Below are 72089 nucleotides of genomic sequence, written 5' to 3'. Positions count from 1 at the left end.
TTGAAATTCTTTAATCGCTTTGGTCAAAAGTTACCTAACACTGTGTAGTTTATCTTAGATTTTTTGGGTAATTTTATAATGTGTATTTTTTTAATGACTTTTTTAATTGGACACATCCCAAAAATGTGAAATATTTGTGTGCTCCCCCTAGAAATATCTGTGAGTCCACAATTTGTAGATTTTTTAGGTTGATAGGTAATACTACATGTTGGTTTTTGACAAAAAATGGACATACATTCAAAAAAAATTATAGATGAAAGGCTTGAAATAGTTCAAATAAAAAATAAATTATATGGTTATACAGCTAACATAGAAACCTACAATGTCATGTAACCTAATTTTATTGATGCTCAATCATGCGAAAACTTGAAGGAGAGCACATAAGAAAAATCAATCATTATTTATATGTTTACAGCAAACATGTCTCAAACTAGTTTAGACACTCCAAACCTTTGGGTTGGATCCCCAAGGAATAACCAAGCCTTAGGCTTGGTAGAATACAAAGCTTTAAATAACGTGTGTGCACTATAGTGCATGTGCACTATAGCACACTTACACTATTTAAAGCTTTTTTAAAATTTGGATCTTAATAGCATGTGCATGCTTTAGTGCATACACAATTTAGTATGCATGCACTATTAAGACCTAAATTTAAATAGAGAGGGAAGGAGAGAGGTAGAGAGAGAGAGAGAGAGAGAGAGAGAGAGAGAGAGGAGAGGGGGGATGGGTGTGTGTGTGTGTGTGAGAGAGAGAGAGAGAGTAGGTGATGGGAGAGGGGAGAGAGAAAGAGTAGGAGATGGGAGAGAGAGGAAGTGTGAGAGAGAGAGTAGGGGGTGGCAGAGAGAGTAGGGGATGGAAGAGAGAGAGTGAGAGTATAGGATGGGAGAGAGAGTGAGAGAGAGTAGGCAGTGGGAGAGGAAGTGGGAGAGGGAGAGGGAGAGAGGGGAGGATGGGAGTATGTGTAAGAGAGAGAGTAGGGGATGGGAGAGAAAGAGAGAGAGAGAGAGAGAGAGTAGGCAGTGGGAGAAGGAGTGGGAGAGGGAGAGTGAGAGAGGGGGGGATGGGAGTGTGTGTGTGTGTGTGTGTGTGTGTGTGTGTTTGTGTGTGTGAGAGAGAGAGAGAGAGTAGGGGATGGGAGAGAGAGAAAGTGAGAGAGAGAGAGAGAGAGAGTAGGTGGTGGGAGAGGGAGAGCGAGAGAGAGAGAGAGAGGGGGGGATGGGAGTGTGTGTTTGTGAGAGAGAGAGAGAGAGAGTAGGGGATGGGAGAGAGAGAGAGAGAGAGAGAGAGAGTAGGTGATGGGAGAGGGAGAGAGAGAGAGTAGCAGATGGGAGAGGGAGAGCAAGAGAGAGTAGGTGGTGGGAGAGGGAGAGTGAGAGAGAGAGTAGGGGATGGGAGAGAGAGTGAGAGAGAGTAGGTGGTGGGACAGGGAGATAGATAGAGAGAGTAGCTTCAGAGAGAGAGAGAGAGAGTAGGGGATGGGAGAGAGAGAGAGAGAGAGAGAGAGAGTAGGGGATGGGAGAGGAGAGAGTGAGAGAGAGTAGGGGATGGGAGAGGGAGAGAGAGTGAGAGAGAGTAGGCAGTGGGAGAGGGAGATAGATAGAGAGAGAGTAGGGGATGGGAGAGGAAAGAGAGCAAGAGAAAGGGATGGGAGAGGAGAGAGAGTGAGAGAGAGAGTAGGGTATGGTGGAATAGAGAGAGATTATTTTTTACATAGTGTGTATGCACTATAGTGCGTATGCACTTTATAGTGTGTACGTACTTTATAGTGCATATGCACTATATGAAAACATTAAAAAATAGTCATAATGAAAGTTTGGGTCCCTACTGATCCATATTCTACTTTTTTTATGTCATGTATTCTACTGTTCCAATAGAAAACACAGGTTTCAAGCTATTGGAAGTTAGCAAACACTATTTGAAGGCTTTTTGAACATTCTTTCATTCTATTTGAACCTAGCAAACACCAAATTCAATCATTGGATACACTATTTGAAGGCTTTTTGAATATTCTTTCTATAGAAAAGGTTAGTGTAGTCCTTTTTAAATATTGTTTGTTATTATATAGAGACAAATTTGATTATAATTTGACATGTTTAATAAATAGTGAATTCATTGAAATAATTGTAATTTGTATATGTATTTGAATGATTTTTAATTACAAATTGTAAGTAATTCAAATGTTTGAATAATTTGACATATATAAATCATCATCATGCCAAGGAAGAAACCAAAAACTCAAACAACGGAAGAGAGAGAGAGAGAGATTTGGCAATTAAAAGAGATAAAATGAAACTAGTACGTGAATAGAGAAAATTGAAAAGCAATAATGAAGAATTGACTTTTGAAGAGGAACAAGAACCACCGATACAAAGAAACAAAGAGAAAGAATTGGAAAGACAAAGAGAATGAATGAGATTGTTACACTCAAGAAGACAATTGAATTGTGAAGCTACACCATCTTCCAATGTTGGAATCATATCATCATCTCATGTTGAAGAGACCCTAATTTGTAGATCTGACAATGTACATACTCCATTATCTCATATTGAAGGCACAACATCAACATATCAAGTAGGTGATATTCCATCTTATTTCCAGGGCACATCATTTTCAGTTCAAGGTATGCAAAGCACTCAACCTTGTTGATGTTCAAAATGTTGAGGGAATGGAAGAGATTATAACACCTTCTAGAATTCATTTTAGAAGACCAAGATATTTGATTGATATTGATACTAATATTTTGAAATTAATGCCTGACAAGATTAGCAAGCGTACTTGTCAAAGAAAAGTTAATCATATGTGGAGATTATTCTTTGAAGAATTAAATATTAAAGGTCAATACAAATTATTTGTTGAAATAATGAATAATTTTTAATTTAAGCCTATCATGAAGATTCTTGGGCTAAGAATGATGGACGATTCAAATGAAAAAAACATTTTAAAGAATCTAATGAGTGCTTATGACAAAGTGGGTTCTAAATCACACACCAAAAGATAGTAATATCACAAGACAAGTACTTACATTGACAATAGTAAGTACCCAAATGAAGAAATCTCAACTCATGAGAAAGATAAGAAAAATATTTAAAATTGGTAGAGGTACTGTAAGGAGAGCCATGTTAAGGCGTGAGAGATAGGAAGATCCAAAGAAAAATGAGTTATGGACATTTAGCGGTAGACTACTACGAAAGGATAAAGAAATTAGTGAAGCTTTGAAATCATTGATTGAATATTTTTGAAAAAATAACACATGTATTTCCCCTAATCAAAGAGATGTTGTAAGGAGGATTGGTAGCCAAAATAATGACCCACATGCAAAACACTTTTTGAACTCAACTCAGACATAATTTTTTGCAAAATTTACTAGTATGTATCCTCAAATTCGAATAAGTCAAAGATTTTTTAATATGTGTAAACCTTTTTATGTGAAGATAAATCACACAAAAACTTCTTGTTGCAAGATACATATTGAATTTTCTAACCATTTTTATGTTTTTAGGCATACATGTGTTTTTGTGCATTCTAAGTTTTTTTTGCAGGATTGTGACATGAATGAGCCACCTAGATCTTCAAGGAAATTCATATCTAACATTTTATGTGAAATAGGGGATGACCACCAATTTTACAAGACATCAAGGTCGGATGGTAAATGCTTATTTTGTGGTTCTTTGCAACTTTTATCAACTTGTGAATATATGGATAGTACACATGCAATTAAAAATGAAATAATAGAGTACAAAAAATATAAGACAATGAAATATGCTCTAAAAGATTGGAAACAGGGTAAAAGATGTGATTTAGTCATTGAAAAGATTCTAGTGTATGAGTTCATGAAGATTTTTTGTGAAAAGATTATTTATGAGTATGCAAGGCATACACATAAAGCTGGATGGTTAGATTTGTAATTCAACTTGTGCAAAGATACGTTTCCACTAGATACCATTATTTTGATTGTAGACTTTGCAAAGATTTACACACTACAACCACAAAATTAGGTGCAAGAAAAGTGTTATAGTTCTCAACAGGTTTCTATCTTTGTTCACATAACATTCATGCATTCACCTACAAGTACAGAGGATGACAAGAAGATTTTGAAGGAGTACCATTTTTACATCAACAATGATCGATCACATTCTACAGAGTTTGTACATGGTTGTTTTCAACTATTTTATGGAGTTTTGGCTAACAAGGGCATACCATATCATCAGCACATTATTTTTTCAAACAATTGTACATCTCAATTCAAGAATGCACGGATGTTCTATTGGTTGAGTAGGATGCACAAGTTGTCTATAATTCAATATATGTGGAATTTCATAGAGGTTGGCCATGGAAAGAGAGAGCATGATGGTGTAGGTGCATACATCAAAAGAGCCTTAGCTCATGAAGAACTAAAGTACAAAGATGGAGCAATATTCACAGATGCAAAATCCATCGTCCAATGGTGTAACACTACAATGCATCCAAGTAAGGTAGGTGAGCCTATGATTAGTAGATTCTTTTTGGTTGATAGATAATACTAACATTGCACCATATGAGGATTGTTACACACTAACAGGATCAAGTGAATTACATTCTTTTAGAAGCTCTAATGCAAGTTCATGGAGTATCCACATGCAAAAATGGCATCCTATTGTCCATCATGTGCAGAGGAAAATTGGGATGAGTGTGAGTTGACTAAATGGGTGGACAAATGGGATATATGAGTTTTGGACCCAATTAACACCTATCATCCCCCACAAGCACTGGTAGAGGTGGATTTATCCATTGATTTTGACCACTTTTTTGATCTAGTGCAACCTGGTTATATATATAATTTCAATATGTAACTTTATAAATTTTACCTAAGTATTTTTTGAATTAATGATCGCATTTTGCACATTTATCACTACAGGCCATGTTTTTGCTATTATTGCACTTGAAGACAATGAAGAACAGACAGATTATTATTTGCATCATTGTGTCCAAGCTAAACAAAACTTGGATCACTCAGTTATAGATGGTGAAGGTTTAGAGTACCATATCAGTGTGGTGGTTGTAACTAGCACATGGCTTAGATGATATTCTATGAAGAACCCTAACTTGTGGTTATTCAAGGATTGGCAAACAAAGAGGAAGATTCTTCATTATTCAAACCTTGTTGTCGCATCAAATGTACACTTGATAAAATATGATGAAAAACCACATAATAAGACTCTTTGAAAATTTTGTGAGTCAAACTACGAGGAAATACTTGAGACATTAAAATGTAGAGCAGATCTAGTTGGTTCATTATATTGAATAGGGAGAGAGAGAGGTGTAGGGGCACCTCGAATCATAGGGCCCTCACCTTTTCATTTTTGTTGTGTTATGCTCCAAGTGAGCCTTGTAAGTAAAATTAAGGCATACATTGCCATAGGGAAATGAGTAACCTAAGGGATGAGTCATTAGCTTCAAGAAGGGTCCCTCGCATGGAATTTCTAAGGGATAGCCTAAATAACAAGTTAGAAGTGATAAGAAGAGCAAGCAAGAAAAATTCCAAAAGTTGCTATATTGCAATTTTGCAATTTTTGCAAAATGTTGATTTTGCAAGAAATTTTGGATTTTCCTTTTAAAAATTGAATGAGGCTGATGAAAACCATAAGGATAAAGGATAAATACCTTGGAGTAGGTATAAAGACTTTCCAAACCCTAAAATGATAGAAGTTAATATCATTGTGTATGGTCAGCATGCTATAGCATGATATTTGAATGCAAAATTACTAAGTTTTTGAGTTTTAAGGCATTTTTGACATTTTTTTTATAGACTGTACTAGTTTCCATGGTATATTGGGTTGTTTAGAACAATTTTTTTTTAGGAAGTTTGGTTTGATGTCTTTCTTTTCATAGTTGCTCAAAAAGTTACTCAAAAACTTGCTTGACAATTTTTGAGCAACTTCTTAAAAAGTTGTTAAACTTTCAAAAACTCTTCCCCAAATGGCTAGTTGGTTCAAAACAACCTTGTAACCTTTGGGGACAACCTATATTATCCCTTATAGGCATGTGATAGGTATGATGTACTTATTTTGGCAAGAAATCAATAAAATAACCTATTTTTATTGCAAAATTTTGTGTTTCAGAGCATTGTAAAGACTGGTACAGATGTTGGTAAATGTGCCGATGACCCTAGGAGTTAGAGGGGTGATTTACCTTTCATTTTCACTTGGTTTCATCTTTTAATCCTTTGTAGTTTGCAAGTTATTCAAGTTTTGCTAAAGGTGCCTAGAAATTAGCATTAAACCAAGGGTTTCACCTAGGGCCTTGTTGTTTTGGCACTTTTCACCATGGGAATTTGATGCCCCTTGGTGGAATGCAAGATCTATTAGTGTACTTCATGATTTTTTAGGTTTTATAGATGGCCAAGAAAAGAATGAATTTTCCACCATACCCTAGGTGTATGGCTCCATACATGCACCATTCATCATTTCACCACAGTCACTATAACTTTTTCTCCAAAGTGATCCAAGGTATGTAACTTTGGACTTGGACTTGTTTCACATGCCCTTCCAATAATTTTTTTTAGATTGGCACATGTGAAAGGGTACTTGTAGTGTAATTGCAGCCTAATTAGATCTATCAATACTTTCCATATGTTGTTACAGCAGTGGCTTCTAGTATCTTCCAATTTGTGAGGTTTACATATGTTTTATATGTCCTAAAAGGGTGTTGAATCTCACTTTAAACTATGTCTTCTGGGGATTTTCCATATTATGTTCAATTTACAGTTTGAAGGGCTACTAGCCTTTTCAATGGCAAACTGTTGTAACTATATATTAGTGTTGTTTGGACATAAGAGAATCACTTTATCTATTGTATACAAACCTTAATAGGTCTAAGGTATGTTTTTATTCCATTCCATGGTCATTGTTCTCTTTTCATTCATTTTTGGGGTTATGTTCCCTTATTAGGCTTTTGGAGAATCCTTATGTTTTGGTGCTTTTGAACTTAGGCAAACCTAGTGATTAGGTTCCCTACCGTGTTTGGGTTGTGATGACCTATCATACATTCATTATTGATGCTTGTGATAAGTATCCCATTGCTAAACCCTCTTTTTGGGAAATTTGAAGGATTCCAACCTTGTCTAATTGCCTAGTGGCTTGCCTTTTAGAAGCTTCCCTCGTGCATTATTGCAACACAACCTATCCTAAGTGAACTATCTAGGACCCTTACATGTCTTCTTTGATGAGTCTCGAATGGGTGCTCCTGCACCAATCATCTACTTGACTAGGACATGTTTGGGAACTGACAATCTCCATTTGCAATGAGCTTTTTGTTATTCTATTAAGATCATTAATATATTTTGATGAGAACTTCGAGGGATCGTGCCTAGCTTGAGTATCTTGGCTTCCCAAGTCCTATAAATGCAAGGCCATTGATTAATATGCATTTCTATTGAAACATTTATGGTGCTAGAATGAAGTGTGTGACCATATTCTTTGCCTACTAATGAGCCAATTCGAGGCTTCACTTCACATTGCTCTGTGGACAATTCTATAGGACTTGTTACTTCTCTATCAGAAAGTTTTGTGCTTTTGTACATGTGCACTCTTTCTTAGTAGTTGTAGGTTTTGTCTCTTCATCTTAAGTAATTGGCATACCCTAGATGGCACTAAGATAACCATTTTCTTCTAAAATGTCATTTTCTCTCAGATTAATCTCTCTATTAAATAGGTTTTCTATATCTTCCTTTGTATATTTAATTGATGTAGCTACAATTCATTTGTATATATTCCTCTATATATTAAGCTTTCCTTTGTAGGAATGAGAAAGCATGGGGAGAGAGGCCAACTATTGGTCATTGTATTAAAAACGTAGTTCTTGGCCATGCCATTGATGGGAATCATTTTAATCTTATTTTCAAAATCAGTACCTCATTTTTCTTGAAAGAATAATATATATTGTTTTCAATGTCTTTGAAATATCTATAGCTAGTAGCCAATTACTTATTCATTTCCTTTTAATATTCATGGAAAAATAAGGTATTTGGTTACCTAATAGGTCCTAGGAATCTTAACTAGGGTCCTAGAATAGTCCTAGATGGACCCATTTGACCTAAATATGTAAAGAGCAAAAATTACTCAATCGTTGCAATGTTGCTCAAAAAGTTGCTTGAGCAACTTTTGCAATTTTTGAAAAAAAAGTTGCAAATGGAAGTTTGGGAAGTTGCAACTATCCATGCTTGGGTATATGAGCATGGGAAACATATTTTTGAAGGTTAGAAGGTTTCCAATCATATTTGCATTTTTAAGCAACTTTTGCAATTTTGCACAAAAAGTGCAACTTTTGCAAAGTTCACTAGATTTCACTTCTAGGACTTGGAAAAGGTCTCAAACTATTTAAAATAACTAAAAACACCTAATCCTAAGCTATCTTGACAAAAAACTTAAAAAGACCCAATTTTGTCTAATTAGCAACTTTTGCTCATATCTTTCACAAAGTGGCCTAAGCATACATATCTTGCTCATATCTCTCTCATCATTCATCATGGGATTGAACTATCTATTCCATTAGCTCTGGGTGTCCAGGTAAATCCTATCCCCAAGCTCAACCCATCATGTTGAGCACTTGAACATTCTCGAGCATGCCGAACCGAAAAATTCCTAAGAGTCACTAAATGCCATAGGGAAGTGATCTTTGGCGAGGCATATCTCAAACCTCATGCAAGGTATGGATATGATTCTAGGTGCTATAGGACTATGTTCTAGAGATCTACAATAACCTCTCTCACTTTTTGAAGATCTTATTCCATTTTGATTTTGCAACCCCATCGTGGGTGATGCTAAAACTTATAGTGTTGGTCAGTACAAAGTTGCCAACTATTGAATAGTGGAATCAAATTGCCTATTATGTTAGCTCTGTATGGTCAAGTGAACCCTAGCCCCAAGCTTATCCCATCTTTTTGAGTGCTTGAATGTTCTCAAGCATGCCAAACTGAAATGTCCCTAAGAGTCACTAAATGTTATAGGGAAAGGATCTTTGATAGAGCATATCTTGGAGCTCGTGCGAGGTATGGATGCAATTCCAAGTGCTATAGGACCCTATTGCAAAGACCAAAAATAACCTCTCTCTCTTTTTAGATATCTTATTCCATTTTTATTTTGTGACTCCATCTCAGGTGATGTTGAAACTTGTATTGTTGGCTAGTACAAAGTTACCAACTGTCAAATCTCCCCCACCGTTCATTGTGGGATCAAAATATCTATTACATTCACTCTAGGTGGCTAGGTAAACCCTAGCCCCAAGCTCATCCCATCCTGTTGAGAACTCAAATGTTCTCGGGTACACCGAATTGAAACGTCCCTAAGAGTCACTAAATGCCATAGGGCAGTGATCTTTGACAAGGTATACCTAAGAGCTTGTGTAAGGTATGGATGTGATTCTAGGTACTATAGGACTATTTTGTAGAGACCTACAATAACCTCTCTTTCTTTTTGGAGATCTTATTCTATTTTGATTTTGTGACCCCATCTCATGTGATGCTAAAACTTGTAGTGTTGCCTCATACAAAGTTGCCAACTGTCGAATCTCCCTCACTGTTCATCATGGGATCAAACTATCTATTATATTAGCTTTGAGTGGCTAGTTAAACCTTAGCCCCAAGCTCATCCTATCTCGTTGAACACTCAAACATTCTCAGGCACGTCAAACCAAAATGTCCCTAAGAGTCACTAAATGCCATAGGACAGCAATCTTTGATAGGGCATAACTCAGAGCTTGTTTGAGGTATAGATGTGATTCTAGGTGCTATAGGACCGTGTTGTGAAGGCCTACAATAATATCTCTCTTTTTAGATATCTTATTCTGTTTTTATTTTGTGACCCCATCTCAAGTGATGCTAAAACTTGTTGTGTTGGCCAATAAAAAGTTAACTCCCGAATCTCTCTCATTGTTCATCATGGGATCAAATTATCTATACTATTACCTCTGGGTGGCCAAGTAAACCCTAGCCCCAATCTTGTCCTATCCCATTGAGTGCTCGAACATTATCAAGCACATTGAACTGAAATGCCCCTAAGAGTCATTAAATGCCATAGGGCAGTGATCTTTGATGAGGCATATCTCAGAGCTCATGCGAGGTATGGATGCAATTCTAAGTGCTATAGGACCATGTTGCAAAGACCTACAATAACCTGTCTCACTTTTTGGAGATCTTATTCCATTTTGATTTTGTGACCCCATCTTAGGTGATGTTGAAATTTGTAGTGTTGGCCAGTACAAAGTTGCCAATTGTCAAATCTCCCTCACTGTTCGTCGTGGTATCAAACTATTTGTTCTATTGGCTCTGGGTGGCTAGATAAACTATAGCCCCAAGCTTATCCCATCTCGTTGAGTGCTCAAACATTCTTGAGTGTGCCAAACCAAAACGTCCCTAAGAGTCACTAAATACCATAGGGAAGTGATATTTGATAGGGCATATCTTAGAGCTCGTGCAAGGTATGGATGTGATTCTAGGTGCTATAGGACTCTGTTGTAGAGACCTACAATAATCTCTCTCACTTTTTAGAGATCTTATTTCATTTTGATTTTGTAACCCCATCTCAGGTGATGCTGAAACTTGTAGTGTTTAGCCAATACAAAGTTGCCAACTGTCAAATCTCTCTCACCATTCATTGTGGGATCAAACTATCTATTTTGTTAGCTCTAAGTGGTTGTGTAAACTCTATCCCCAAGCTCATCCCATCATGTTGAGCGCTTGAATGTTCCTAGGCACACCAAACCAAAACATCCCTAAGAGTCACTAAATGTCATAGGGCAGGGATCTTTGACAGGGCATATCTCAAAGCTCGTACGAGGTATGGATCCGATTCTAGGTTCTATAGGACCATGTTGTAGAGACCTACAATAAACTCTCTCTTTTCTTAGAAATCTTATTCCATTTTGATTTTACGACCCCATCTTGGGTGATGTTAAAACTTGTAGTATTGGCCAGTACAAAGTTGCCAACTATCAAATCTCCCTCACCGTTCATCATGGGATTGAACTTTCTATTCCATTAGCTCGAAGTGGTGGGTAAACCCTAGCCCCAAGCTTTTCCTATCTCGTTGAGTGCTCAAACATTCTCGGGCACATCGAATTGAAATGTCCCTAAGAGTCACTAAATGCCATAGAGCAGCGATCTTTGATGGGGTATATCTCAAAACTTGTGTGAGGTATGGATGCAATTATAAGTTCTATAGGACGATGTTCCAAAGACCTACAATAACCTCTCTCACTTTTTGGATATCTTTTTTTCTTTTGATTTTGTGACGCCATCTCAGGTGATGCTAAAACTTGTAGTGTTGGCTAGTAAAAATTTGCCAACTGCCAAATTTCTCTCACCTGTCATCATGGGATCAAACTTTCATTCTATTAGCCCTAGGTGGTTGATTAAATCCTAGCCCCAAGTTCATCCCATCCTATTGAGTGCTTGAACGTTCTTAGGCACGTCGAACTAATACATCCCTAAGAGTCACTAAATGCCATAAGATAGTGATTTTTGACGAGGCATGTCTTGGAGCTCATGCAAGGTATGGATGCAATTTTGGGTGTTGTAGGACCATGTTGCAAATACCTACAATAAACTCTCTTTCTTTTCAGAGATCTTATTCTATTTTGATTTTTTGATGCCATCTCAAGTGATGCTAAAACTTTTAGCATTGGCTAGTACAAAGTTGCCAATTGCCAAATCTCTCTCACCTTTCATCGTGGGATCAAATTGTCTATTATGTTAGCTCTAGGTGGTTGAGTAAACACTATCCCCAAGCTCCTCTCATCTCGTTAAGTGTTTAAACATTCTCAAGCATGCCAAACCAAATCGTTCCTAAGAGTCACTAAGTGCCATAGGGTAGCGATCTTTGACTATGGCAACTAGATATGTCATCTCATCCAATGATGGAGACTTGTGAAAGAAGGTAAAGGAGTGATCATACACCTCATTTTGAACATTTTTTTTTTTATGGTAATAAGGTAATCCTTGTTTTTAAGGTCAAGGAACTTGAGATCACCTATAAACCCAAGTTACCTTCATCTTAACGATTTTTCTTTTTCTATTATTTTTGTTAATAAGTTGACTCAATAAGTGTTTTGAGAGTCATTACACCTTATATAGGTCCTATGTGTTATCAAAAATCACTTGGTTAAGTTCTAGGAGGAGTTAGTGCAAAAAATGCATTTTACAATAAAAGTCGCTAACTTTTTGGCTTTTTTAGCAATTTTTTTGGAAAACCTTGAAATTAACCTTGTAACCAATCAAACCAACTAGTAATTGGTTGGAATGGATGTCAAGTGATGAAAATACCCTCTATGAATTTAGATGAGGCATAAGATGTTGGTGATTATTAAGTTTTTTTTATATGGCAAGGAATCATTGTTGATGTTAAAATTGTATAGAGGATCATTGAGTTATTGTCAAATATCATTACTTCTTGTTTGGAACAAAAAACTCGTAATTTTTCAAAATGAAACACCACTTTAGTTGCATGTTATCATGGAATGGAGTTAGTGGAAGATGTTAAGGATCTTCTTGGTTGTCTTAATAGTCATTTCATGGGTTTGAAACATAATCACTTCCCTTTGTGAAGAGTTGTCCAAAAATCAACAAATTACATATTGTTGCAAAGAAAATATAGTTGTAGGATGTTAGAAGATTGTTTTCACTCATAGGATGTTGAAGAATCTCTTGGAAGTATGGAATAAATGATAGACCGAAGTGTGTGAGATAGTTATTAGGTGTTCCTTGAAGTGTCTAAGATGTTAGTTTGAAGCAAGAAGTTGATTATGATCTATTTCTCAAATTTGTTCATTTTTTCCTTATTGCTTCCCAAGTCTTGAATAAGGAAAGTGATCAAGTAGTTTTGTGAAGTTGGGTAGAAGTTTTTTCAATGTTGTAACCAAGTTGGAAAGAGTCTTTGAAGACAATTAGGAAGGTGGGAAAGGTAGTTTTCCTTAAAAGTGTTCTTGTTGGGAATCCACTAGCTTTTGATGTGAGCACTCTACATCATTTTGGATGCATTTTAAATTATAATGAAATACATGAAATGTACTTAAAAAGTAAATAAGAAAAACAAGATATATATTATGATAACCAATAATATCATACATGAACAAACATAGAATATATTATGATAACCGATAATGTCATACATGAATGAACATATAATATATTATGATAACCAATAATGTTATACATGAACAAACATACAATATATTATAATAACCAATAATGTCATACATGAACAAATATATCATATATTAACCAATAATGTCATAAGTCTAATAATTTTGTGCATCAAATATATGTCATACATCAAATATAAAATGTCATATATACATCAAATGTATATCAAATATGTCCACTGACATAAAATCCAACATTTATGTCCACTAATGCCTATACATGTGTGTCTATCAACTATATATTCTCCTTCCCACGAGGGGAAGGAAACAAATCCCTAGAGATCTTCGATTGTTGTGTGGAGGGAGATAATGAGGATGATGGGGTCTTCCTCACACACTCACTCGTCCTCTTGTTTAGGCTCTTCTCTAACTCAAGCTAATACAAAAAAAGTAGATATGAATCAATAATTATTATACATTGAAATCAAATATATGTACACACAAAATTAATTATTTTCTTACCACCATCAAATAGTCACTCTATACGTCCACCTCAAAGGCTCACAGATGATCGAGTGTAATAAGGCCCTATAAAAATTCAATCTATATAATCACTTATAAATAACATTAGAAATTTTGATACTAACTATTATAAACAACAACTAAAAGAAAATTATTTCATACCTTGGTCAATGGCTTTGAACTAGCCATTGCTGTAGAAACTCCACAATCGATGGACTGGTGAAGATGAAGAGGAGTCTCAGACATCAAAAATTGCATGTCATATAATACAATTTATATGTAACATCAAACATGAAACATAATAGAATCAAATGAATTAAGTTAACATGAAACAAATGTACCTCTATGAAGTTCATATCATGCCTAAGCTTAGAGTCCCTTGTGAATGTCGATGGTCTAGTAGAGAACTGATGCACATGCATAAAAATATTTTGTCAATCTTTCATATGATTACTTAATAAATATATGTATTAATTTAAATGATTAAATTGATATGTACCTCTCGACTCATCGACAGGACGAAAAATGGGGTCGATGAATCTGTACTACGACCAGCAACACTCTTACCCTAAATTTTGAACAATGTCAATACATGTTAATTAATTAGTCATTCACTATACATACGAAATTTGATCAAATTAGTTTATTATAATTGTAATTTACATGTGTGTCAATGCTAAATGTGTCATTTAGGAACTCATCAATGACTAGCCCATCATCCATACTATCTCTAGCATGACTGACAAATGTGCATAAGGATCCACATGATGTGCACATGTGACTGTGATGCACAGAAGGCTCCTCCTCAGCAAATGGATTGGTGCAATGAATGAGGGTCTATGTCAAAGAATTGATAGTCCCTAGAGTGTTGGCCTCTACATGTTCCTACACAACTGAAGGAATAATCACATGCTCACCCTATGATCTAGCGATAGGTTCCCTAACTACATTAGGGTCACGATGTGCCCTCGGCCTCTCAAATGATGACCCCCTGCCTCTACCCTGATATTCTAATATATCAAAACAATTGGGGATCTCTCCAAGGACAAATTCACAATACAATTTCTTTAAGAAATACATTGGAACCTCATGATTATTGCAAGGAGGAGCATTAAAGACCATCCACCATCTATCCCAAAAGTTATTTCTAATACCATCATGTATGCACCAATGGATGGGGAACATTTTCATTGTATTTTAACAGTATCTTGTTCTTCGAGCTTTTTAAATAATGCACAAATGCTAGCTTTCGCTATTTCCTTTTTTTAACATCTTGATATAATAATTTGTTTGCACAATATCTTCTTTGTTCATCCCTCTTAACATTTCAAATATCCAACTGACCACAAACAGAAGCTACATGGGTCATAATGGACTTGAGGGAGGATGCCAATTGTGCTCTCATCAAATTGGTTTGTCCAGAAGCTTTCAACCTACCAATCAGTGTTTCTAATTCATTTTTTCCTCTCTCTATTTCATTCATTATGTTGTCTTGGTTGGCAGGAGGAGGTCTTCCAATCAATGCAAGTTGCAAAATTTCTTGATCTTGTTGTAGAGGCTTTTGATTGTCATCTTGTGGAGTGTTTTGATTTGGACCTTCAAGAGGGTTTTCATTTTGATTTTTTTGATCTAGTTGGGGATTTGATAGTTCATTATTCACATTTCCTGATAAGAAACCAATTGCAATCTAAATAAATAAACAAATTTAAAGCAAAATTGAAAAAACCTACAAAAAAATGTAAAAACTTACAAAACAATGCAAAAACATATAAAACAATGCAAAAAAAAGAGTAGAAAACATACAACATGATCTCGATCTTGATCTTCGGTGATGAGGAGACAAGTGACAAATTGCTTCAATTTTTCAATCCGCGTGTGCATTGTTGAGGAGAAATACAAAATCCAAATGGAATAAAATGGGCCTCAGTATTGCAACCCATTTATTAAAAAATTTTACTTTTTCAAAGCGCATAAGCACTATAGTGCACACACACTTTGGAAAATTAAAACAAAAACTTTATGTGTCATGTTTTTGGCACCAAAACTTGGTGCACATACCCCCTAAAAAGTTATTACAATAATTGGTTATATACGTGTATATATATAACTATGTAAACTATTTAGATATACAAATTTAAACACACTTGTACATATACACATATTTAAAAGTCACCTAAGCACTAGTAAGTGTCACATCCACCGTATCTATCCTCCCAACATGATCTAAGCTCGCACTAAAAGTAGTATGCCTTTCTAGTTATGTCTATAGAAATATTATACATCTACAAATATCACTACACATACATGAATTAACAATTAATTTTCCATTATTTAATCTAGATAACATGAATAAGTGTATATGTCCTACTATAAGAAAAAGAAATTTGAATGTTGCACCTGTGTCTAAGGTGCAAGAGGATCATCATTGTGCACTATGGTGTCATTGTGATGCAGGAGAATCTTGGGTTGCCTTTCTATCCTTCTTGTTATTGTTGATTTGCAGGTCAATCGAGTTTTAGCATTTCTAACCTATGGTCATTGTCGAGTGCCATTATTGTCAAGCTCTAGTATTAATTCAATTCTTTTGTTGGCTGAATTACTTCATGTGTTGAATTCGTATGGTGATCCTTCTAATACTCAGTTCATTCTTTGACTGAGTTTGAATGTGATTGGTTCTTAGTGAGATTCATCTTGTTCATTTAATTTGAGCTCGGAATTTAATGTAAGGATCATGCATTGGGATGCATGCAAGCCATTATGAGGTCATCCTTCTCTTATGTAAATATCTAGAATCTTTTGTAAGCCATTTTGGAAAGTATAAGTAGTGAGTCTAGTTTAGGATTATAAGCATAAGGAGGTAAAGTGGAAGAATTGTAGAAGTTAGCGAGCTATAATCAAGATATGTGATTGTAGTCATATTATAATGGATGCATTTTGATGTATATATGATCATTGTATCAGTCGTAACCCAAAGGACCTCATAGTTGAGCATATTTACCAGTCATTTGATGAATCAATAAGACCTTTGTTGTTTCTCTCTCTCTGGTGTTGTTCTCTGTGTTTTTCTTTCATTGTATTTACTCATCAAGGTGTTTAGATAGTTAGGTGTGCCTCTATCCCTAGAATTATCCATCCTTGTGTCATGTGGTACTAAAGAAAGGTTATTCACATGTGGGATTAGATCATGTGGAACCCTAGATCTTGGTTGTAGGATGGAAGAGCCGAGGATTTGACCTATAGCTTGCAAATGGTTACAATCATGAAAGAACCTATTTGTCAAAATGGTTTGAGAAAGAGGAAATGTTGCTAATTTCATAATGGGCATTTTGAGACAAATTGCAACGAAGTTAGATGTTGTGGAGACAACCTAGATGAGAGGAGCACATCTTGATAATATAAGTGATGATGAAGCAGTGGCACCAAACCCCAATCATGGGCCTTAGGAAGATCAAGATGAGGAAATATTGTTGAGAGTTTTTTCTAGGGAACATTCAAAGCCTATTGTCAAAGTTGTTCCTTATGATGGTAGATTGGATACCAATGTTGTGTTCGATTAGATCTCTAATACGGAAAAATTGTTATGATAATAGGAAGGTAAAAATTGTAGTCACTAGGTTGAAAGGCCATGCCTCACTATGGTGGGAGAACTTACAAACTAATAGATAGAGAAGAGGAAAAGAAAAGATCATAACCTGGTTGAAAATGGTGAACAAGATGAAGAAGAAGTTCCTTCATGTCGATTACCAAGCTAGCTTGTTAAGGAAGATGCAAAATTTGAGAGAAAAGCACATGACTGTAAAGGAGTACACTAACGAATTCTATAGATTGGACATCAGATATGGACATGTTGATGATGAGGTTGAGAAAGTTGCAAGGTACCTAAATGGTTTGAGATCTAGAACTCAAGATGAAATAAGTTTTGTGAAACTAGATAGTGTGGAAGAAGCATGTATCAATATGCCTTAAGAGTTGAGGAGAACTTGACAAAGAAGCATGAACAAAGACAAAGAGGTAGAGATGGCATATTTCATAGAGGCATAGGTAGATCTTATGGAGAAAGTGGAAAATCTGACAATTATGTGCATGATAAGGGAAAAATCAAGTGGAAAAATAAAGATAAAGGCAAGACCAAGTGGAAAGGTGGCAGTTCTTACCAAGAAAGAGGTACTTCTTACCAAGATAGCTATGGAAGAGGGGATTTTAGTGGTAACTATTTTTAATGTGATGAAGAAGGACAAAGTGTCTTTGAATGTAGAAGAAAAAAGGTAATAATGGACAAAACGTTGTTGTTCAAGGAGAGCTTGAGGCTTCACCGAGTGGACTAGAGGTTTGAGAAAACTTGATGGTAAGAAGAAATTTGTGTAGTGAAAAGGAGGATGAGGAACCTATCCTGAGGAGAAATATTTTCAAAACCATATGTAAGATGGTAGGAAAATGTTACAAAGTGATCGTTGATAGTGGCAATTTAGCAAATTTGGCATCTGAGGATTTGGTTACAAAGTTGTAGTTGCAAAGGTTGAGACACCCCAAACCCTATCATGTTTCATGGATCAAGGATGAGAATAAGTTGTTTTTTGAGCAATGTGTTGTAAAATTCAAGATTAGATACTACTTTGATGAAGTTTTGTGTGATATTATGCCTATGGATTGTTGTCATATTCTATTAGGTAGACCTTGGTAGTATGATAGGCATGATGTGGATGATGGCAGATTGAATCAATATACTCTTTGGGTGAATGGGAGAAATAAAACATTGTTGTCTTTGATTAAAGTATGAGGTCAATTGTACTATTGTTAGAGTTTGTATGGTTAATGGGAAACAATTTGAGAAAGACATGAAGAAGAACAAAGTCTATTTTTGTGTAACTCTGAGAGGAATGAGTTGAAATCATAATAGCTAAGTGATCGAGAATAGTAATGGTAGAGTGACAGTGGACAGTAGATTTTGAATGACAAAAAAAGATGATAGTGATAGCCAAGTACCAACAAAAATCAAAAATGTGCTTAGTGAATACAAGGAGATTTTTTTAGAATATATACCTAATGGTTTACTACCAATAAGAAGTGTTAGTCATTGTATGGATTTGGTTCCTAGATCTAGCTTTCCAAATAAAGCACCATATAGATTGATACCTATAGAGAATGAAGAAATTAATAGGCAAGTGAAGGTGTTATTGCAAAAAGGTTCCATTAGAGAAAGCTTGAGTCCATTTGTTGTACCTATTGTATTGGAACCTAAGAAGAATGGAGAATGTGTACTAATTCCAAAGCTATTAACATGATAACAATGAAATATAGGTTTCTTATGCTAAGGATAGATGACATAATAGATTTTTGAGTCGATAAAAATACTTTACCAAGATTGATTTGAAGAGTGGCTATCATCATATCAGAATCAGAGAAGGTGATGAGTGCAAGACTTCTTTCAAAACAAAGGATGGCTTGAATGAATGGTCGACTATGCCTTTTGATTTGACTAATGTACCAATTACTTTCATGAGATTGATGAATGAGGTTCTAAAGAAATTTTTGGTTAATTTTGTGATTTTGTACTTGGATGATATTCAAATATTCAGTAAGACTAAGGAAGAACATCTTGAGCATATTAGGAAAGTGTTGCAAAGGCTAAAAGAGGAGAATTTTTTGATTAATTTGAAGTGTTCCTCTATGCAAAAGGAAATTGTGTTTTTGGGATTTTTTATTTTAATTGATGGTTTGAAAATGAACCTTTAGAAGGTTAAAGCAATCTTAGAGTGACCTATACCTGAGAATGTATCTTAGAGTGACCTATACCTAAGAATGTGAGTGAGGTAAGATCATTTCATGGTTTGGCTAGTTTCTATAGAACTTTCTTGAGGAATTTCAATTATGCGTGTAATGTTATGACTGAGACTATGAGAGGAGATAAAAATGATTACAAGTGGACACATGGAGCTGACAAGAGTTTTGAGACTTGGAAACAAAAGGTTGACGAGTTACCTATATTAGCTTTTCTTGATTTCAATAAGGTATGTCAAGTTGACTGTGATGCAAGTGGAAGCGAAATAGGAGTTGTGTTGAGTCAAAAAGGTAAACATGTTGCTTTCTTTAGTGAAAAGTTGAATGATGCTAAAAAGAAGTATTTTGTGTATGATCAAGAATTCTATGATATTGTTCAAGCCTTGAAGAAGTGGAGACATTATTTGATCCCTAAGGATTTTTTGTTTTATATTGCTCATAAGTCTTTATAGTACTTGGAAAGTCAACATAAGTTGAATCAGAGGCATATGAAGTGGGTTGAGTACTTGTAGAGTTTCACATTTATGATAAAGCATAAAATTGGAGTCACTAATTGAGTTGTAGTTGCATTGAGAAGAAGAAATTCTTTATTGATTGAGATGAAGATTAAGGTTCTTGGGTTTGATGAGATGAAGGAGTTGTCTGGCACTGGCCCTGATTTTTGTGAAGTGTGGAGAGAGTAAAGAGCATTGAATCTATTAAATCAATCAAGTAAGTGTGAAGATTATTTTATTCAAGAAGGTATGTTGTTCAAAGGGATTTAGTTGTGTATACCAAGAAGTTCTATGAGAGTTAATTTGATGAAAGAAAAATGTTATGGTAGATTAGCTGGACACTTTGGTATTGATAAGACATTGATTTTTCTTAAAGACAAGTATTATTGGCCACAGATGTATAAGGATGTTTAGAATTTTGTGAAGAGTTTTCAAATTTGTCAAGTTGCAAAAGGATTAAGTTGGGATACTAGATTGTATATCTACCTATTTCTATTCCTGAGAAACCTTGGAGTGACATTAGTATGGATTGTTTTCTTGGCTTACCTAAGACAGAAAGAGGGTATGATTCCATATTTATTGTTGTGGATAGATTTTGTTAAATGACACATTTCATACCATGTAAGAAGAAATCTGATGCAATGCATGTTGAGGAGCCTCTCTTCAAAGAGATTGTTAGATTGCATGAGTTGTCAAGGAGCATTATCTATGACCAAGATAGCAAGTTTCTGGGAAATTTATGGAAGACTTTGTGGAAGAAGATGGATATTGAGTTGAAGTTAGTTCTACATTCCATCCACGAATATAAGGATAGATAAAGGTTGTGAATAGAAGCTTGGGTAATTTGATGAGATGTTTAGTTGGAGATAGGTCGAGTAACTAGGATATGATATTGGCACAAGCTAAGTTTTCATATAATAAGTTGGTGAATAGGAGTACTGGAAAAACACCTTTTCAGATTGTTACGAGAATACATCCTAGAGGTATATTAGATTTGAGGGATATTGTTGATAAAGAGAAGAGAAGTGTTGAAGGAGATGTGTTTGCTGATGTGATGAAGTCTTTTCATGAGGAAGTGAAGTTGAAGTTGGAGCAAAGTAATAAGAAGTATAAGGAGAATGCAGACAAGTCTAAAAGGCATCATATTTTTTAAGTTGTTGATGAGGTGATGGTTCATTTGAAAAGAGGTAGATTTTCTGTTGGAACATATGTATAGTAAGCTAAAAATGAAGAAGTTTGGTCCTTGTAGGATCTTGAGGAAGTTTGATAGTGGTAATGCATATGGAGTTGATTTGCCTAATGACATGGATATATCTCCTATATTTAAAGTTTATAATTTGTATGAGTGCCATGAGTCAAATGATGAAGTTCTTGTATCAAGTGCTTATTCTAAGAAGTAGATGGAAGATGTTGAACAGGCATTGTATCCAAAATTTAGCAAGAGTACAAGAGGAAATAATTACTATGAGTATTTGGTGAAGTGGAAAAATAGACCAGTCAAAGATGCTACCTCAATCTGATTTGGATTCAGCTTAGGTTGTGATGCCTCCATGATTTAGGAGAATCATTTCTTTCAACCTCAGTTGTCATATGCAGGAGCATCTTGGGTTTATTTGTTATTGTCGAGTTGCAGTGTTGACCAAGTTCCAGCATTGTTGAGTTTTAGTTATTGTCGAGCACTAATATTGTTGAGCTCCAAGATCAACTGAGTTCCTATGTTGGCTAAGTTGCTTCATGTGTTGAGTTGGCCTGGTGGTTCTTCTCATACTTGGTTCCTTCTTTGACTGAGTCTTTTTGTGATTGATTCTTAGTGAGAGCTAACTTGTTTGTTTAATTTAAGCTAGGAATTTAATGTAAGGATCATGCATTGGGATGTGTGTAGATTGTTATGAGGTCACCCTTCTCTTGTGTAAAGATCTAGAATCTTCTATAAGACATTTTGGAAAGTATAAGTAGCGAGTCTAGTTTAGGTTTAGAGGAACAAGGAGATCAAATTAGAAGAATTGTAGAAATTAGTGAGCTAGAATTAGGATATCTAATCACAAATGTATCATGTTAGATGTATTTTGATGTATATCTTATTATTGTATTGGTCATAACCTAGACATCATAGCAGTCGAGCATGTTTGTGGATCATTTGATGAATCAATACAACATTTTCTATTTCTCTCTCTCTTTGATGTTCTTCTTTGTTTTTTTCTTCTATTGCGTTTACTTGGCAATGTGTTTGTATAGTTAGGTGTGCCTTTGGCCCTAATTCCCCATGCATCTCTTTGTTACATTGACAGATGTTGCATCTCCAATCGTCTCAATCCTCTCTACTAATAAAGAGTGCAAGGGGGAATGTAGCTAATATGGGAGTGGTGTAGAGTCAAAAGGATGTAATAAAATATCCATATATGATCCTATATCACCACCAATATCAATCTAGCTCAACCCTTGAGATTACTTCTCAAAAGCTTCTAGTCCATCAATAGTGATGCAAATATCTCCAACTCATGTCCCTATATATGGAGGTGTAATGGATTTGTGTACATCTAAGTGTTCAATAGAGTGTTTTATAAAGTACTAAGTGATAGAGTATTTTGTTGAGTACTGAGAAGAGTGTCATACAAAGTATTGTATGCAATGATGAACATGGCCTAATGGTATGTCCTAGGTCACTTGAAATTCAAGGCCATGTGAAAGTCTAATGATAGCTCTAACACTTTGTATCGATATCCTCTACAAATATACAATGTAAGAATATGACTTTAAAATATCATCTAGAAAATACAGCATCATATCCATGTGCCTATGATCTCTACTAAGCCCATTTATATCTCCAAGCATAGAAAGTGATGCAGGAGCATCCTAGGTTGCCTTGTAATCTTGTTATTTTGTTCATAAGGGTAGTTTTATCCAAGTTCCAGCAGTGTTGATCAAGTTGTCCAATGTCAATTGAGTTCTAGTAGTGTTAACCAAGTTGTCTAGTGTCAATTGAGTTCTGACAGTGTTGACTGAGTTGTCTAGTGTTAACCAAGTTCCAATAGTGTTGACCGAGTTCCTCTAGTGTTAACCAAGTTGTTCAATGTTGACCAAGTGTTTCTTTATGCACTGAGAAAATTTTTTGTTGTTGATACTTGGGTCCTTCATTAACTGAGTTGTATGTGTTTTTGGTTTTTAGTTGAAGTCAACTCTTGTATTTAATTCAGATCATGAATTAAATGATACAATCTTGTTTAGGGATGAGTGTCGACCATTTTGAGGTTAGCCTTTCTATTATGTAATGTTCTAGAATCTTCTGTAAGTCTAGAAGTAGAGGTATTTGTTTTAGTTTAGAGAGGACTTAGAGAGTCAGAGCAAATGTTTTTGGAATTGTGAGTTAGAAGTTGGATCATAGATCTTTTAGTTATATTTTTTATTTGGCTATAATCTAGAAGGCCTTACAGTTGAGCATGTATGTTGATAATTTGATGAATCAATAAAGTGTTTTGTTCTCTCTCTCCTTGGTGTTGTTCTCTATGTTGTTTTCTTTTGTTGTGTTAACTCAGCAAGGTGGTTGGATAGTTGGGTGTGCCTTTGGCACTAGCTTTTCATATCCCTCCTTACACTAGGTGGCGTCAGAGCTTGAGGTTCATATTGGATACATTGAGACAAATTGCAACCATGATTAGATGTTGTGGAGATAGCCCAGAGGTGAGGAGCACATCTGATGATGTGAGTGATGATAAAGAAAAAGCACCAAACCCTAATCTAGAACCTGAAGAAGATCAAAATGAGGAAAGATTGTTGAGAGTATTCTATAGGGCACATTCAAAGCCTATTCTAGAAGTTGTTCCTTATAATGGAAGGTTGGACACCAATGCTATGTTGGATTGGATCTTTGATATGGAGAAGTTCTTTGACTTTGAAAACACTCTTGATAATAAGATGGTGAAAATTGTAGTCACTAGGTTGAAAGTTCATGCCTCAATGTGGTGGGAGCATTTGCAAACTAGTAGATAAAGGAGAGGAAAGGAGAAGATTGGGACATGGCTGAAAATGGTGAACAAGGTGAAGAAGAAGTTCCTTCCTACCGATTACCAAGTTATCTTGTTGAGAAAGATGCAAAATTTGAGACAAAGGGACATGATTGTGAAAGGCTATACTAAGGAATTCCATAGATTGGACATCAGATCTGGACATGTGGATGATGAGGTTGAGAAAGTTGCAAGGTATCTCAATGGATTGAGATCTGAAATTCAAAATAAGTTTTGTGAAACTAGAAAGTGTGGAAGAAGCATATCAATATGCCTCGAAACCTGAGGAGATCTTGACAAAGAAGCATGAGCAAAGGAAAAGAGGTAGAGGGGGTAGATCCTAGAGAGGCAAAGGTAGATCATACAGAGAAGGTGGCAGATCTAAAAATTGTGTGCAAGATAAGGGCAAATCTGAATGAAAAAGTGATGACAAAAACAAAACTGAATAGAAATGTCATAATTCTTACTGAGAAAGTACTAGTTCTTACTGAGGAAGAGGTAATTCTTATTCTAGAGAAGGTATTTGTGGTAACTATTTTAAATGTGGCAAAGAAGGACATAGATCCTTTGAGTGTAGATCCTTTGGTGAGAACGAACAAGGTAACAAGAATGCTATGATTCGAGGAGACATTGAGGATTCACCAAGTGGACCTAAGGCTAGAGAAAACATGATGGTAGGAAGAACTTTGTGTAATAAGGGATTTGATGAAGAACCTGTTCTAAGGAGAAGCCTTTTCAAGACTAGATACAAGATGGTTGGAAATGTTGCAAGGTGATCATTGACAATGGAAGTTCAACAAATTTGGCATCAGAGGATTTGGTTAAAAAGTTGCAATTGCAGAGATTAAGACATCCTAAACCCTATCATGTTTCATGGATCAATCATGAGCATAAGATATTGGTAAGTGAGCAATGTGTTGTGAAGTTCAAGATTGGTAATTACTTTGATAAAGTTTTGTGTGATGTTATGCCTATGGACTGTTCTCATATTCTATTGGGTAGACCTTGGCAATATGATAGATATGTTATGCATGATGGAAGATTGAATTAATATACTCTTTGGATGAATGGAAGAAAAAAGGTATTTTTGTCTTTGATTAAAAGTCATAATGAGATAAATTGTAATACTGTGAGAATTTTCATGGTTGATGGAAAGAAATTTGAAAAAGAAATTAAAAAAAACCAAGTTTGTTTTGTTATAATTCTTAGAGGACCGAGTTTTGGTAGTAATGACCGAGCAATAGCGAAAGCTGCTAGAAACTAAGTAACAATAGAAACTAGTAGAGGTCGATTACTAGCAAAAATTGAAAACTTGTTGAATGAGCTCTAGGAGATTGTTGTAGAGGATATACCTTATGGTTTACCACCAGTAAGAAGTATAAGTCATTGTATGGACCTGATTCTTGGAGTTGTTTGCCAAATAATGCACCATATAGATTGAAACTTACAGAGAATGAAGAACTTAATAGACAAATGCATGAGTTGTTGTAGAAGGGTTTGATCAGAGAAATTTTGAGTCCATGTGTTGTACCTATTGTATTAGCACCTAAGAAGAATGGAGAATGGGGGATGTATATTGATTCCAGAGCTATTAACAAGATCATAGTAAAATATAGGTTTCATATGTCGAGGATGGATGACATAATGGATTGTTTGAGTGGAGCAAAGTATTTTACCAAGATTGATTTGAAGAGAGGTTATCATCATATCAGAATTAGAGAAGTTGATGAATAGAAGACTACTTTCAAGACAAAAGATGGTTTGTATGAATGGTTGGTAATGTCTTTTGGTTTAACTAATTCACCTAGTACTTTCATGAAGTTGATGAATGAAGTTCTTAAGAGATTCTTAAGTTTGTGATTGTTTATTTGGATGATATTTTGATATTCAATAAGAATAAGGAAAAACATCTTGAGCATGTTAGACATGTATTGCAGAGATTGAAAAAGAAGTTGATGATTAATTTTAAAAAGTATTCATTTATGCAAAAGGAGATTGTGTATTTGGAATTTGTGATTTCAACTAATGGTCTAATAATGGATCCTGAGAAGGTTAAAGCAATTTTGGAATGGCCTACACCTAAGAATGTGGATGAGGTAAGATCATTTTCATGGTTTGACTAGTTTCTACAAGAAGTTTATAAAGAATTTGAATTCTGTTTGTAATTCTATGACTGAGACAATGAGAGGAGATAAAATGGAATTCAAGTCGACACATGGAGCTTATAAGAGTTTTGAGACTTTGAAACAAAAGGTTGTTGAGTTACCTATATTGGCTTTACCTAATTTCAAGAAGGTATTTCAAGTTGAATGTGATGCAAGTAATAGTGCAATAGAAGCTAAGTTGAGTCAAGAAGGTAAACATGTTATTTTCTTTAGTGAAAAGTTGAATGATGCTAAAAGAAAGTATTATGTGTATAATCAAGAATTTTATGTTATTGTTCAAGTCTTGAAGAAATGGAGACATTATTTGATTCCTAAGGAGTTTGTGTTGTATACTGATCATAAAGCTTTATAGTATTTGGGAAGTCAACATAAGTTAAATTAGATATGAAGTGGGTTGAGTACTTGCTGAGTTTCACATTTGTGATCAAGCACAGCAGTGGAGTTACTAACCGAGTCATTGATACATTGAGCAGAAGAAGTTCTTTGTTGATCGAGATGAAGGTTGAAGTTTTTTGGTTTTGATGAAATGAAAGAGTTGTATGATGTTGACCTTGATTTTTCTAAGGTGTGGAGAGAGTCCAAAGCACCAAATCTATCATATCACATGAGTAAATATGATGAGTATTTTATTCAAGAAGGTATGTTGTTCAAAGGAATTCAATTATGTATACCAAGAAGTTCTATGATAATTAATTTGATTAAGGAAAAGCGTTGTGGTGGATTGGTTGGACATTTTTGGAATTGATAAGACATTGAGTTTGTTGAAGGACAAGTATTGTTGGCCATAGATTTATAAGGAGGTTCAAAAGTCTGTAAGGATTTGTAGAATTTGTCAAGTTGCAAAAAGGAGTAAGTCAGAATATTGGTTTGTATACACCTATTTCTATTCTAAAGAAACCTAAGAGTGACATCAGTATGGATTTTGTTCTTAAATTTCCTAAAATAGCAAAAGGGCATCATTCCATATTTGTTGTTGTGGATGAATTTTTTAAGATGGCACATTTCATACCATGTAAGAAAACATCAGATGTTGTGCATGTTGCTAAGATTTTCTTCAAAGAGATTGTCAGATTACATGGATTACCAAAAAGTATTATTTCTGATAGAGAAAGTAAGTTTGTTGGTTGTTTTTGGAGAACTTTGTGGAAGAAGATAGATACTAAGTTGAGATTTAGTTCTACATTCCATCCACAAACAGATGGATGGACAAAGGTTGTGAATAGAAGCTTGGGTAATTTTTTGAGATGCTTAGTTGGAGATAAACCAAGTAATTGGGAGCTAGTATTGGCACAAGATGAGTTTGCATATAATAATTCTATGACTAGGAGTACAGGGAAATTTACCTTTTGAGATTGTTACTGGGATGCAGCCTAGAGGCATATCATATTTTAAGGATATTGCTAGTGAAGAGAAGAGAAGTGTTGAACGAGAAGAATTTGTTGGTTTTATGAAGTCTTTGCATGAGGAAGTGAAGTTGAAGTTGGAACAAAGTAATGAGATGTACAAAGATAATGTTGATAAGTCTAGAAGACATCATGTTTTTAAAGTTGGTGATGAGGTTATGATTCATTTGAAGAAAGAAAGATTTTTTATTAGAACATACAATAAGCTGAAGATGAAAAAGTTTGGACCTTGTAAGATCTTGAGGAAGTTTGATAGTGGTAATGCTTATGAAGTTGAGTTACTTGATGACATGGATATGTCTCCTATATTCAATGTTTTTGGTTTGTATAAGTATCATGAGTCAGATGATGAAGTTGTTGTATCATATGATTATCCTGAGAAGCAAATTGAAGAGGTTGAATAGGTATTGAAGTAGAGAGTTGGTAAGCTCACAAGAGGAAAAGATTATTATGAGTATTTGGTGAAGTGGAAGAATAGACCAATTGGAGATGCTACATGGATTTCTCAATTTGAGTTGGATTCAGCTCAGGTTGTGATACTTGCATCATTTAGGAGAATCATTTCTCTCAACCCTAGTTGTCTGATGTAGGAGCATCATGGGTTGCCTTGTAATTATGTTCTTTTGGTCAATCTGGCAATTTTAACCGAGTTCCAGCAATGTTGACCGAGTTCCAATAGTGTTGACCAAGTTGTCCAATGTCAACCAAGTTCCAATAGTGTTGACTAATTTTTCTTGGGTTAATTAAGTTCCAACAGTGTTGACCAAGTTCTTGCAGTGTTAACCAAGTTGTTCAGTGTTGACTGAGTGTTCCTTTATGTGTCGAGTGAATCTAATGTTGTTGATACTTGGGTCCTTAATTAACTGAGTTCTCTGTGTTTTTGGATTTTAGTTGGAGTTGACTCTTGTATTTAATTTGGATCATGAATTTAATGATTAGATCTTGTCTATGGATGAGTGTTGACCATTTTGAGTTCAGCCTTTCTATTATGTAATGTTTTAGAATCTTTTGTAAGTCATTTTGGCAAGTATACCTATAGTTATTTGGTTTAGTTTATAGAGGACTTAGAGAGTCAAAGAAGATGTTTCTGGAATTGCGAATTTGAAACTGAATCATAGATCTCGAAGTTATATTTTGTATCTAGTTGTAACACAGAAGGCCTTATAGTTGGTCGTATATGCTGATAATTTGATGAATCAATAAAGTTTTTTGTTCTCTCTCTCCTTGGTGTTTTTCTCTATGTTGTTTGCAAGGTGGTTGGATAGTTGGGTGTGCCTTTGGCCCTAGTTGTTCATATCCCTCCTTGCACCAGAAAGACCTATAGCTCTACGGACCTTATCTTGGTGGTATTGTAGTACTAGATGATGCCTTAGAAGATGATAATGGCTAACTAGTTCTAGTCAAGATATATCTTTCCAGCCTGTCAAAAGTAATGATGTTGGTTGTAGATACAAGATATCATATCCTATCAACTACTTCCCTCTGAGAAGCAATGAGAACTCTATCAGTAGTAGAAACCATCATGGGTATCACTACTAGAGTCCTCTAACCCACCTATTGTCGATGAGAAAGTGGAACTAGATCATCCCTAAGATACTAATCATGATCAGTAACTTCATTGTTCCCTTGACCAAAATAAATTAGAAGATCCAAATAGTTAATGTTCAGCCCTAGATGGAACTCAGTGTATTACTATTGGGAAAAATGTAATGAAATCTTGTTGTTATTAGGATAACAACCATGTGTTGCAAGGAGTCAAGCATATATAAGACATGAAATCTATGAAATTGCACATCAAGTAACTCGATATGCCCTTACCTTGGCCCTCCCCTCATAATTTGGGAAAAACTCTCATTTGATGACATCCTTAGAGACATGACTCTGAAATTGCTCTAAGGATACATCACTTGAGATCCTTGACTCTCAACTATGTAAAATTCTTATCAATTGCCTATCGTAACAATTATGAATGTGAATTGAAACATGTTGTAAGGTCATCAAGATTCCTCAAAGTACTAGCAAAAATATCTCTATGCAACCCCTCCTCATATCTACTAATGGACTCTCAAAGTCAATCCATCGTTGGTGTAGTACTTTGAATTGTAAGTGAGGTTAAATATGTGGTGTAGCATCATCTGGTTCCTAACCCTAATCTTATCCCTAGTCTCAATCCCATGGTTCCTCATCCTCATGTACATCATGAGGAACATCAATTGTATCATGTGTGGCCATCTAGGGGTAACATCTAAACTAAATTATAAAAACTAAGTACTCGAGTATAAATTACAAGTGCATGTACAATGAAAACTAATATTATTTCATCTAAAAAATATATAAAGTTTAAATTTACAAGTACATATTAATTTCTATTTTTTTAAATTCTATAACAATCTAAAGATTCATTATTGGGTCTTGGGGTTCCTAAGGGGTCATATGTGTCATAAGTGAGTCTAAGGGTCATATATGTGTCATATGAGTGTCATAAGGGTCACATATGTGTCATATGTGCCTTAGAATACCTCAAGAGTTTGTAGGTGTCATAAGTGGTCAAAAGGGATCCTAGTATGTCTTAAGGGTACCTTAGTATTACAGTGGGTCCTCATATGTATTAATGAAACCTAAGATACATTAATGGGTCCTAGGGGCTCTCAACATGTTGAAAGGATGGATAAGGGTCCTAGATTGCCTTAAGGGGTTGTAGGTTTCATAAGTGGTTGAAAGAGGTACTAGTATGACTTAAAGGTAGCTGAGTACTATAATGATTCCTTGTATGTATTAATGAAACCTAAGACATGTAAATGGGTCCTAATACATGCTAAGATACATTAATGGGTCCTAGGGATCCTAGGAGGTCTTAACATGTCATAAGGGATGAATAAGGGTCCTAGAATGCCTTAAGGGGTTGTAGGTGTCATAAATGGTCAAAGTGGGTCTTAGTATGTCTTAAAGATCCTAGAATGCCTTAAGAGATCTTAGGTGTCATAAGTGCTACATTGTGTCCTCGTATGTATTAATGAAACCTAATATACATTAATGGGTCCTTGGACATGCTAAGATACATTAATGAGTCCTAGGGGGTTTAAAAATGTTGTAAGGGAAGGATAAGGGTTCTAGAATTTCTTAAGGGGTCATAAGTGTCATAAGTGGTTGAAAGGGATCCTAGTATGTCTTAAAAGTATTTGAGTCCTATAATGGATCCTCGTATGTATCAATGACTAATATACATGAATGGGTACTAGGACCTGCTAAGATACATTAATAGGTCCTAGGGGGTCTTAACAAATCATAAAGGATGGACCAGGGTCCTAAAATTTCTTAAGGGGTCATATATGCCATAGGTGGTCATAAGGGAACCTAGGTTACATAAATAGATCCTAGTACATGACTTAAGCAATCTTAAGTAGTAATAGATCATAAGATATATTAATGGGTCTAAGTGGTCCTATATGTTTCAAGAGGTTTTACCAAGGGTTCTTAAATCTTATTTTATGCCATAATGGGTCGCATGTCATGTAATAGGTCCTATTGAGGGTTCTTAAAACATTTTATGTCATAATGAGTCCTAACATAATATGTTAACATGACTAGCTAAGATAATATGATAGCATATAAAATGAAAACATCTACAACATATTTATAATATTTGAACATATTAGAAAGAAATCTAAATGTTTAAAGATCTAAAATACACATGTATAGTTTTAAAAATAAGCATTTTTTGTATTATTAGACTAAAAATTTCTAACATTCTCTAATTAGGGTCAAGTCTTACTAGGATTTTCTAGCTAAAGTCATGTAACTAGACTTTTCCAATCAAAATTCTCTAACTAGAATTTTGTAACATTTTCTAATTAGCGTTCACTAAATAAAGATTTATAACATTTTATATCTAATATTTTCAAAAATTAATTTAACTCTTCATATTTGTAAAAGTATCTAACAAAAAATCTTAAATATATGTACATAACATTTTAATATATAAAGAACAAGTACAAATATTTAAATGTCTAACCATAAATACATGTGCATGACAAATTTTCTACACCTTTATAAACTAATTTTTTTAAACAAATATCTAACTAAAACAGTAAAAAACAAACATATAAAAAATTACCGTACTGCCAACCACATGCCATCCACATGAAACTTTCCCTCATCTATTTTACTACCTTCCATTTCCTCCCTTTTGTTTTCCTAAGTTCCTCTTCCATCTTTTTTATTATCACCCCAATCTTCCTTCCATCTTTTTTATTATCACCCCAATCTTCCTTTTTGAAAGGTCTTTGCCACATTAGACAAGTGCCTTTTTATCCCTTTTCATTTAATGTTATTCATATATCATATCTTAGGCATGCCGTTTTGTAGGAAGAATAGTCATACCCCACAGCTATCAAGCGAGCTGCAATTAATGAATTTGGCATTTTCTAAAAACTTGTTTGAAGATAGCTAAGGGTAAAAGGCACTCATAAGGTTTCTTTGGAAAAGACCAACCCGCTTTTCACTATTGACTAGTACTATCTTCCTAAGAAGCCGTTTGTGCAGTCATGCATCGGTATACAACTTGCACCGAGCAATTCCATGCATGTTATACAACGTGCGCACCGGATCTCTTATTGTTAAAAATTTAAGTGACTTACAGACTGGATTGCCTTCTTGCTACCCATTGTTTTATAAAGTTGGATCTTCTCTTCTATTCAAAGTGGCACAAGCAGTACTTCCAATAACAGTTTTTTTAATGAATCACTTCCACCGACTTACTTCCATTCCTTTATACACAATGAAAGGGATTTGTTTAAATGGTCATAGAAGAGACTAATAGTTTTAAGCAATTTGAGTAGAGAAAATTGGGAGAGCATTACTTAGAGAAGGCTATAGCTCTGTGTTACAAAATAGGACTAGTGATAACTTGCCTTAGATGTTTTGCTTGGTTTCAAATGCTGAAAGGAATTTGAGATATCAGTTACTAAGCCTAAATACCTTCATTCTAAACAATCAGCTGGGCCTGAAGGACTTATATGTGGTGTTAACTATGGGAGGAAAGTTGAGCCTGATTTTGTTGGTAGTGTTGGGAGTGTGCATTTGTGAAGGATCATCTCAATCAACGCTTCTTAGTACAAGATTTTATGCCAATTCATGTCCAAATGTTGAGGCCATTGTAAAAGAAGTTGTTAGGTTAAAATTCCACCAGTCATTTGTCACTGTTCCTGCCACCTTGAGGCTTTTCTTCCATGACTGCTTCGTTGAGGTAAGCTAAAGATAATTTCTTGCCAACCAGTCATATAATGTGTTCCAATAGAATCTTAAATCGACAAATGAATTTTACAATATTATTTCTTTTAATGTTATGTTTTGAAATTTGATTGTGTGCAAATTTTTTAATTGATATTTTGGGTCATATTCAGTTAACCATCATCAGAACAAAAAAGAACTCAAGAAAATGAAAAATGAACTTTTTTTTGTCTTGATGATGATCCATTGATTGTAATTTGAAACATTGACTCAAAATATACACACAATCAAATTCCAGAAACATAAATATAATTGTTACGAATTATAGAAATATACTAACACATATTGTATGTTCAAAATAGTTTATAATTTTATATTTAATTATATATTATCTTTTCATCACTATCTCAAAGCCCATTGTAATCTTTCATCGAAATGTTAGACTTGAATTGTTTGGATTCATTGATGCTAGATCAATATGACAATTAGAAAGGTTTAAAAATGTAAGCAATTTACTAATGTAAAATGGTTTGGTGATTTTTTTGTGTGTGACAGGGATGTGACGCCTCTGTGATCATCCAATCTACTGAAAACAATGAGGCAGAAAAGGACAGTGCAGATAACTTGTCGCTGGCTGGGGATGGGTTTGATACTGTGATAAAAGCAAAGCAAGCTGTAGAGAATGCGTGTCCCAACACTGTGTCTTGTGCTGATATCCTAGCCATTGCTACAAGAGATGTTATAACACTGGTAAGCAATCGTCATAAATTAACAAGAACAGAGAGAATTCTATTAATTTCTTAGGCCTGGGATGATAAAGAGGCATTAGCCATCAACAAATTAATAATAGTTCGTATAACTTGTGCATTCACTATTTAGTCATCGAAATGGATCTTGATAACAGTTGTTTAGTTTAATTGAATTTTGATGAAGAAATCATTTTCCTATGTGTTAAGTTTTTTATAAATTGGTTAAGATTCAAATTAGGAGGTCCTCTATTAACGAGATATCAGCCCATTTTAAGACCAGTCCATCTTTGATCTAAATGTAGATTATTTCCAACATTATGATCTTCGAGAAATCTATGTCATGTTTTATTCCTTGTATTCAATCACGTATACCCTTCGAACCTAAAAATCAAAGGTATAAACCTCGTTTGACCTCCAAATTAACAAATAGACTTAATTTGAAAAGTGTCCCTACATAATATACAGTTTAATTGAATTTCTTGCAAAAAGGTTACTGTATTATGTGTTGAATAGTTTACAGATCAATTACATTCAAATTACTTTTTGTAGTGCTCTACCAGTGAGCTATTAACCATTTTAGAATCAATCCATCTTTAGTCTGAACAATCTTATTTCTAACATGTTTTTTCTTAGACGGAATTTATGCAGCGCATATAATCTTTGAACCTAAAAATAAAATCAAAACGGTATTTAATCTCTTGAATAACAAACACTTATCTTACTTTTTAAGCTTCAACCCTTTTTTTCACATTAATTTGTGTCAATTCAACCCTTGCTTGATTTAAACACTTCACAATTACCATGTTTTCACCCACATTATCTTGTGGATCCTACCACCCTCTATTTGGCCAGGCACTTGTCTTGAATCGCTGCTCACATATGGACAGGCATACTTTTTTGTCTTGAATTGCTGCTTACAAATGGGTAGGCATCAATTTTTATTGTTGATAAAATGGTGGGTGCTCTTTTCAAGATTCATGACAAGAGACTAACCACTTTTTGTAGATTCTATTAGACTCGTGACAAGAGACTAACCACTTCCTATAGATTCTATAAGTCTAATAATTGTATCAGACATTGAAAGATCAATCTATTGATACAACAATTAGAAAATAAGAATATGAAACCCTGTACTGTTCAAGAATCAAACAGTTTTTTAATAACATTTGATTATGTCTTGCATATTCATTAATACCATTGACACAGATAACTGTTAAAGAACTAAGCATTTTGGTTATTGGGTTGTATACAGGTTGGAGGTCCAACATATAATGTGGAGTTGGGGAGAAAAGACGGAACCATATCCCAATCATCCAGAGTGGATGGAAATCTGCCAAAGGCTTCATTTAATCTAGATCAACTGCTTTCCCTCTTCGACACAAAGGGCTTATCTCAGACAGACATGATTGCTCTATCTGGTAACAAATCATACTAACTATTATATAACGTTCTCATAATCTATTGTATTCTTTGTGGAAAATGAATGAAATGACCCTTTCATAGGCTCACACCCTGTTTTGAACATGTTTTACAGCTGGTTTTAAATACATTTAATAAAGATCATATTTTTATTTTTTTTCAGGGGCTCATACAGTGGGGAGCTCTCATTGCACAGACTTTTCGTATAGAATTGACAGCAACCAAATTGATCCCACTCTTAACACCAACTTCGCGAACCAACTGCAGATCATGTGTCCCATGAATGTTGATCCAAATGTTGTTGTTAGCCTCGACCCAACAACGCCTTCTAAATTTGACAATGTCTACTACCAAAATCTGGAAAATGGCAAGGGTCTTCTCACTTCTGACCAGGTGTTATTCAGTGATAGACGCTCAAGACACATAGTCAGAATGTATGCAAAGCATTCATCTAGATTTAATGCAGACTTCATACAAGCGATCACAAATCTGGGTCGGGTCGGTGTTAAGGTGGGTAGTCAAGGAGAAATCAGAAAAGATTGCAGCCGCTTCAATTAAATATCTTGGTGCTTGGATTTCTCAACCCTTTTGACAGTCTTGTATAGAGGCTTTGACATACCAACATTAGAACTCCCTGCATTTTGGGGATCAAATATTTATTCTAATATTTGCACGTTCCTTTTAGAAGGGAATAGTAGGCTATAAGTTCTTAGAGAAGAACAAGTTGATTTGTCATGTTGTTATATAACCGTCTCCCTTGTGCTGCTTCTGCTTCTCCTGTCACATTTGTTCATTTTCATTGACAAATAATACCAATAAAGCTAGATGTATGTATTAGTTTTTTATTACTTCTGTTGGTTTAGATTGACTAGCTCGCAAATCTGTTTAAGTACGTCTTGCAACCTGGTATCCTGCATTGAAAAGTGTATTACTTGTCTGCATGGCACTTGGCATTAAAAGAATTACATTAAGATTTCAATAGCTATTCGACGAAATTTAGAGAATAAAAAATTTCATATATTCTCAATGAATTTATAAGGCTATCTCAAGTTTTCGGTACAAGTCCAAAAGGCAACGGGTATGATTTTTGGGATGAAGAAAATAAATTGTGAATTTTAGGGACAATTAGGGGAAAGGACCCAGAACTTGAACGCGTTCCAATGGTTGTAATAGGAGTTGTTCATTTGATACCCAACCTTACGGATTTGTAATAGGAGTTGTTCATTTGATTGATACCCAACCTTACGGATTTGTAATAGGAGTTGTTCACTTGATACCCAACCTTACGGATTTAATATCCATATTTATTATCTTAATGCCCAACTTGTTTGACAGTAGCGCACAAATAATTGTGGCTTTAAAGTTGTCAGTACAATAATAACTACCCATAATTGAATGAAATGTACCCGTAGTTATAAAAAGCAACCAATGATGTGATGCCACATAACCTATGCAAGTATGATAACCCTTTTTGCACAACCATTGGTCTTACTTTTTATTTGGGTTGTTTTGGACAACTTGGCAAAAAGCATGCTAATGCGGCATCACAACTGATGATGTCGACTTGAAACCTTAGTTATAAGCAAACGACTTGTCAAGTAAGCTATTGTAAACAAGAAGGGATTTTTTGAAATTTCCACATAGGATTTTGATAAGCATGAAATTAGGGTGCTCAAGTAATGGATCCTCTCCCCTAAGAGATGGCAAATGAAGACGACTATATGACAAATAGAAAAATTATTAAAATACGTAAAAAAAATTTAATATTTTTATGAAAATATGGAGTAAAGCATGTATTGATATATTATTAGAATCTTCAAAACAAAGAGCTAACATAATCATGAATCATCATAGAGTTAAAGAGGAGTGAAAGAAGTTGTGAGGTATGTATTGAAGAAAGTTATCCTTAATTTAACATTTCAGCTATGATTGACATTAAATGATATGATATGATAGATTTTAATGACGTCCACGAGACTAAAGTAGTCTATGGGACCCATGCAATCACCCTCCCGAGTCAGGAGCGGAACTAGTCAGTTGTAAAGTTTTGGATAACTTGTCTCTCCTTCTCTGAAGTTTGGTAATCAAATCCGCTGCTCTCTTCACTTGATCTTCCTCGAATAAATAGTTGAAGTCCTTGTTCTGCAATATTTTTGTATAACTAGATCTGATGTCATTGTAAGCCAGGCAATCCTTGACAAAGTGCTGCTCCAAACAATCAAAAATGGCATCTTATTCCACTCTCAAGGTGCACGGACGTGTGTGCACATTACACAAAAAGGAAACTGAAACTACTGAATTCATACTACAAATTACCTTTTCCCCACCCAACTTGCAAGCTTTCTCTATAACTGTTATGACATTAGAGCCTCCATGTGATTATTTGTAGCAATATCCATAGTTAAAGGTTAAAATAGGTGAACTACCCCAACACTATCTTTTCAATTTCCACCAATCCCTACAAATCCTAAATTACCTCATGGAGAAGCACTAGTATTAAACTTATTTATTTATTTACTTATTGGTTGTTTTTGCCTTAGTCACAGATAATTTAATTATGTAAGATTTATTTTAATTAATGTTTCGAATTAATTCCTATAATCCATTGTCAAAAATAGAAGTTAAGATCTATCAAAACTTTAGTCCAAACTTCATAATCTATCAGAGTCTTGATCAAAAATAAGTTTTAGACTAAATTCCATCATGATTTGGATTAAACTCTGTAACCCTCCATTCTCTTGTTCCATCTATATTTAGGTCAACCTCCATAATTCATACATTACTCAAAGAAAATTTAACCATTAAGTTTTTTTAATCAATATTTTGGATCAAATTTTATGATCTACAGTTGATACTAAAAGACATGATTCATCAAAGTTTAAGTTCAAATTCCACAATCTATCATTCTCTTGATTTACTAACATTTCAAAACAACTTCCATAATTCAAACTAAACTCTGTGAACCATCATTCGTTTGATTCATCTATATTTAGATCAACCCCCAAAGTCTATAACTTACTCAAATAAAATGTAATTATCAATGTTTTGAATCAAATTCTATAATCTATATTCAACATTACAAGTCAAGATCTATCAATATTTCAAGTCACATTCCATGATCCATTGACATTTCAATTCAAATTCCATGATTTGGATTAAATTCTACAAACCATCATTTTCTTGGTCCATCTATAATTAGAACAATGTAAGTTTTTTATCAATGTTCTGGATTAATTATATGGTCTATAGAGAAAATTGGAAGTCAAGATCTATCAAAGTTCAATTCAAATTCCATAATCTATAACTCAATCGATCTATTGATGTTTTAGATCAAATTTCATGATCTAGATTAGACTATGCAAATCATTGTTGTCTTGATCCCATCTATATTTATAGATCAACCTCCATAATCTATTATTTTATTGACTTCTATTTTTTGATGTTGGATCCTAAAATTTGATCCTACAAAAAAACATCTACAATTAAATCCTATGGACATCTCACTCCAAATTCAAACATTGTAAGGTATTTGTCTACAAGTAATATTATTTTGCTACGAGTGTTCGTTAAAATTGATGTCATCCATAAGGAAGCTCCAACAAACTTGAGCAATTTTTATAATTCTAGACCTTATTCTACTTGTTTAGAGAAGTGTCACAACTAGCTAACAATGAAATGAAATAAAATTGACCTTTCAAATTTAGTCTTTGGTCTATTAGAAAAGTTGAATGGTTCTTAATAAATCTAGTCACAAATCAAGTTTTGTTGATTGCAACATTTCAACACCATAAGAGATGAGGTCTAAGATAACATAAAAGATGAATCTTGAGATCATTCCTAAATTAAATTTGACAAATGACGTTGTAATTCAAATAATCCTTATTAAAAAAAAATTACAACCTCAACATATCACATGAAGTTTCAATTTATGTAACATTTTGTTGTGTAGTTTTACACAGTCACCCCACTGAATGGTGGACCCCCTTTATTAATCTGGCTATGAGAAGCAAGCCCTCTTGGTCTTTACATATTGCCCTCTCCTAAGGATTAAATTCCCTACACCCCTATATTTCCAACAAATCCTTTGACTCCATGAATTCCAAATAGCCCATCTTAAAACCTTAAGAGATTCTTTGTGCGTAGATAGTGGGAATCAAAGAGCATGGTGAATGTTGTTACGTTTGGGCAGGGCCTTTGTGGAAGAATCCTCTTACACCATCGGATTCCTCTCTACTATATAATTTATGCCCTTTACCCAAAACTTTTTCCTCGTGATACCCGAATCTTTGCTTCAATACAAATGGAATTCACTCTTTCGGTGACATGGAGGCAATCGGGTGAGTAGGCATCAAAACCGTGTTGATTAGTGAGGAGTTGGGTGACAACGTATAATGTCCAGAGCCAATAATGAAGTGTCATCACATGGCTCGTGAAGGCCTATACGGCTTTGAGCAATCCTTATATATTGTCTTACGTCTCTTAACAGATAGCTGCTGCTGTACCATCCCAACATCTACAAAAGGCCATGGTGATGTCAGCTTAACATCTGTATAAGACCACGACTATCTCATCTCACATCTCTCAACAAACGGTCATTCAAAAAATGTTAGTTTATCTTTATTACTATATTCTTCTCTATTTAATCATTAAAAGTTATTAGACATTATTATTAAGTTTCTCCGCTGTACAGATAATTGATTTTAATTGAACTATAACTTAATTCTAATGACCAAAAAATTTGATGTCAATTTCTCTCATCGGCCAGCAGTTAACCCAATGAAGTGGGGTTGTCTCCTGCAACTTAAGGAACACAGATGAAACTAAATAAGGTTGCAGATAAAAACTGAGATTTTTATCAACAACCAGCAAATGTTTATTACAGAAAATCACCATTACATGATCATAAACTCAAAGACACTACAACAAACTATCACATAACTGAGCATAAGAAATCACAACATGGATAACTATAAAGATAATGCTGGAAAAACAAAATGTCATAATCAACACCAATACCCTTCCCAATTACAAGAAGGCCTAGCTTTGCCTTGATGCTTTTCAGCTATGCCTTTATTAACTTGAGCATGGCGTGATCCTTTTAAAGGAGCCGATCCCTAAAAACAGCAGCTGTTACCAACCTGTAATGGCTACCCGAATCAGTGAGGGGGGAAATGCCAAAAAACACATTTGGAATTTAGTGAGAGGAAACCTAGTGCCTCCTAAAAATAGAGAATCTCTGCCAACAATTGAAGGCCACCACCCAATTACTATAGTTATAGCTAAAAAAAAAGAACATTATACCATATTTGGCCCTACATCAGGCTCCACAATTTGAAGAAAACATTCATGACTTGAAGACTCGTAAATTTTGACGCGTTCAGGAATTGGTATTTCTTCTGCAACTGTTTCCTGATTCTTTCATTCAGGTAACCTCTTCTATTGATCTGACTTTCCACTTAACCAAGTATTAGACTCCCACTCATTATTCTATGCCCTTTTAGTTATTTGGAAATCAATCACAATGCCGAATTCTTTGTTCTCTCTGAGAAAATTGCTGTAGCCTCCTTGTCCCTTATTTGGGCGATGGAATTAATATAGTTACATGTGCCTTTTATTCCATTCATGGTAGTTGGCTAGCTTTAGTTAATAAACTAGTGTAAAAGGGGTCGAGCAGCACTGTAACATTCATAGTGCACAGAGAATCGGCTTGAATAGTAGTATTAATTCAATGGCGACACTAAGATATTTGGCCAGCATCTTTCTTAAATATACGCCAATGAAATGACCCTCTGCTTGTACTATTTGGATGTTTTATTAGATATTAACCCTTTCAATTGGTTAATTAGATCATGGTCAGCCTGCATGGTTCTATAAGTTTCCAATCTACAACTTGTACATGTTAAGGCAATGACGATTTATAAGGCTGTGATTCAGTTAGATTGGCAGGGCATGACATTCCACCCATAGTTGGCATAATCGCCGAATAATCGGCGAGTTTTTACTAATCGCCGAGTTTTTGGGACTGGCGAGTTTTTCTCAGATTTAATCGCCAGAAAAAATCGCCAACTAATCGCCGAGTTTTTGCAAAAAATCGGCGAGTTTTTCAGAAAAACTCTTCTTTTAATTTTTTTTTTTTTTTTTATTTAAATTTTTTTTTTTTTTTTGGTTAAAAAAAAAAAGCAAAAAGCCTATATATATTATGTAAGATAGAGAGTTACAATATGCTAGTAGAGCTAGGAAGAGGAAAATGTGATTGTAATGATGTTTTTACTTCTAATTTGACACAAATTATTTACTATTATGCTTCCCGCCATCAGCATTCAGCATGAGAATGTGATTTTGTACCCACTATGCATTTATATATATCTAAACTCCTGCTTCTTTCTTTTGTGTTCTCTATAATGAACTCATTAGATGCATCTTCTCATTGAAATTTGCAAAAAAATGTATTTTGAATTAAATTTTAGCGGTTTTTTTAGGTTCCCGAGTTTTCCCGAGTTTTTTTTTTAAATGGCCGAGTTTTTCCCGATTAAAATTTTGGGGGGCTCGGCGAGTTTTTAGATTTGGCGAGTTTTCCAAATATGATTCCACCCCTCACAAAATTGCTCATCCTTGAGCAGTAGTGAAATAATCATGGAGAGGGTGTTCAAGATGATACTGATAAAAAACATTTGTGATGTATGCAGCTCCTAATTTGCAATCATCCTCCTGCTGCGCCACTCTGATATCATCACACGTTGCACAACTCAACTAAGATATATATGTTTTCACTTTTCATTTGAATGTGAGTTATAACCAATTTGGAAATTGGCAAGGCTTGAAAATTAGGAGTCTTCCACTTATTCAGATGAGGATCAGAAGCATGACACACATCCGTGGCTTTGACACAATGTCCTCTGATATGAATTTATATCTTTTTCATTCACTATCATTATTCTCATATTATATAACTAGTCATAAAGTTTCCAAAATTCCCTCTTTCATCTTTATGTTATTAGACTTTGGCCCTGCTTTGTAGAACTTAATTCCTGATACATCCCCTATCCCAAAATGAGATGTCTTGGATTCATTATCCTACAAAATCCAATAAGTAGTGAAGATTCATGCAAGAGGGAGATTCATGCAAGCGACTAAAGGAGTATTACAACACTCCTTTATTCGATGCACCAGATTTTTTTGGGATTTGGACAATTTTGAATTACTTTATTGGCAGTGGTGGATGCTTCTAGGTCTGATATTCAGACTGAGTGTATTCATTTGATACCACAATGTTGTAATAACAGTTCGCGGTATTCCTTGACCAAGAATTACTCATTTACCTTTTTATTTTGCAATGAATTGATCATATGGATATCACAGACATAGGTTTTTCCAATTTGGTAGTGTCTTAGTTGATGATCCAAACTTGTGACAAGTTACTATAAGCGATGCAGATGTGCATATCAACCGTTTTTGTTTCTATGCTATTTGCTAGTTTGAAAAAGGTATGAGTGAAACACGGTAATATTGTGTTCGATAACTAAATTTGTCATGCTTGAAAGCATGGCTTGCCACACCAATGTGTTACTTAAGAGTGTTGATAGAGGATCATAGCCTTATTTAGGTTGTTAAATAAAATGTTATATAGTCTTGTTTCCTGTGTGAACTGATAGCTCTCCTCATTGTTTTGACATATGAGGGTTTGTATGAGAGTTGACTTAAACACCGGCTGGTAGAGAACACTTCCTAATAAAGTACACTTAACCGGTGAGTCTATTCTTAAAATAGTACACTTAGACCATGTGACTATCTCTAGTCAAAATCTCACACATTGATTAATGCATCACCATTAAGGTCTATCAGATTTCAAGATCCATGTAATGCAACCAACAAAATCATATAAGCTCTAAGCAAAATTGTAGGGTCAGGAATATTTAGTAGAGGTTGTCAATGTGGATTATGTGTACTTGTAAACCGTACAATTCAATTATACCATTACCAAACTCTCCCTTCTCATCACAATTTCCAAGCATATGTCCTGCTAGTCTTGAGTTCACTTCTGTCTTTAGTGCCTCTCACTGCTAATGTATCAAAAGAGAATGGGACCAAAGCTTCAAAACAGAGTACGTCAAATTATATCCACAGATGGGACTACAGGTGCAGATCTCTACATGTATTTACCATTCAGATTATTTTTGCAATCATACAGCTAGCAAAATTTCCCATCAGTTCTCAGCTTTTATAGGTGATGCCTACAGCTCTATAGGACACTGAAGTTCTTACTGTGACTAACAAATTCAAATGGAACTTGAGATATGCAGTAATATTCACGGGCATAGAACTACCTTGGAAGATACTGAATACTGTAGCAAATTATTCCATACATGTTTGCAGCCCTAAAAAAATTCCTTTCCATAAACGATCCATGTTGAATATAAAGGTGGTCTTCAAATTGTAGGGATTTGTAGCTGCTTTCTTTAATTCTGGCACCAGTCATTGTTGTCTCAACAAAAAACAAGAGGAATCCCAATAAAATTTAAAGCTGTGTCTAATGTGAGAGGCAGATCATAGGAATACTTCTATAGCAGCAACAGAAACTGCACTCCAATATTATTAAGAATATATATAGATACATACAGGAAAGTGAAGAAAATGCAGCCCATCAGTCCAACCTGAAAAAGTTAGTTGACATTGTCTGTGTAAGAATTATATCTCATCTCTGTCGTTTTGAATATCAAAGTTACTCTGAGCGAAGTAGAGGAGTGGATCATGACTGTAAGATGACCATTTGGAATATAGCTATTGTCTTGTTAATTGTTAATTTTACGAATAGTTTCTTTAGATCAAGCATTTTCTAGAGTGAAATATATAATAAACTTAAGCATCGTTGTCTCCTCTTCTTGATCCTCAGGCTGGTAATCAAGGCTCTGATAGCAATTGCGATGTCCCCCATTTGAACTTTACTTGATTTACCCTAAAATTCCTGACTAGGTTTTGGATTGAGCTCAGAAAATCAAAATTTAACTTGGTTTCTTGATGTAGATCCTGCAATCAGATTAGTTATCAAAAAACAAAAGACATGTAATCAATCAAGTTTCAATAAAAGTTCTAATCATCATCTTAATAATCCTAAATTATATGTGGGATTCCTTTGAGGCTTTACCCCATGACCGATCCACGCTAGGAAGCCCGTGTAAGGTCAAATTCAGAGGCGTGGAAGGACATCCATTGTTTGGCCTCCTAAGGGGCATGGAAATATATATATTGGCCTTAATTGGGCATGGAAATATATGTCATACCAGACCCCTAAGGGGCATGGAAATACATCCAGTGCATTGCCCTTAATTTGGCATGGAAATATATGTCATACCAGCCTCCTACGGGGAACAAAAATGCATCTGCCATTTGGCCACCTATTCAACTTGAATGGAGCACTCTGCTACTCTCTCTCCTTATATGCCCATATCTCCCCTTCATAATGAGATAGCAGATTGGATGAAGCTTTGAAGTAATCAATGTATTTATAGTACTATGCAGTGATAAAAAGAATAACTACACACATAATATATACACACATATACATATATACATTATATATATGTATATATGTATAGGTGTGTGTATATATATATCTGTGTGTCTGTGTCTGTCTATATATATATATATATATATATCTGCGTGTGTGTGTATGAATATCTATATTTGTGTGTGTGTCAATATAGAAAAGATCAGTTATGCATTAACAATTAATATGCCTATTGCATATGCACAGGAAACAGCAATAGTTTGTTCCACTGCCATGGATAAGTTTCCCATCATATTGCCATGCTCTTCCAAGTAAAATATAGCATGCATCAATAATCGTTATATCGCAAACAATTTCATCTTAATAAGTTCCACTATGAATATTAACAGAACATCGCTCATTTACCATACCTTGAAAGTTTGGGGTCACTACAATCTTGACTTTTCTACATTATTTGTAGATTATGATATTGCTATTAGGATTTAATTGTGTAGATTTTTGAGTCGAATTCATTAACCATGTTTGAAGAGTAGTGGTTCACATGAACCCATCTCTCATGAGAATGAATGGAACAATTAGCACTTATTGCATCTAAGTGATGCTCACAAAAGTGAAGCATTGTGGTGCAAGAGCACCTAGGACACAAAGGGTCGCCATGAGGCCTACATGGAAAATCTAGGAAGGCAATGAGTCTATAAAGTCAAAACGACCATTTGATGATGTCATTAAGGTTATAAAAGTCATATGAGTTCATGGTGAGTCATTTGTAATCAATATTGTTCATGTTCCATAACAGATAGACAAACTAGGCCTAATGGCTATGCATTGGCTTGACGAGATAGAATATGATATTGATTTAATGCTTTGGTGTTCCATAAAGTCTTTAATGACCATGTTCATCCCGTGGGGTGGTAACTTGGATCCATGATCAGAGAAAGTCAGGAGTTATTGAAAATAACAATATATGTAATAGAATTAAGGGTTTAACTCTGCAGTTTTTTATGCTTCAACTCTTCCACACCATCTACCAGTAAACCCGCTTGAAATCCATTTATATCTACTATTTCCTCAAACACTTACATCTACTATTTCCTCAAACACTTACCAAAACTTCCCATACCTTTGCCTGGATACCATTTTTGATGCAGATCAGCAGTCAAGGACTCAATGAAGGGTGGTTGACTACAACAGCTTAAAGAACTCAGATGAAAACAAAATCAATTGCAGATAACAATTGAGATTTGTTATAAAAACTAGCAAATGTTTAGTACAGAAAATCAACATTACATGATGATAAACTCAACGCGGCAACAAACTATCCCATGAGTATAAGAAACCACACACATCTATTGCGATCAATATAGCACTAGAAAAATAAAATGTAATAACAACAGTACTTTTCTCAAACCCATAAAACCTACTAGTATCCCCACAATTCTTTAAACTGTCTTTTTTTTAACTTGAGCAGGGAATGGTACTTCTAAAAGAGCTGATTCCTAAAAACAGCAGTGGTTCCCAACTTAATGCTAGCTGCCTCAATCAATGAGGGGGAAAATGACAATTGAAATTTGGAGTTCAGTTGGAGCAAACCTAGTACCTCCTAAATATAGAGAAACCCTGCCAAAGATTAAAGTCGATGTCACTACTACAGACATAGCTTTCAGAAAAGAAGATAATGCCAAATTTGCCCCTTCATCAGTAATCCACTTGATAATAATTATATCTAAAGAGACCTCAACAAAATACCAAAATGATAAACATTCTTAAGCAAGCCAATATACCAAACTACATAGCATAAACTCCCTCCCTGAGTTAAGTTTCCGTAAGGAAGGACAAAATACATCTACATCGTTATGCCACAAACTCTCAAGCATCTATTATTGAGTCAAATGCTTCAAACTAAAGCCCAGTGGTATTGGCAAGTGTCTAATTCTTGCTACAATAGGAAAAATCTGTTACAGCTAAAAAATTAACTTCCAGTAAATTGTAAAACTTTGAATATGATAATACCGATGACGGGAATAAATACATGCTTTAAAACGATTGCTTCATTATATTGAGGAAACAATAAAGACGCCCCTCAAAACATTCATTCTTATATAGGGGAGAAGAATAAAGGCATGCTTCTTCACATTTCACTAGTCATTATCTCAAGTTCTCTCGTTCATTTAAATAACAAAAAATGTCCATAAAGCTCTGTTTGTACTTGCTCCTAGTTAAGCAACCAACACAATTAAACTCTTCGGTCCTTAATAATAATAAAATACATTATCCGTGAGAATTCGTCTAAACCAGACCCTTCATTCTCTAATTGAAAAACATGCCAAATCTGCCTTAAAAAATATGCAATGTCTATTGCTTGACAATGACACGCAATATCCATAAAAATTCCTCTCATAAACATTCATTTTTTCTTAGAAATATGAAATAACATCCCTTATAAAAACCTCCGATATACATGAAGATCACTCTCATGATCAGATTTTTAAAATTTCAAGAAGAATACAATAGTATGAAGATTAGATTTGCTCACTTTACAGATCAATTATCTTGTTTGCAATAAAAAAGCATGCAATATCTATGAAGATTAGATTTGCTTGCTTTACACATCAACATTATTGAAGACAACACTTATCTTGCTTATAAAACATGCAATATCCATGAAAATTATCTTACTTGTTTCTAGAAAACAGGCAATATCCATGAAAATTATCTTACATGTTTTATAAAAGCAAGCAATATCCATGAAGATTCAAGAAAATAGTTGTCTTCTTCAACAAGACATTTATCTGTACACACTCACATATGCAGTTCAAGTAGGCACTTATCTTGTAATATTTGAACTGTATGTAGAGTGCTTCATCTCGATTGCTTCCACATCCTTCCAGCTATAGAACATAGAATGCCACTGAAGATATAATATTATTTCTTAAGAACTTCAACAAGGCATTTGTCCTTAAAACCCAAAAGTGTTTTTAGGGCTCTAGATCTGTTCAATATCTCAACACTCTTACTTTTTCTATTGAGTGACAGAGGCAAACCAATACACTGTTTGAAAAAGTTTGCATTGAATTCGGCGTGCCCTCTGCACCATAATGGGTAGGATGCAAACACTCTTTGCAATCTGCAGATGAAATCGAATGGCGTCACATCATAAACCACAGGCATACCCTTGACCTTGGAAGTCAACCCACTTAAACAGGCATCTCTCCTTGAAAATACAAGAATTTGAATCCAGAGAGAAAAGATGGTAGGAGAAAACGAGGAGAAGCCCCTTGAGTCCATCTCTTGGGGATCAAGAGAGCGCTTGAATTCGATCTGTTAAGAGCTAGGGTTTCTGACACGCAGGGGTTTCAACAGGCAAAATAACGATTCTAAACACAGTATGTCATTGCTTATTTATTAGCCATGTGAACAAGATATTTGTATTAAGATATTGTGAAGAAACCACTCACTTGCGTCTACCATTCTGGGAAACAACAGGGAAACCGATGAAGCAAGCCTGCAATGCGCTAAGTGGGGCCTGTTGTATCTGTCTTCCAATGCAATATGATGTTTTTGTTTCTCAATTTCTAATTTCGAACTTATATGTTTGTTTGGTTTTTGAAAAATAAAATAAAACCGCCCAAATCAAATGATTCATTCCAACTAAATCTATACCTTCTAGACCTTAGCAAATAGTTAATTTATGGCCTATTTTTTCACTTCTAGACCTTATATGACAAACTTTTTTTTATTGATGGTCTATAATTTTACAAAATCTAAATATTACACTTACAAAATTATTAATATATTATTATTACTTCGATGGAGCAGATTGAAATTATTAATAAATAGTTAAAATTTATTATTAATATTATAGTATTTGATTTCTAATATAAATATATATTGATTTTTATAATTCATGATAAAATTAGTTTTTAATTTTTTTAAATATATTAATATGAATTTAGAAATTTATTTTTATTAATAAATTATTAACAATCATGGTTAATATATATACTCTCATATTAATTTTAAAATAGAATTTGTTTGAATTATAGAAATTTATTTACTAAATTTTATATTTTTACATATATCACTAATTTTTAATATTGAAGTATATAAATGTTTATTATTTTTTATAAATTTATATTATTTTGCACTCTTTATTAAAATTGAGATTTGCTTAACTTGAGATCTTTGCATCTAGTAATTAGATCACTTGCACACAATTGACAAAATGTAGACTATGAATTTTGCTCTCAACCCTAATCCATTTACACCTGATTATCGAAGTCAAGAGGATGAAGGATGGAACCTCCTAGTCAACAGTGTTGACGAAGAAAAGAGGCCCAAGAATGTGCTCTCAAAAGCCTGAATTTGGAATTGACCAAGCAGAGGAAATCCATGCATAGGCACAACCTTTTTCTCCTTAAGAAGCCTAAGAATTGACAATATTTGAAGAAATGGATCTTAGATCATTCAAGGTTTTTTGTGTATCCCAAAATTAGAGGATCTTGAGGGATGTGGATCGTTCTCTTGTTGATTTCAATCCCTAATTTTGCAATAGGGGCAAATTGTATGGAGCTAGGTCGTCATGAAAAGAAAATCATTGATATAAGTAGCAAGGGTCAAGGTAGAAGGCCCTTTTATGGTTCCTGAAATAAATTTCCCCCCAAGGAGTATATTGCCTCACAAAGATCAAAAACTGCATATAGGGTGGACTCAAGGAAAATAAATAATCAAAGCAACAATGTTAATATGAATTCAGATACTCCATCTAAAACATAATATGACACAACAATGCTTCCAGGGATATAATGAATGCTTTATTAGATTAAGAAATTATCATAATTCAAGAATCTAAACTTTCAATAGAAGAAATAGTCAATTTAAGAAGAGAATAGGTCTATGACAGTGTGAGGATATTCAAGCAAGAGGGGCATCGGGGGATTTATTAACCTTATGGGATCCAAGAAAAGTCAGTTTTGGGTAAGGCTTTAGTTATATGCTCACACTTGGATAAAAGTATGTTATTTGTTTGTTTAGTATTGTATAAAGGTTAATCAAGCTAAAGTAAGTGCAAAATGATTGTGAAAAATGATGAGTCATGCATTTTCTACCATTAAATATTCCCCCCACATTGACTTGCATGCAAATAATAATGAAAATGCATGTCAAATTAAATATTTGTAACCAATAAGACAGTAAATGTGTGGATACCTATAAAAAGATCACAAGGTATAGATGGCACCTCATTCATTCTACATGAATAATGTATAACGAATAATGTATAAAATAGAAATCAAAGAATGACTAACATCATACAAACATTTAAAATGATAATGTATTTTTCCTAATTAAAAGGAATAAAAAATAAAATAGAGATTTTGATCAAGATCACTCTTGAAATAATAGAGTGAATAAATTATAGTTTGGAGCACCCACAGAAATGTGATAATATCTATTAATATCTATGAATCATGTGGTAGTCTTACCTGTGCTTAGATTTTATAGAGAATATTAATGAATCATTTGTTCCCCTCTAGTTAGCTACATAAATTTCATGCAAATAGGTTGGAGGAGAGTAAATTTTCTGTGCACTAAGATAGATGTAATAAAGTTCAATGAGTATAGAAATATGTCAACGACCACACAAAATGACATAGTCATTAAACACCAAAATGTAGGAATTTATGTTCAAGAAAGCATCATAAATGTGAAGGCATTAATTTTACCTTTAATCATGCACCCAACTAGTCAAGATAAATTAACATAAAGTGCTAAATAGAGGATCGCAATATGTTGAGCGACATTAGCATATCATCATGAAAATCATGCACCTCTTTATTATATGAGAATAATATAATCAAAATATGAATAAAGTGGACTAATGTGAACTTTTAGAAGATAAGCATGGTAGGCATAGATGATCCAATAACCACGGACACTAGTAAATTTGTACCTTTTTTTCAATAAGGGTTGGTCAATATTTTGATGAACAATGGTCAAAAAATCGCATTGCTATAATTTCATCAAAATTATGATGAAATCCAAGGCTATTTATATATTGATGGACAACCCTGTAAAAAATGATCCCAATCTTTGTCACGAGGTGATGTCAGACCATTACTAGGAAACATCGAAACTTTGATGATTAGGAGATTGGTATCGACGAGCTTTCCATGCCATCAATGGTAGGCCTCGTTGAAACATCGACAAAACTTCATTGAAATCCTATGAGATTTTGATGACATTGCCATGTCATCAATGACAACACCTATCGATAGATTGACTAATGGTCGTTGAAACTTTGACGACAACCCTAGTTTTTTTTTAAATCATGAGAATCTTATTTGTTTGGTGTTTAAGGAGTTGAGTTTTGAATAGTGACTTTGGTAAGGGCAGATGATGTGAGAACTTGTATCTTACAAATAGTTGAGAAATTATCCTTATTTTAAACATTGTGTGTAACACCCACTTATAACCAACCAATATATGCTTGGAAGGGTGTGTCTCTTTGCAACCTTGCAAGATATAGGATGGGATTCAAACTCTTTTCAAGGGGGGATCAACCAAATATTTTTATATTACAATATTATCCTTTACATATTACTACAATTAGAGCAGCCTTGGTAACATTTTATCCAATTGGAATAAGATGGATAAGATCATTGATTGATGTCCCTCATTTAGCACCAAACATGTAGCAAAACAACATTATTCAAGAATCTTTAAAAAATATTGTCATCATTACTTTCCTTCTAGATTCAAACCATATATAGATTCAATCCTTACATGGAATTACCCTAAAGTGATGGAGAGATGTTTTTTTAGCCTACAACCTCAATTTCTCATTCAATTCTACTACTCGGTATCCTATAACCGAATACAACAAAATATGATTAATTAGCGTTACAGAAGATGTTGAAAATTTTCAAGATATGTTCCATTTTTGTTGCATTGGTGAGTGTGTTATATGCATATTACGATCTATAGTGTTCTAACAACAATTTTAAGAAGATTAAGATCAACATGTTACCAATATGGTTGCGATTACTAGAGATCAATTTTAATGAATGAAGGCATGACACATTTCAAAAAAGGAAATAAAATATTACTTATAATAACATCAAAATGTAAAATGTAGCAATAGTCAAAATAAGGAACTCAGTGATAGAACTACAATGTAAGTAGTGAAAAATCATTGTCTATAGCCACTTAAGCATCCATATGGCTTTGGTTTCTCTCCCTCTCATCCAAACTAAGATTTAATTGGTCTAAATTGAGAATGCATGTGCAACAACATTCCATATGCATGGAAAATAGGTGGAGCTGAAAAAATGCACCACGTTTACATTAATGACCTATATCAAAAATGTAAACATGTTGCATTTTTCAGCTCCACCTGATGTCCTATGCATATTAATTGAGATTGCATATTGAAGTAGGACCTCCTTCTACATTGTTTGAAACCAAGAGCTTGACATAGTTAACATCTAATATTATCTCCATTAATTTGGTCCACTCAAGCATAATATTTTAATTTTCCTTTGAAACATAAATAGTAAAGGATATCTAATATATTAATTGCCAGTTTCTCTTGAATATGTTCACTAACAGGATCAGCTCACAAATAGAGAATAAAGTGTCAGATGTAGAGGCTATGAAGAACTTAAGTGTTGCTTCAATTACTTTAGATAGCTATGAAATAAAAATAGAAGACAAACAAATTATCATTATTAATAGCAAGATTCTCAACAAGGTATGTAAAGTCATCATAGATTCTAGTTACATTCAATGTGGCAAATTTAACAATGTATAAAGGGCCCTAAAACTAACTTCAAGAAGAGAGGAATCAATCCTCAACCACTTACCCCTGTTATCCCTGTTAGACTAATAAAGTATTGCCTTATTAGTTAAAACATTTTGATTGAATTATTAAGTCACTTATTATCTCTAGTTTACTTAAGCTAAACTTTGGGCATATAATAATTAATTATTTTATTAATTATTATCATGCAACATAGGTTAGATTCATGTTAGGGTTTTGATCTACTTTTATAAGGATTAATCTCTTTGTCATTTATTCTTTCACTTTTGATAATAGCAATTTTTTTTTTTCACATCAAGAATGTCTCATCTATGGATCTAAGAATTCCAACCTCCATAACTTTTGCTTCTCTCTTTTTGTGGCAAGTGTTTGCATGTAGTGATTCTTGGGAGCTATGGGGTTGATCTTTCATCAACTTCAACATGGTATCAGAGCTCCAAATTGTCATGCCCCTATTCTATTTATGAGAGGTTTGGTTTGGCTTTTAGATCTATGCTTTTTATTTCAAAGGGTTTCATTTTTTAGAGTTATTTTGTATTAAATCTGGGGGGTCACCATTTTTGGTGTAGAGATAAATTCAACAAAAGCAATATCAAAAGGAACCAACACTAGCAAGAGTTATATATGATAAAATTCTTCTTAATTAATTTATCAAATGAATAGTATATACATTTGCTCTCCTACAAATTTTTTATCCCCATAATTTTATATCCCAAAAACTTTCCCTAAACTTAAACCTAAACCTAAACCTAAAACTCTATTTATACTTGCTAAGACGGTCTACAAAAAATTCTAGATTATTACAAAATAGGAAGAACAGCTTACAAAATACTCTAGATCAATATAGAATGGGGAAGAATGGCTCCGCAATGATATGTACGAATCCCAAGAAAAGATCTTATTGTAAAGATGGTGCTACTGCACCATACTCCCCAGGAAATTTAATCTCAAGCCCACTTGAGATGAGCGCTTGTAGAGTGGTACCTTGCTTCTTGATATCTTGTGAAGAATCATTGTCTATAGCCACTTAAGCATCCATATGGCTTTGGTTTCTCTCCCTCTCATCCAAACTAGGATTTAATTAGTCTGAATTGAGAATGCATGTGCAACAATGTTCCATATGCATGGAAAATAGGTGGAGCTGAAAAAATGCACCACGTTTACATTAATGACCTATACCACATTTACATTAATGACCTATATCAAAAATGCAAACATGTTGCATTTTTCAGCTCCACCTGATGTCCTATGCATATTAATTGAGATTGCATATTGAAGTAGGACCTCCTTCTACATTGTTTGAAACCAAGAGCTTGACATAGTTAACATCTAATATTATCTCCATTAATTTGGTCCACTCAAGCATAATATTTTAATTTTCCTTTGAAACATAAATAGTAAAGGATATCCAATATATTAATTGCTAGTTTCTCTTGAATATGTTCACTAATAGGATCAGCTCACAAATAGAGAATAAAGTGTCAGATGTAGAGGCAATGAAGAGCTTAAGTGTTGCTTCAATTACTTTAGATAGCTTTGAAATAAAAATAGAAGACAAACAAATTATCATTATTAATAGCAAGATTCTCAACAAGGTATGTAAAGTCATCATAGATTCTAGTTACATTCAATGTGGCAGATTTAACAATGTATAAGGGCCCCGAAACTAACTTCAAGAAGAGAGGAATCAATCCTCAACCACTTACCCCTGTTGTCCCTGTTAGAATAATAAGGTATTGCCTTATTAATTAAATTATTTTGATTGAATTATTAAGTCACTTATTATCTCTAGTTTACTTAAGCTAAACTTTGGGCATATAATAATTAATTATTTTATTAATTATTATCATGCAACCTAGGTTAGATTCCTTTTAGGGTTTTGATCTACTTTTATAAGGATTGATCTCTTTGTCATTTATTCTTTCACTTTTGATAATAGCAATTTTTCTTTTGCACATCAAGAATGTCTCATCTGTGGATCTAGGAATTCCAACCTCCATAGCTTTTGCTTCTCTCTTTTTGTGATAGGTGTTTGCATTTAGTGATTCTTGGGAGCTATGGGGTTGATCTTTCATCAACTACAACATGGTATCATAGCTCCAAATTTTCATGCCCCTGTTCTATTTATGAGAGGTTTGGTTTGACTTTTAGATCTATGCTTTTTATTTCAAAGGGTTTCATTTTTTAGAGTTATTTTGTATTAAATATGGGGGGTCACCATTTTTGGTGTAGAGATAAATTCAACAAAGGCAATATCAAAAGGAACCAACACTAGCAAGAGTTATATATGATAAAATTCTTCTTAATTAATTCATCAAATGAACAGTATATACATTTGCTCTCCTACAAATTTCTTATCCCCATAATTTTATATCCCAAAAACTTTCCCTAAACTTAAACCTAAACCTAAACCTAAAACTCTATCTATACTTGCTAAGACGGTCTACAAAAAAATTTAGATTATTACAAAATAGGAAGAACAGCTTACAAAATACTCTAGATCAATATAGAATTGGGGGGGGGGGGGGGGGGGATTCCTTTGGGTGGGTAAAGAACTTGCTCGGGAAAACGCTCTGCTAGGGTTTTCTTGCTACATGTGAACTTTCAATTTTTTTTGCATACGGCCCTTTGCTTGCACTCCCCTTCTATTAGCACTTGTCATACCGCATTTACTGTGGGAGCTTTAGGTTAGGATATAATGGCTCTAGCTAGTGGTGAACCAAATGTTTATGGTGTTTGCACTGCTGCTTCGGACTGCCATGGCGCCGCCACCAAACAAACGCCTGCGCAAGTTTGTCCCGAAGGTTTTCCTTGAGGTAATCTTGATATTATCCTTCCTTTGCAAGAATTTGATGCTGCATGTGACTGGTTAGAACAACATACCTTGATAGGGTATTTTGTTGGTAGGACTCCTCCTGAAGCTATGCTCAGAGAATGGGTCAACAAATGTTGGACTCCTCATGGAGTCCGCCTTGATGCTGTGCAAAACCTTACCAAAGGTTTCTTTTTATTTCACTTTGCTACCCCATCGCAAGCAGACACAGTCTTTACCAATGGCCCTTGGTCTGTGCGTTCCTCTTTGCTTGTTTTTCAGAAATGATCCTGAGACTTCACTATCTCAGATGACAAAAAGCTTAGGGTTCGTGTATGGGTTGAATTCCCAGGTCTACCCTTGCCCTGCTGGCCTTTCATTAAGTCTATTGCCCAAGCCCTTGGCATAGTTGTTACCAAGGAGCTTGAGAAATTTTTTAATGCTCACCCTCAGCGGCATGTTTGCATTGAAGTTGATCTTTCCAAAGATCTCAAGGATTCTATGGAAATCCAGATTGGAACTCAAACCTTCTCACAGAAGGTGCTTTACTTGAACCTACCTAACACCTGTTATAGGTGCTAGTCTGTAGAATACAAGATCAGGGATTGCCCTTTGGCTACGCCTAGGGTCAAACCCCAGCCTAAAGCGGCGCTTGTCAAATAGGTTGAAGGAAAAAAAAAAGAATGGATTACTGTTGGGCGCAAGGGCAAGCCTGCCTTGAATCCCTTGGCCCCGGAGCCATCCTATGCGGCAGTTATTGTGATTCCTCCTACTTCCACAAAAGTATCAACGCCTGCTAGCGTGGAGACGCCAGCGGCTTCCATTGCACTTGTTCCGAGGGTTTCGCAGGTTTTAAACCCTGCTGGTTCATAGGGGATCAAGGTGGCCGCCAGGGCCTCGCCCTTAGCTAGGTCTCGTACTCCTCTTGCAATTTCTTCCATAGTACCACCATAAACAAGACATTCTCGCAGTCCTCCTAGACGTGCAGAGATATCAGGGGTAAAATGGCAGGCTGTAAGTCCAAAGGATTTCCCGTCTAACTTCCACCCAGTTTCAACCTTTTTACAAAATAGCTACTCCTCTCTGGAGGATGAGGATGATATGGAAGAGTTCTCATGAACTTCCTCTTATGGAATGTTTGAGGTCTTACAGACCTCCCCAGAAAGTTCTATGTCTGGGATACCCGTCATAGACTTGGGAATTTAGATTTTCTTTGCCTACAAGAAGTTAAGATTTTTGGTTTCATGCTTTCTGTTGCATGTCACATCATTTGGAAGGATAGAGTTATGTTTTCTTCTCAACATGAAGCTGGCCAAGGTGGTGTAGTTACTCTCCTATCACCTTGCCTTCATTCTGCTATTATCTCGCACGGTTCTGACCCCACACACCGTATTATTTGGCTTTTGCTTTCTATTAACAATCGTTCTTTTGGAGTCATTAATGTTCATGCCTCCAATGATGCTGTGGAAAGGGCACAAATGTGGGTTTTGCTTGCTGACAACTTTTCGCCAGCTTCTGGGGTCCTATGTGGGGATTTGAATATGGTTGAAGTGGCCTCTGACAAAGATGGCATTTTGCCTTTCCATTGGACAACTGGGGAAAGAGAAGCCTAGTTTTACATGCGACATAAATTGGGCCTTTTTGATCCCAATACAAACTGCCACCATGGTAGTGGGGCCTGGCACACTTGGTCCAATTTTCAAGCCAGTCTTGACCGTATTTTGAAACGTCTTGATCGTGCTATGATCTCAGCGCAATCTTTTTTATCCTTTTTTGAAGATCATGATTTACCTATCATTCCCCTAATAGATGTGATGTTGTCAGACCACTATCCCATTTATTTTGGCATTTCTTGGCAAACAGTTGTCCCTAAGGTGGCCAAGTCTCAATTCTTCCTCAACACGTTTGTGTTGTTGCATGCTTCCACCATCTTCCACATCCAACGTGTCTAGAATTTAGAGCCACGTCTGCATTCCCATCGAGGTTGGATTCAATGGTGGAATGATGCCATTACCAGAACTGCTCGATTTTTGTGCATCTACGAGCATCACCTAGCAATCTTCAGAAAATGGTCTTATGAAGCCAACACCCTTGCCCTCAAAAAAGCCTTTGAAGCTCTCACCTTCAACCCCTTTGATGTGGATTTACAAATTCAGCTTGCCAAGCTTCGCCATGATAAGAAAATTGCTGATAATTATGCTGCCCAAGGAGCCCAAATCAAAGCCCGTCTCCACTGGTTGGAGGTTGGTGACAAAGCCTCGAAGGAGTTCTTCTAGGCTCTCCGAGCCCGTCATACCAATGTTGGGATTAAATAGATAAAATAGGGAACTGATGTTCTTTCCAGTCTGCCCGACATCCTGCAAGCATTTGTTCTTCACTATGAGAACGTCTTTGCTTCGCAGGGCAATTTGGTTGCTCAAGAGGAGGCTCTCAGAAAGTGTATTGCTGTTACTCCAAACCGCCTCACGGTTGAGCAACATGCTTTCTGTGAGCAACTTCTTTTCCTCCGAGACCTTAAAGAGGCAGTTTACTCCATGGCGGATGACAAATCCCCTGGGTGTGATGGATTTCCCTATGAATTTTACAAACATCTTTGGGATAAAATTGGTCCTGATTTGCACAAAGTCTATCTCGAAGCATATCATTCTAAAAGCTTAGGAGCGATCATAAATAAAGGCAATATTAAATTCATACCTAAAGCTGGTGATGCTGAGGACATATGCAACTAGAGGCCCATCACCCTCCTGAATGTGTCTTATAAGATCATTGCCAAGGTGCTCTCTCTCAAAATCTGCCATATGCTACCTTTAATTGTGTAGCCTGAACAAACTGGCTTCATCAAATCCAGATATATTCTTGACAACATCATTGCTATCTGGGAAGGTATGGAATGGGCCCGTAAGTCCAAGTAGCAGGCTATCTTTTTAAAGATAGATTTTGCTAAAGCCTATGATCGCATTGAATGGCCTTTCATTTTGGCTATGCTTCAGGCTCTGGGTTTTGGTCCCAATTTCCTTCAGTCCGTGGAGATGCTCTTTGGTGACGCTAATGCTTGTAGCACCATCAATAATTCACAATCTGAAGCTTTTAGACTTTTTCGCTCCATCAGGCAAGGTTGTTCGCTACCTCCAACGCTTTATGTCCTTGTTGCTGAAGGTTTTGGTTATTTACTTACTCACTCTGTGTCTTCAGGACTGGTCTGTGGCATTTCCTTGCCTGATACTTCCTCCCAGTTAGTCAATGATCATTTTGTTGATGATTCTTTTCTTACTCTTCTTGAAGATGAAGAAAAAATTAAAAATGCTTTAAATTGTCTGGACACTTTTTGTCAAGCCTCTAACTCTGCCATTCAATGGCATAAAATGCTTTGTTACCGCCAGTCTTTCTTGCGAGCTCCACCTTGGCTCAGCCAGTTTCAATGGAAATGGGTTACTCATGGAGAAATCTTCTACTTTCTTGGCATTCCCTTTGCTTTCCAAGCTTCCCCTATGGAACTTTGGAATGTTGTGCTTGCAAAGATTAGCAAAAACCTTGATTATTGGATCACTAAGCCGCTTTCTCTTGCTGGTAAATTCCAGATTTGTTCTAAGATTTTGGCTGCCACCCATGTGCATTATTCTTCCTGTTGGGCTCCCTCCAAAGCTTCCTATCTCAAACTAGAACATTTTCTCAGAGATTTTCTTTGGGCCTCTGGTTCTGACCATCATGGTTTTCATAGAGTTGCTTGGGATTTCTGTTGTCTCCCAAGGGAATCTGGGGGTCTTGGCCTACTTTCCACTCGAAAGTAGGGCCTTTCCCTCTGTGCTAAATGGATTATCAGAGCTATTTCTAGAGATGAAACCTAGAAGATACTAGTAAGGCATTGCATTTCTTCTAGCTTCCCTGTTAACATACTAACATGGAAGAGGATTGGTTTTCAGACCCTTCTCACTATGCGTGAACCAGTGGTCATACAAGGTTCTTTTGTTATAAAGAGCATCTAAAAAGCCTAGGAAGTTGTTAAACCTTGGCTTCATTGGGCTGGTGATGAGTTTTGCAATGGGCTATTCTTAAATCAACAGAACATTTGGTGGTGTCCCCTGTTTGCCATCCAAGGTACTCCTCTTGCCAAGACTCAAGGTGTCAGTGCTCTGTGTTTCTTTAAATGTGGCATCCGCACTACCAAGGATATTTTTTCAAGAGTCACCATGAATTTCAAGTCATAGGAGGATATGCAAGTTTTGTAATGCCCCGCCAAGGGATCCAAAGAATTAACCTAGAATTTCACTAAGTTTGGTAACATTTTTTTTTTTTTTGAAATTGCATGAAAGTAAATACCACATATAACTTATTCGCAATAACGGAAGCAATAGCAATGTCCATCTAAAGAGTAAACATAACATACACAACAGATTACATTCTTTGAGATCCCTTAACGTGAGTACTTACATGAATCCATCTAGTACAACATCCACATGAATAAATAATGATAAGTCCAATGTTCAGTTATTACATATCCAATTGCTCATTCATCCACTGTACATGTCACAAGGTATGAAGGCTTAAAAGAATATACATATGTAGAATAAGGTACATCATCCTATTCTAATCCATGATACATCAAAGTAAAGATAATCACATGATACTTATGATGCATCATCATAGAAGTCATATACATCCATCATAAAGATCAACAAAATAAACTAAGTGCACGGTTCCTCCCAACCGTTAATAGCATCATTAGACCATCGTGGGCCCTAGCCATGCCTCCATGCATAACATCCCAAATCACCAAAGAGATCATCGGTATTACATAGTAGGAATGTCACTCCTAATAAATACAACATCATATGTAGAAAGAAATCTAACATGCAGATATAAGCATAAGATAACATCATCTAACATATGCTAATCATCAATGAAAGGATACATATCCACCATCACGAAGGATGCATCAACCACGATGTCTCAATGAATCTCAAATGATAAGAGTGGAAAATACACTACCATCTGACCGCGTGGTACCTAAGTAGTCCACTCCCACCGTGCTGAGGAGATAATACCAAGTCCCAAACAGGCTATCAAAACCACATAGCACAAGTCTCTAAAGTCCAGGAATCCTAAAAGTATACTAACTCAAAGGTTCCAATCACCAAAACAGACATCTACTTCCCAGAGGCACACAATGACATGTAGGAACCTACTATGCAAGCGAGAAAGTGTCATCGCATTTATCTTGTACAAGTTACCCTGGCAGTTAGCTAAACTCCACGGGTCCATACAGATCTCATGCGGCCACTAGTATCCTTTCATACTGACAAGGCATACTATGGAATGCAAGGTCACAACCATGCATTCTCTCTACTCCCATCCTAGCCTATACAAGCACTCAAGGCATGGGCGAGAACCAAAACTCTTATCTTTTTAGGTTCATTTAGTTAGTATTAAGTGTGAATGTTATCACTTATTAATCCAACTTACAATGAGTTACCCTGGCAGCCTCTTATGGCACCGACCCCCATTGCAAGCCACTTCCCGACACTACATGCATATATCCTACCCTAATGCTCATGGTATCATAATCATAAAGAAAGTCCACAAAATCATCAAATATCCATAATAAGAATCATCAAATATCCATGATAAAATCATCAAATATGCATAAAAGCATCAAATCTCCATGAGCAATATCCATAGAAAATCATGACTACAACAGCTCTCTATTGGCAACTGAAGTATCACTGATAATCAAAGTATCCATTGGTTCTTAATAACCATAATATATCTCAAAATAGATCATCATATCCATTGGTTCTCAACAAACAACCAAGAATATCTCAAACATACTGATCGAAGACTCCAAAATGGTTGAGTCATACATGTCACAACATGACATCATCAATAATAAATCCACATATTAGTCCCATCATGGCGACTAGAATATATCCAAGGATAACTGATCGATGACCAAAATAATGGTTAAGTCAAGGGTCTCAAACATAAGAATCTCAACTATAACAATCAGTATTCACAACCAGTACATAGAGCATTCCATCACATAATCATGGTTGGGTTTATAAAGATCGAGAAATAAAAACATCAGCATGACATCACAATCACATAACCCCCAAGCCTCTGGTAGACGTCCTATAACTGGTCAACACTAGTCAACCCAAAACCCAAAACATTAGCATAAGGAATACACAATGTAAACACATGTTTTGGTTTTGCTAAGTTTCAAATTTAACTTTCAAATGTCTTAGTTTACGTTTTCCCAAATTTAATTTCAAGTGGAGAAATTTCACGTTTTACCTAACCCATGTATTTACTTGATAGATAAAAGTTCCTCCATTAGATTCAATTTTCTAATTGATCCAATACTAATTTTATTTATAAAAACTTCGTTTGAGAAATAACATTTCCAATAATCAAAACTTCGATTATGTATATGCTAATAATTAATCTTAATTAAAACTAATGTTTAATTAAATTAATTATTAAAAATCTCTACTAACTCTCATCTTTTATTGATATAATAATTACTTGTTATAAATTACATATATACATATATACTTATATATATATAAATATATATATAAATACATATATACATATATAATAATAAAAATCCAAAATATATATAAAAATCGAAAGATTGATAATCGATTTCATGAAATGTTTTATAAAAAAAAAATCGAAATGCTTAAACAAATCTTTGATGCCGTGCGGTACAAGGTACCTGCTATCGCAGGTCTACCCGATAGTGGGTACAGAGTACCCCTGTCATCGCAGTCCCTGCGATGGCAGGCCCTCTGCGTACCCGCGGAGTGATACGGCTCCGCCAAATTTTTTTTTTTATTTAAACGTTTTTTTAAAAAACGCTTCCGCCCACGCGGTGCGATTTGGTTTATAAATAATGTTTAACATTTCTTCCAAAAACGTTAATGATATTCAACTTTTATCACATATGAATATATATATATATATATATATATATATATATATATATATATGTATACATACATATGTATATAATATAGATATATATATATATATATATATATATATATATCTATATTATATACATATGTATGTATACATATATATATATATATATATATACATATATATATATATATATATACATACATACATATACATATACATATACATACATATACATATATATACATACATATGTATATACATACATATATATATATATATATATATACATATATGTATACATATATATATATATACATATATATGTATATGTATATACATATATATGTATACATATATATACATACATATATATATACATATATATGTATATATACATATGTATATATATATATATACATATATATGTATACATATATATATACATATATATGTATATGTATATATGTATATACATATATATATGTATACATATATATGTATACATATATATATATGTATACATATATATATGTATACATATATATATGTATACATATATATATGTATACATATATATATGTATACATATATATATATATATATATATATATATATATATATATATATATATATATATACCTTTGTATATATATATACAAAATCACAGTATATATGCAAAAATGATAATTTATGAATACAAGCTTTCATTTTCAAAGTTTCTCTATGAAACTTGTTTTCTTCAAAATTTTCTAATAACTAATTCTAATGAGTTTGTCCATGAATTGTAACCCTAGCCCGTGTCATTTTAGATCTAAACATATAGATTCTTCAAATAAATTTTAATTGCCCAAAATGCATAATGAAGACATATGGAAGACATGAAGAAGATAGGGGAAAACAAGATGCAGAAGTAGCATAAGTGAAAACACAAGAATCTACTCGGATTCTGATGCTAACTCGCTCTTCCTTAGATAACCCGCTGAGCAAGCTCCCCTTCTTCAGAATTCTCGAATCCTCCAATGCTTCAATTGTTCTCCATGCTATCCACACTATCCACACTATCCACGCTGTGTCCAAGCTTCTAAGGAATGCTCCAATATAAAGAGCTCTCAGGAAAACCCTAGAATGCTTCTAGAACCAGCTGGAAGATGTTGCCAACTAAGCATGGGCCTTTTCCCAACCTTTTTGATAAGCCCTAGGGTTGTAGACACCATGTGCTTAATTGATGCACTAACTCCCGTGTTGTTGACACATGAAAAATGGAGAACTGCATTAATTTCCAAGCAAGTTTATAATTCCAATTATTTTTAAATAATTTCCATTTAAATATTTATAACTCACATTTTAATTTAATAACTTTTATTTTAATTTTTATAACTTTTATTATTATTATTTGTTTATTAATTTTATTAGTATTTTATAATTATTATTTATTTTAATTTTTCTAATTTTATTTTTATTTAATTCTTTTCTCCCAATTAATTCTCCTTGAATTAATTATAATCAAAATATCAAAATCATGATATTTAATCTTCTCAAATAATTAATTTTATTAATTAAATCTATTTGTTAAGATTTAATTAACAAAAAATTCACCATAGACCTTCATAACAAAATATGAAAACCCATCATAGGTCAATTCATACAAAACCAGTCTAAAGGATTAAAAATCACGAAATATGTCATCCGACACATTCAGTGGGTGCTCAACTCTGATACTTGTCCCAACTCACTAGGACAAATGGTTTTAGGGTTTGGGATTTGGACTTGAGAACTTATCTCCCTTCTCTTATCATTGAGATAGTATGATAGGGTACGCTCATCCTGGCAATTCAGGGAAGTCGATACCCGGTACCTGCAACCTGCAGAAAAGCCATGCATGTACATACAATATATATAGTGCTAAGCTAAACAGGCAATGGCAGGAAGTGGTGCATCATGTAGATCCCGACTAAGCAGGTGACTACGACTCCCTTCCTTAACCACATCAGAAACACCATACAATAAGAAAACACGCACACCATACACATGCAAGTATGGGGTAAGTATCCATAATAAAACACATGAATTAATAACCATCTAACTAATCATCAACAATAACTAAAAAATAATATAATGATCATCATACATACATGAAATGTAAAGTCTAAATGATCTCATCATATAACAACTGAATCCATAACATAATGTCTGATAGTGTCAAAACAATACCACTAATCCATCATCATAATACTAGTCCATCAAAGTCTGATAATAATAGCAACAATGAGTCTAGAAAAGATGTGAACGAGGGCAGGCACTACATCCACCCCCCCTTGGATTAGGCTTACTCCTGGAAGCCTACAAACAAGTAGGGATATAACTCCCGTAATCTAGCTGCATCCTCCCAAGTAGCTAAAGAATCATCAGTAGGGTCCCATTGGACCCTTACCTGCTCGATGGTTCGACCTCTGAGGGTCATCTCCCGCTGCTCCAGAATACGAACCGGCTCCAAAGCCAGCTGCCCGTCCTCTACCTGCAATGCATTCCAATAAAAAACATGCACAATATCAGGAATATACTGTCTAAGCACTGAAACATGGAAAACATCATGAATGCGAGCTAGGCTGGGCGGTAGAGCAAGGCGGTAAGCAACCGGGCCAATCCTCTCTAGAATCTCAAATGGTCCCACAAAACGAGGTGCTAGCTTAGAACCCTTTCCGTAATGGATCGGACTCTTTCGCGGTCGCACTCTCAAGAAAACCTTATCTCCCACTGCAAACTGCTTATCAGTCCTATGAGCATCAGCATACTTCTTCTGTCTATCCTGTGCCGTAGTCAAATGCTCGCAGATTCGCACTACCTGTTGCTCCATATCACGAAGCATCTCAGGACCCAATAGAATGCAATCCTCAAGGTTGTCCCAACTCAATGGTGTACGACAAGGACGACTATATAACGCCTAAAAAGGTGCCATGCCAATAGAACTGTGATACCCATTGTTGTAAGCAAACTCCACTAGATAGAGATAGTCCTCCCAATATGTCTGCCTATCCATCACATACATCCATAACATATCCTCCAAAACCTGATTCACCCTCTCTGTCTGACCATCAATCTCTGGATGATATGCCGAACTTAAGTTTAACTGCGCTCCAAGCTCATGCTGCAACGATGTCCAGAATGCAGATGTGAATACAGGATCCCTGTCAAAAATGATCTTTCTAGGAATACCATGTAATCTCACAATGTCACGCATGAAGACATTAGCTACAGAAGCTACTGTGTAGGAAGACCTGATAGGTGAAAAATATGCCACCTTAGTCAACCGATCAACGGTGACCATGATAGCATCATGACGACAAACGGTCATAGGTAATCCTACAATGAAATCCATGGAAATGATATCCCACTTCCAAGAAGGAATGAGATTTGGCTGCAAAAGTCCAGCCAGGTGCTGATGTTCTACCTTGACTCTCAGACACTCAAGACACCTAGCCACAAAATCAGCAATATCTCACTTCATCCCAGACCAAAAGAACAAACGTCTCAAATCAGCATGCATCTTCTTGACACTTGGATGTGCTGAGTATGGTGTACGATGGGCTTTTGCTAGAATCAAGGTGCGAAGCTCATCCAGTAATGACACATAAATCCTCCCCAAATATCTCAAAAGACCATCTGATTCTCGAACGTAACCTGCAAACTTTCCTTCCAAGGGTCTTCCTGAATCTATCTTCCTACACACTTCCTGATACCATGAATCCGTAGGAAGTGCCTGAAGAATCCGACTCCTCAAATCGACACTAAGAGTCATAGATGTCACCACATGTCTCCTATGACTCAAAGCATCCGCCACCACATTCTCCTTACCTTGAATGTACTTAACCTCAAAATCATACTCGCATAGAAACTCCATCCATCGTCTCTGGCAAGCATTCAAATTAGGCTGGGTAAAAATATACTGAAGACTGCGATGATCATTGTGTAACTCGAATCTATGCCCCAACAAGAAATGTCTCCATCTTGTCAAAGCATGAACTACTGCTGCTAACTCAAGATCATGCGTAGGATAATTTAACTCAAGATCCTTGAGCTTGCGTGATTCATATGCTATCACCCATCCATTCTGCATCAACACTGCCCCAATCCCTTTAAGAGAAGCATCTGTACACACCATGAAATCTCCCTCTGGATCAGGTACTGCTAAAATCGGTGCACTAGTCAAAAGTTCTTTGAGCTTTTGAAACGCTTCCTCACATTTCTCTGTCCACACAAACTTCTTTCCTTTCCTCTGAAGAGAAGTGATAGGATGTGCTATCCTAGAGAAGTTCTGGACAAATATGTGATAATATCCTGCTAGGCCCATGAAACTACGAATCTCTTACACGTTAGTCGGTGTCGACCAATCTATTATCGCCTAAATCTTTGCAGGATCCACTGAAATACCATCACCTGAGATGACATGCCCTAAATATGGAATCTTCGATTTGAAGAATTCGCACTTGGCTGCATTAGCATAAAGCTGGTTGTCTCTCAAGCACTGCAATACCAACCGCAGGTGTTCCTCATGCTCCTTCTGATTCTTAGAGTATATCAATATATCATCAAGAAACATAAGTACAAACCGTCAAGATATGATCGAAATACACCATTCATCAAACTCATGAACACCGATGGAGCGTTAGTCAACCCAAAAGGTACCACTGTGAACTCATAATGCCCATATTGAGTTCGAAAAGTGGTCTTGTGAATATCTGCTTCCTTAATGCGAAGCTGGTGGTATCCTGACTTAAGGTCAATCTTGGAGAAAACTATAGCCCCCCTTGATCTGATCAAATAAGTCATCAATCCTAGGCAAAGGATACCTGTTCTTAATAGTCACCTTGTTCAACTGTCTGTAGTCGATACAAAGGTGCAAGGAACCATCTTTCTTCTTCACAAAGAGCACTGGAGCTCCCCATGGTGATACACTAGGTCGAATGCTCCCTTTGGCCAGAAGTTCCTCTAACTGAAGACGTAGCTCTCCCAGTTCTTGTGTAGTCATGTGATAAGGAGCTTTAGAGATAGGCTTTGCTCCAGGAACTAGATCAATGCTAAAGTCGATATCCCTCTTTGGAGGCATGCCTGGAATCTCACTTGGAAAAACATCTGCGTACTCTTGCAAAATCGGGTGACCTAAAGTCTTCCTCACAAGATCTTCCTCATCAAGATCATTTACCATAACATCAAATATTTGACATCCCTTACGGAAACTTCGCTTCATTTGCATAGCATAAATCATCCGCAGAGATATAGGCCTTGTTATCCCAACTATCTTCACATCATTCCCTTGGTCATCTTGGCACATAATAACCTTCTTCTTGCAATCTATACTAGCTTTATGAGTTCCAAGCCAATCCATGCCCAAAACCACATCATAGGAACCAAGGGGTATGACTCGAAGATCCACTACAGATATAAAGCTTCCTAAGCTAAGCCCACATTTATGAACTACAGAGTTCGTGGAGACTTTGATACCTGAGGCTAGTTCCACTTGCCAACCATGATCTTGCTTCACCGCATCCAGCTTACACTTAGAAACTATAGATGGTGAAATAAATGAGTCTGTAGCTCCTGAATCAAATAATAATGAAAGAGATATACCTCGAATAGCACCTGTGGTCTCAACCACTATACCCTGATGATCCGCCTAACAGTGATCAACTACTGCAAATACTCTGTGAGCTCTACCTGCATCACCAATTGTAGGCTCTGAAGCTGTAGGCCTAGGTCCTAAAAATTGAGGTGCTCGCTATGGACACTGAGCTGCATAATGACCAATCTGTCCACATGAAAAACATTATGTATTCCTGCCAGATCCTCTACCCATAGGTGGTACATTTGATTGCTGTCGGCTGTTCCTACTGACAAATGACTGACTACTCTGAGCTGGTTGATTGGGCTGATTTTGTTTATTGCGTTGAGTATTGCGGTTGTTCTTAAAGTTAGAACCTTTGCCACCACCTTGAGCCTAAGAGTTTGATCCCTTTTGTTGTTGCGTCTGTTGAGACTGTTGCTGAAACTGTTTTCCCTTAGTAAAGAAAGGTTTCTTGTTACCACCTGAATTGAAGTTGCCTTTAGATCCTGAGGCTGCTGGCGCCCCTGCAAAACCACCTTGACCAAGGTTGATGCTTTTCTCAACAAGAATTGCTCGATGCATCGCATCCTTGAGGGTTTTTGGCTCAAATACTTTGACACCCCCAATAATACGATTGTTCAAACCCCTAATAAAGTGTTGTGTCAACTGAGCTGAATTTTCACCGAACCCTGAAAGAGACATGAGGTCATAAAACTTATGCTCATACTCGGTCACTGACATAGTGTACTGCTTGAGATTATGAAATTCATCTGCCCTTTGCTGTTTCCATTCCTCTGGTAGGAATCGTTCACGGAAACTCTCCAAAAATAGTTCCCAAGTGACATTGCTCATATCGATCCCGAGCTTCTTCTCCTCAATTGTCCACCAAGTGGCCCCAAAGTTCTCTAAATTGGTGATCACAAATCTTGCCTTAACATTGCTGTCAAAGTCCTGCATAGCAAAAATCCTATCGAGAGAAATAAGCCACTATTCGGCCAAATAACCAGAACCTTGCCCATTGAAAGGCTTAACCTTGGATCTTGAAAGATCCTTCATCTAAGTGGACACAATGGACCTCTGACGATCCTTTCGAGGACTTCTAGACCTGGGTCTATGCTCTTGTTCTGTCTGATGTACTTTAGGCTATTCTTGAACAGGAGGTAGATGTTCTAGTATAGTCTGCATCAATTGTCTCAGACCAACCTCTTCAAACTCAGCTTGGTCCTCTCTCAAATATGCATAAAAGCATCAAATCTCCATGAGCAATATCCATAGAAAATCATGACTACAATAGCTCTCTATTGGCAACTGAAGTATCACTGATAATCAAAGTATCCATTGGTTCTTAATAACCAAAATATATCTCAAAATAGATCATCATATCCATTGGTTCTCAACAAACAACCAAGAATATCTCAAACATACTGATCGAAGACTCCAAAATGGTTGAGTCATACATGTCACAACATGACATCATCAAGAATAAATCCACATATTAGTCCCATCATGGCGACTAAAATATATCCAAGGATAACTGATCGATGACCAAAATAATGGTTAAGTCAAGGGTCTCAAACATAAGAATCTCAACTATAACAATCAGTATTCACAACCAGTACATAGAGCATTCCATCACATAATCATGGTTGGGTTTATAAAGATCGAGAAATAAAAACATCATCATGACATCACAATCACATAACCCCCAAGTCTCTGGTAGACGTCCTATAACTGGTCAACACTAGTCAACCCAAAATTCAAAACATTAGCATAAGGAATACACAATGTAAACACATGTTTTGGTTTTGTTAAGTTTCAAATTTAACTTTCAAATGTCTCAGTTTACATTTTCCCAAATTTAATTTCAAGTGGATAAATTTCACGTTTTACCTAACCCATGTATTTACTTGATAGATAAAAGTTCCTCCATTAGATTCAATTTTCTAATTGATCCAATACTAATTTTATTTATAAAAACTTCGTTTGAGAAATAACATTTCCAATAATCAAAACTTCGATTATGTATATGCTAATAATTAATCTTAATTAAAACTAATGTTTAATTAAATTAATTATTAAAAATCTCTACTAACTCTCATCTTTTATTGATATAATAATTACTTGTTATAAATTACATATATACATATATACTTATATATATATAAATACATATATACATATATAATAATAAAAATCCAAAATATATATAAAAATCAAAATATTGATAACTGATTTCATGAAATGTTTTATAAAAAAAAATCGAAATGCTTAAACAAACCTTTGATGCCGCGCGGTACAAGGTACCTGCTATCGCAGGTCTGCCCGATAGTGGGTACAGAGTACCCCTGTCATCGCAGTCCCTGCAATGGCAAGCCCTCTACGTACCCGCGGGGTGATACGGCTCCGCCGAATTTTTTTTTTTATTTAAACATTTTTTTAAAAAACGCTTCTGCCCACACGGTGCGATTTGGTTTATAAATAATGTTTAACATTTCTTCCAAAACCGTTAATGATATTCAACTTTTATCACATATGAATATATATATATATATTATATACATATGTATGTATATATATATATATTATATACATATGTATGTATATATATATATGTATACATATATATATATACATATATATACATATATATATATACATATATACATATATATATATATATACATATATACATATATATATACATATATACATATATATATACATATATACATATATATACATATATACATATATATGTATGCACCCAAAAATGGTCGCCTAGACTATGGGCCCCCATTATTCAATTTATCAATTTATCAAATTTTTTGAATCAATGGTTTGTAATATTTTATTAAATCAATTCAAATCAATTTCCTTGATCAAATTCGATTTATTTCATTTCTAAGATTGATCATTTTATTCCAAGTCTTATTTAATTAAAAGAAAATCTTCTCTTTTAATTAAATAAAATAAAATCCTCATTTAATTAAAAGAAAACCTCTTTTTTAATTAAACAGTTCATCCACATTTAATTAATTAAGAGAAAAACCTCTCTTTTAATTTAATTAAATATCTTCTATTTAATTAAAAAGAACTTGCTCCCTTTTAATTAAATAAAAATCCCACTTAAATATCTCTTTTGATGAAAAAAGGAAATAAAATAAATTCTTTTTATTTAATTTCTCTACACTTAAAGATGTGATCTAAGTGGGATTTATCTTTCCACTTTCTCCTCAACCACTCCTCTTTTCTAATTGGTGGAATCTCGTCTCACATGGATCACCACTTTCTTCTCAACCACTCCTCTTTTCTCATTGGTGGAATTTTGTCTCACATGGATCGAGCTCTATTATCCCATATTCATTGTGAGAAGCCTCTCATCTCCATAATTTCCTTTATAAGGGAGAGCCCTCTCCTCATGTTAGACACCCATGATTATGCTATCGTTATGCTGCAAGTTTGAAGACCAATTTTTGAAAGAGTTTGAATACAAAAGCTTTTTGTGGAGAACTTCTATTTTCTTGTCTTTTTCTCTCTTGCACCCATCATGGGCTTTTAGCTTAGATCTTGCATTTATAGATTAGATTTTGCTTTCATAGATTAGATCTTATTTTCATGCATATTTGAAGATCATGGAGACTAGCATTCTTGTTTTCCCTCTTTGAATGTTTAAACCATGATATAAAAAGGAATTCAAATGATATGCTCAAAGATGCTAATAGGGAAAGGAAGATGGGAGACAAAAAATGGAGGATATGGCTTTATGCGAAGTGAGTGAGATTGAAAAATGGAAATGAAGGCAAGATCAACGTCAACACACACCTTGAAGGGTGGTGAAAGGATGGAGAAAATGTGAAGGAATATGGTGAGTGGATAGAAAAGGTTGTAGTTTAGGCACATGGAATGGAAGAATGCTTTTGGAAGAAGATGAAGCGGAATTCTTTGGAAGCTTGAATGTCAAATTTAATTGTTGTTCAACATTAGACTCTCTCAAGAGAGATTTTGGAATCCATATAGCCTTAGGCTTCTTTTCATTTCTTTTTGATGATTTAGAGATAATATCTTCAATGATGGATTTTGGAACCCATACTTGTCTTGTAATTTTTTTCTTAGATATCTCTTTTGACTTAATGCCCCCATGTCGATTAGAAGAGACATGGTGGTCTTCTTTTTTATATGGATTCTTGAATTGCTTCTTTTTCTTGTATTGAACATTCAAGTTACTTCCAAAAGACTTGGGACTTGTTGAAGAAGAAGGATGATATGACTGGTTTAGGTGAGTGGGTGGATGAAAAGGATTCAAGGATATGCATCTATGTTGATCTTGAGGAAAGATAGGAGAGGGAGGGACATAAGGACCCAAAATGGATGAAGAACTAGGAGAATTGGGAGGGGAAAGTGAAGGGACATAAGGACCCAAGATGGAAGGAAAATGTGAAGGATTTAGTATTGGTGGGGGAGGTCCAAGGATGGATGCAGAAGATGCAAAAGGATAATAAATAAGTTCATTAACATCTATATGACAATCAAGGACATCAACATCTTTAGAGTGAGCAT

General features: G+C 35.0%; 1 protein-coding gene and 1 long non-coding RNA gene across 4 annotated transcripts; one reads left to right on the top strand and one right to left on the bottom strand.

Annotated features, from left to right (window-relative positions):
* Positions 1 to 13220: 13220 nt before the first annotated feature.
* LOC149558993 (uncharacterized) lies at positions 13221 to 47947 on the bottom strand. 2 transcript variants are annotated; one of them, XR_016365096.1, is made up of 6 exons: positions 47834 to 47947; positions 14135 to 14203; positions 13977 to 14042; positions 13798 to 13851; positions 13636 to 13701; positions 13221 to 13549 (listed from the first exon to the last, which is right to left on the bottom strand). It is a non-coding gene; the product is annotated as an uncharacterized LOC149558993 (long non-coding RNA). The 2 variants fall into 2 exon arrangements; XR_016365097.1 differs by lacking the exon at positions 14135 to 14203.
* Positions 28293 to 35721, top strand: LOC149558994 (peroxidase 50-like). Of its 2 annotated transcripts, XM_089828356.1 has the most exons (5): positions 28293 to 28312; positions 32523 to 32721; positions 33261 to 33455; positions 34707 to 34872; positions 35037 to 35721. In XM_089828356.1, the coding sequence occupies exons 1-5, from the start codon at positions 28293 to 28295 to the stop codon at positions 35429 to 35431; spliced, it is 975 nt and encodes a 324-aa protein (XP_089684482.1). In that variant the 3' UTR covers positions 35432 to 35721. The 2 variants fall into 2 exon arrangements, with proteins under 2 accessions (XP_089684482.1, XP_089684480.1); XM_089828354.1 differs by lacking the exon at positions 28293 to 28312 and having other exon boundaries at positions 32329 to 32721.
* Positions 47948 to 72089: the final 24142 nt, after the last annotated feature.

Source organism: Cupressus sempervirens, chromosome 5, assembly GCF_028749045.1.
Source record: "Cupressus sempervirens isolate cs-2001-9-10 chromosome 5, ASM2874904v1, whole genome shotgun sequence".
In the NCBI taxonomy this organism is placed as follows: Eukaryota; Viridiplantae; Streptophyta; class Pinopsida; order Cupressales; family Cupressaceae; genus Cupressus; species Cupressus sempervirens.
This window is presented reverse-complemented; position numbering and strand designations above follow the sequence as displayed.

What these genes read in the sequence shown, in the direction of transcription:
- LOC149558994 (XM_089828354.1), top strand. Translation starts at nt 32,392, where the DNA reads ATGTTTTGCTTGGTTTCAAATGCTGAAAGGAATTTGAGATATCAGTTA. An exon ending in TCCATGACTGCTTCGTTGAG is followed by an intron (nt 32,722 to 33,260) that starts GTAAGCTAAAGA and finishes TGTGTGTGACAG; the next exon opens with GGATGTGACGCCTCTGTGAT. An exon ending in AGACATGATTGCTCTATCTG is followed by an intron (nt 34,873 to 35,036) that starts GTAACAAATCAT and finishes ATTTTTTTTCAG; the next exon opens with GGGCTCATACAGTGGGGAGC.